This window comes from Thamnophis sirtalis, unplaced genomic scaffold (genome assembly GCF_051295495.1).
Source record: "Thamnophis sirtalis isolate CommonGarterSnake01/CBP01778 unplaced genomic scaffold, rThaSir2_p1.2 scaffold_2, whole genome shotgun sequence".
In the NCBI taxonomy this organism is placed as follows: Eukaryota; Metazoa; Chordata; class Lepidosauria; order Squamata; family Natricidae; genus Thamnophis; species Thamnophis sirtalis.
This window is the reverse complement of record NW_028261382.1, coordinates 30,890,118-30,962,206: the sequence shown is the minus strand read 5'-3', so window position 1 is coordinate 30,962,206 and position 72,089 is coordinate 30,890,118. Positions and strand designations below refer to the sequence as shown.

The window sequence follows — 72,089 nt, the reverse complement described above, 5'->3', positions numbered from 1 at the left end:
ATCTATCATCTATCATCTATCTATATCATCTCTATCTCTTCTCTGTCTCTTCTCTGTCTATCTATCTATCTATCTATCTATCTATCTATCTATCTATCTATCTATCTATCATCTATCATCTATCATCTATCATCTATCATCTATCATCTATCTATATCATCTCTATCTCTTCTCTGTTTGTCTGTCTATCTATCTATCTATCTATCTATCTATCTATCTATCTATCTATCTATCTATCTATCTATCTATCTATCATCTATATCATCTCTATCTCTTCTCTGTCTGTCTGTGTCTGTCTGTCTGTCTATCTATCTATCTATCTATCTATCTATCTATCATCTATCATCTATCTATATCATCTCTATCTCTTCTCTGTGTATCTATCTATCTATCTATCTATCTATCTATCTATCTATCTATCTATCTATCTATCTATCTATCTATCTATCATCTATCTATTTATCAACCCACCTATTTACCAGTCCACCACCCACTCATTTACATAATCACCTACCTGCCCTCTATCTATCTATCATCTATAGTACAGGTCTCCCGCATGAGCAGAGTGTTGGACTAGTTAGCCTCCAAGGTCCCTTCTAAATCTGTTACAGTTTACTGTTTACTGATGTATGTATGTGTGTGTGTGTGTGTGTGTATGTATGTATGTATGTATGTATGTATGTATGTATGTAGCTAGCTAGCTAGCTAGCTATCTAGCTAGCTATCTAGCTATCTAGCTAGCTATCTAGCTATCTATGTGTCATCCATCCATCCATCCATCCATCCATCCATCCATCCATCCATCCATCCATCTATCTATCTATCTATCTATCTATCTATCTATCTTATCATCTATCTATGCATGCATATGTACATCTACATATTCATATATCTATTTGTCCACCCATCCATTTATCTACTTGTCTATCTGTATATTTGTCTAGTTATGTGTTTGTCTAGCTATTCATCTATCTGTCCATCTATCCATCTGTTTATCTGTTCACTATCTATCACTATCTATCCATCTATCTGTCTCTTCATTCCTCTATTATGCATCCATCTACCTACCTATCTATCTATCATCTATCAATCTATCTATCTATCTATCTCATATATATATATATATATATATATATATATATATATATATATATATATATATATATATATATATATATATATATATATATATATATATATATATATATATATATATATATATATATATATATATATTGTCTTTATCTCTCTATCCATCTCATTCATGGATTACCTCTGTATCATCTATGAATGTACTTCCTTATCTGCCCCATCATTCAGCTTAATTGGATAACCTCAGGTTCAAATACAGGGAAAGGAGGAAGAAAGGAAAAATTCATTTTACCTTCTCCCCACCCCCCACCCCCAATTTTCAGTTTATCCCTTTTGGGATCTAGTGATATGTTTTAACCATAGTGACTTCCTTTTTTCTTGATTGCAATCTTCAGCTTGGTATTAAATAACTGTGACTTTAAAGAGGAGTGTTCCATTGCATTTATTTCTGAAACTTCAATAGAGGTGAACCAAACTTTTTCCTAATATGTTTGTTGTTGTTAGTTGCGAAGTCATGTCCAACCCATTGCGACCCCATGGACAACATTCCTCCAGGCCTTCCTGTCCTCTACCATCCCCTGGAATCCATTTAAGCTCATGCCTACTGCTTCGGTGACTCTATCCAGCCACTTCATTCTCTGCCATCCCCTTCTTCTTCTTTTGCCCTCCATTCTTCCCAGCATGAGGCTCTTCTCCAGGGAGTCCTTCCTTCTCATCAGATGGCCAAAGTCTTTGAGTTTCCTCTTCAGGATCTGGCCTTCTAAAGAGCAGTCAGGGTGGATCTCCTCTAGGACTGACCGGTTGGATCGCCTTGCAGTCCAAGGGACTCGCAGGAATCTTCTCCAGCACCAGAGTTCAAAGGCCTCCATTCTTTGGCGCTCAGCCTTCCTTATGGTCCAACTTTCGCAGCCATACAATGCAACTGGGAAAACTATACACACTTGTGTTGGTAGGGTGATGTCTCTGCTTTTCAGAATGCTGTCTAGATTTGCCATAGCTTTTCATTGTGTCTTTTCCTGAGAGGTTCCTTTCCTTACCTTTCTCTTCCTGCTACCCGTTTTAGAAAGAGAAGATGGTTTATGAGAATTTCATTTGACTACCTCACTATTTTTCATACGGAAAATGAAGGGACAGAGAGCTATCAGCCCTCTGTACTTCCAAAGCGACATTGTGCAAATCAGGCAAAATCCGATTTTAAACTGTTGATTTGAATCCTTGATTAGATTTGAGCCAAGCGGGCATTTTGCAGAAACCAGACTCCACTGAATCACCAAATCAGTTTGAAGGCGCCTCGTTTCATCTGTCTCGTCCCAAAGATTTGTCTATTCCATTTCAAGAGGTGATTTGATCAAACCGCTTGAAAGCCAGAGCTACGGAGACGTCCACCACCTAGCCCTGAATAAAAAATAAAGCGCAAATTGCAACCAAGGTTGAATTTTGCTGGTTCAATCTTTCATGGGCATTCAGTAACATTCAAAGGATATCTGGAAACTGTCAGTTCTTCCGTCTGCATTCAAAATTCTCTTTCGCTTATCCAGTTTTATGCTTTTACAATAAAGTAGGATCAGCTCCACTGGTTGTGTTTCTTGCCTGGCCCTACCTGGAAATCAGAATCAGAATAGAGCTGGAAGGGACCTTGGAGGTCTGCTAGTCCATCCCCCTGCTCAAGCAGGAGATCCTGTACCATTTCAGAGGGAGGGAGGGAAGGAAGGAAGGAAGGAAGGAAGGAAGGAAGGAAGGAAGGAAGGAAGGAAGGAAGGAAGGAAGGAAAGGACAAAGTTGGAAGGGACCTTGGAGGTCTGCTAGTCCAGCCCCCTGCTCAAGCAGGAGATCCTGTACTATTTCAGAGAGAAGGAAGGAAGGAAGGAAGGAAGGAAGGAAGGAAGGAAGGAAGGAAGGAAGGAAAGAAGGAAGGAAGGACAAAGTTGGAAGGGACCTTGGAGGTCTGCTAGTCCATCCCCCTGCTCAAGCAGGAGATCCTGTACTATTTCAGAGAAAAAGGAAGGAAGGAAGGAAGGAAGGAAAGAAGGAAGGAAGGACAAAGTTGGAAGGGACCTTGGAGGTCTGCTAGTCCAGCCCCCTGCTAAGCAGGAGATCCTGTACTATTTCAGATAAATGACTATCCAATCTCTTTTTTTTTTTGAAAAAAGTTTTTTATTTTTCCTTTCAAATTCATTCTTAAATATATAATTGCTATTTAACATTTGGCAATTCTTATCATTTTTCCGCCTGTATATTTACATTTTCACACTTTCTTATTTCCCCTCCCCCTGATTTAATAATGTGTCGTCTGAGTTATTTGTTTTGTGCTTTGTTCTTTTCTCTTTCTATTTGTATCTTTTTTCAAGCCAATCATAAAATCACCCCCCATATCCTGTAGTATACTGATTCCTCTTTGTCCTTTATTCTCAATGTCAACCTGTTCATTTCTGCACAATCTATTTTCTTTATTATCTCTACTTCTGGTGGGATTTTGTCTGCTTTCCAATTTTGTGCAAATACGATTCTAGCTGCCGATATTATTTGTACAACCAGATATGAGTCTTCTTTAGTATATTGCTCTGGTAGAATACCCAATAAGAATATCTCTGGCTTAAATTCATCCACTCTCTTCTTAAAACCACCAGTATTGGAGCATCCACAACTTCTGGTGGCAAGCTGTACCACTGGTTAATTGTCCTCACTGTTAGGAAGTTTCTTCTCAATTCCAGGTTGCTTCTCTCCTTGGTTAGTTTCCATCTGTTGCTTCTTGTCCTGCCTTTTTCTGGCGGCTTGGACAATAGGTTGATCCCCTCTTCTTTATGGCAGCCCCTCAAATATTGAAAGAATGCTATCATTCCCCCCCCCCCCAGTCCTTCTTTTCTCTAGACTAGCTAAACCCAAACCCTGCAACCGTTCTTCATATGTTTTTTGCCATGGATAGTTTTCACTTACCTTCCCTACCTGTTTTCAAATGTGCACATGCGCCCAGGCTGCTGTGCATGCGCTTTGCTCAAAAAAACGTCCGTAAATAGCACGACATAGAGACAGGGCAGGTGGGCACCCTGTCCACCCACGATTTCCGCTACAGGTTTGGGCAAACTGGTTTGAACTGGCTAAATACCACCTCTGGCTTTAATCTCTAGGCCAGGAGTCAGCAACCTGGGCTCTGGAGCTGCATGTGGCTTTTTCGTCCCTCTGCTGTGGCTCCCTGTTCGCTGGTCGACTCCACAATTGATAGGGCTTTCGGTTAGGAAAGGTAGAGGAAAAAGGAAGGCACGCTAGGAGAAGACTCCATGGTGTGGAGAACCGGACTTCCTTTTGGATCCAGAAGGAAGTCTCTAGGCCAGGAGTCAGCAACCCAGGCTCCGGAGCTGCATGTGGCTCTTTCGTCTCTCTGCTGTGGCTCCCTGTCGCTGGTCGACTCCACAATTGATAGGGCTTTCAATTAGGAAAGGTAGAGGAAAAAGGAAGCCACACTAGGAGGGAGACTCTATGGTGGGGAGAACCAGACTTCCAGTCGGCAGAAGGAAAAAGACGGCATGCTAGGAGGAGACTCTATGGTGGGGAAACCAGACTTCCTTTTGGATCCAGAATTGAATGTGGGGCTTCCAGTTAGGACCTTTGTGGCTCTTTGAGTGTTTGAGGTTGCCAACCCCTGTTTAGGCCTTTAATCATCTTAGTTGCTCTTTTCTTCACTTTTTCCAAAATCTCAACATCTTTTTTTGTAATGTGGTGGCCAAAACTGGATGCAGCATTCCAGGTGTTGTCTTACTAAGGCTTTATAAAGCGGTACTAATAGTTCATGTGATTTTGATTGTGTTCCTCTGTTTATACAATCAAGGATAAGGCAAGGCCAGCAGGAGGAGAGTTTCCTGCAAATATGGTATCGGATATGATTATCTAGGTATCCCATCAAGCTGGAAGACAAAGAAGCAGAAAATCTCTAGAAGACCGAGAAATAATTTTTCTTTTTCCTCCTTTGACAGAAGACTGGCTTTGAAAAGGTCAAGGCACAGAGGGCAATAAATAAACGTGAGATGAAGCAGTTTTCTGAGTGTATACAAAGAATTGTCAGTCTCCTGCTTAAAAGCTTATTGAAAATTTCTACCTGCAACCTGTTGAGGTGTCGGGATTGGGAGAACAGATTTAACAGATTAACAGAGTTGGAAGGGATCTTGAAGGTCATCTAGTCCAACTGGGAGTAGAGGGTCAAGCAGGAGACCCTACACCATTTCTGACAAATGGCAGTTCTTAAAAGTCTCAAGTGATGAAGCCTAGTCATCCTTGTTGCTCTGTGATGAAGTTTCCACAACTTCTGAAGGCAACTTCTGTTCCATTGGTTGATTGTTCTCACTCTCAGAATGTTTCTCCTTATTTCCAGGTTGAATTTCTCTCCTTGGTCAGTTGCCATCCATTATTCCTTGTCTGGCCTTCAGGTGCTTTGGAAAATAGCTTGACCGCCTCCTCCTCTCTATGGCAGCCCCTCAAATATTGGGAGAGTGCTCTCCTGTCTCCCCTGGTCCTTCTCTTCCCTAGACTAGCCATGCCCAGTTCCTGCAACCTTTCTTCATCTGTTTTAGCCTCCAGGCCCTTGATCATCTTAGATAGATTCAGTTTAACAAAGTTGGAAGGGATCTTGTAGTCCATCTAGTCCAGCCCCCATCTCCAGCTCCTCAAATATTGGAAGGCTTCTATCCTGTCTCCTCTGGTCCTTCTCTTCCCTAGACTAGCCAGGCCCAGTTCCTGCAACTGTTCATCATATGTTTTAGCCTCCAGTCCCCTAATCATCCTGGTTGCTTTTCTCTGCACTTTTTCTAGAGTCTTAACATCTTTTTTGGATGCGCCACACTTGGTGTGTAGATATATTTGTATACAGCAGGTTCTGAATTAATATGAAGAATGATGCATTTTAAAAGAGAGAGAGGGGGGAAAAAAGCCCTATCCATCTATATCTTGTTTGTTTAGACTGGGTTTTGCATCTCCCATAACAATTAACAGCATTTTTTAATCACTTCTCTAACAAGCAACAAAGTCTGGATGGATTAGAAGCCAACATTATTATTTTTCCCCAGCTCTTGTGAAACCAAAAAAATGAGGCAAATCAGGAAAAGGAGGAAGAAAAAAAATCTACTGAAAAATGGAAGTATTAAAATGTGGGCAATTAAAATGCAATGAAACCAGATTCTTGGACAGAACAGATTTTTTCCCCTAAAATTAATCCTCATTCCCTCTTTTATGTGCTCAATGGCAAGAAATTAAAGTTCATGTCAGAGTTGGTTGCAGAAAAAAAAATCAAATCCAGAAAGCATGCACGAATAACCGATTCAGCTGGATCCATAAACTTCTTTATGTACATAACAACAGATGGATAAATGTACAATACCAACAGGTGGTTCTTCCAAGTAAACACAAGGCAGGAGAGTTACAGGCAAATGGAAACAATTAGCTTCATTTCAGCCAGACAAGCCCAGATAGGCAGCTAGTTTACTTCTCAGAGCAGAAGACTGCTTAAGTTTCTGTTTCAATTCTCTGCACAGACTCCGATCTGCTTAAGCTCCAATTGGCCGACTTAGTTGCTATGCCTATTCATTGGCTGACCTTGTTCCCATGTCTTTCCCAGTCAAACTGTCACTAAATGAACTGTTGTTAAGTCAAGGACTACCTTTATTATTATATCAAACGAGGATAGATAGAGAAATTAACAGAGTTGGAAGGGACCTAGCAGGTCATCTAATCCAACCCCCCGCTCGAGCAGGAGACCCTACATCCATGATGGCGAACCTATGGCATGCGTGCCGGAAGTGGTACAGGGAGCCATGTCAGCTGGCATGCATGGTATCGGCTGTTCCTCTTCCAGGTTTCTGGCATGCGTGTGAGCGCGATAATCACCTGTTTTTTGCGTTTGCGGCAGTGCCGGGAACTGAAAGAGCTGGTCTTCCGGATTCCATTGTACACATGTGCGCTGAACGTGCACGCATGCCAGTAACTTGAAGACAGGATGGCCAATGAATGCACATGCGCGTGACGGAAAGCAGAGTTCACTTTCCGGCGCGCGCACGCCCCCTTGGCATCTTCTCTTCTAGGGTGTGTCCCCAATGAGCACACATGCACGCACTCCCTTTTCAGCACTCGGTGCCAAGAAGGTTCGCCATCACATTTCTGACAAGTGGCAGTCCAGCCTCTTCTTGAAAGCTTCCAGGGATGAAGGTCCCAGAACTTCTGAAGGCAACTTCTGTTCCATGGGTTGATTGTTCTCACTATCAAGAAATTCCTCCTTAGTTCTAGGTTGAATCAATCAATCAGGATAGAGCTGGAAGAGACCTTATAGGTCGTCTAGTCCAACCCCCCGCCTAAGCAGGAGACCCTACACCATTTCTGACATATGGCACTCCAGCCTCTTCTTGAAAGCTTCCAGGGATGAAGCTCCCACAACTTCTGTTCCATGGGTTGATTGTTCTCACTGTCAGGAAATTCCTCCTTATTTCCAGGTTGAATCTCTCCTTGATCAGTTTCCATCCATTATTCCTTCAGGAGAAAGGAGAAATATTAACCTGAACATACCTTTGTAGGAACGCGCCAGAAACATAATTAGAACTTTAGGAGGACCGAACTGCATTGCTTTAATTTACGAGAGGCAAACTTTCTAGATAACTCTTTCCACATGTGATGAAGTCTTCATAAGGCTCAGGAAACATTATCTGAGGCGAAGATAAACCGAAAGGTTTAATCCCCCTGTTATTTTGGGGGATGATAGATCTTTGCAACCAGAAAGACTTCTGCCTAAACATATGTCAGCGTAGGCCCCGTATCTCTATCTAAATATCTTCCCTGCTCCTCTTTTGAGTTCACAGTCATCGTTGCTTCTTTTCATTTTTTTCTTTTTTTGACAATCAAAAGAGGAGGAAATAAAGAAGAAGCTGAATTTTTTTTTAAAAAATCCACACTATTTTACATTTCAAATGATTCCTGGCATTTTCCCTTATCTGTTTTGTGCCAGTTTGACAAGCTCTTTATCTCCCCTCCCCCGATTTGTTAAGAGTGGGAAGCCTTGGAGGAAAAAAAAGGGAGTCAAATAATAATAATAATAATAAAATGGTAAATTCTCCAATTGCTGGTGACATGTGGAAATTAGTCCATAATTTTCCTTCTGCCACAACTCAGTTCCTGTAAAAAAGAGAGGGGAGGAAGAGAAGATAGGGCTTGGCTGGAGAACCATCTTGAAAGATGCCTATAGGTAGTTCTTGACTTATAACAGTTTGTTTAGTGACTGTTCAAAATGACAACAGTACTGAAAAAAGTGACTTATGACCGTTTTTCATAGGTATGACTTTTGCAGTAATCTAGCGGTTACGTGAACAAAAATTCAAACGCTTGGCCACTGGTTGATATTTATGATGGTAGCAAGATCCCAGGCGTCAAATTTCCAAGTAATTACTCCATAGAAAACAGACCTCTGAGGCAGGTAGATTCCTCATAAAAATATATATATTGGCTGTTGTGCCACCAGACTCCGACAGCGAGGGGCCCTCTGAGTCGGCTCTGGAGGAGGTGGAGGACCCTGGACAGGGTTCCGACTCTGAGCAGGATGCAGAGAGGCTGGTTGGCCACCAGGAGGCACTTGAGCCTTGGACCAGTGGGGAGGAGACAAGGGAGGATGAGCCGGAAGCCAGTAGTGAGTTGTTCCTGGATGCACACCATCGAAGAGCTAATAGGCGTCAGGAACAATTACACAATTACAGGAGGTGATTGCACTCAGCTGGTGGTCATTAGGCTTCTCTCCAGACTGTAAAAAGCTACTTGTGCACACGTCCCTCTTTGCAGAAGTCAACACAGAATCGAATGTCGGAGAACTTTGTATGAGCTTGGCAGGCTGGATTGCTGCCAAGCCTTATCTGTGTTTATTGCTGCCCAAGCTTGTCTGTGTTGGGTTGCTGCCAAGGACCTGTTTGTCTGTTAATTAAATGCCGTAATTTATCTCTGGCTCGGAGTGTGCTTTGGTGTGGAACGAGGTTTGTCAGAACAATCGGCGATATCGTATTGGCACAAACTGGGGAAACCCGACTTGTTTTCATCTTATTAAAAAGTGAAAATTCCCCTTTTCCCCAAACAATTAGTCACATTGTCCAATCAAGGTGCTGCTGGTTGCATGGTAACCAGACTCCTCCTCTCCCCAGCCACCAGTTGGAATGTCCTTGGTTCCCACAGAAAGCTATTTTGCTTTGGCTACAAAACCTCCATCTAACTATGTCCCCTACCCTGACTTCCCATTGTGGCAACCCTGAAGTCTCCAGCCAGGTTTGCTTCAGAGTTGACACACCAGGGTCTTATGATCCTCCTTTGCGACCTTCTGACCAGTGGTGTCAATGGGATCCACTGTTACTAATCTAACAACCGCAATAATTTGCTTCACATCTGTGGCCAGAAAGATCATTAAATGGGGTAAAACTCACTGAACCAACGTCTCACTTAGCCACTGAAATGTTGGGCTCAGATTTTGGTCATAAACCGAGGACAACCTGTAACTTCAAGCGGGATTCTTCACCCTTGAGAGAAATCCCAGCGTAGAAGAGAACGAGTTGGTAGAAAGCCTTGGTTATAATTCATGGGTATTTATTTATTTACTAAAATTTATAGGCCATCCATCTCACCCTGCAACCCAGTTCTTGAGTCGTATCCTTCCTTCTCGTGCATTGTCCCTTCTTGGAAGTCTCATCATAGCTGAATTGTGATGTTGGTGAAAAAGAGAGAACCTTGGGCCGTATACCATGTTAAGTTGTGGGTTTTTTAGCTCTATTTTATGCCACGAGCCACAACCGACAGAATTTATACAAGCCGTAAAGCATGCTTTACATAGCTCAAAGTGGCAACACGGCCAGCCATTAGCAACACTCCCGACAAATAAACCCTAGAATGATGCATGAGCCTAGACAGAAAATGTCTGAATATATTTTTATTTGTCCTTTTCGAAATGGCCGAGAGAGTGATTTGAAGGCAGGCTGGCTAAGCAAATCAGAAACCGAGCTTCTTGGTTGAACATCAGTGTAACTGACTCAAATCTCAGCTCCCTGCCTCTTCCCCATCTCATTCTCAAGATGTTTTAAACTTGCTTTAGGATTCTTTGGAAGGCACGTTTGATTTTATTGGTTTATTGCGGTAAGGAAATAGCAGCAGAAAACAGGGATTCTGTCGCTTTGCAGGTCCCTCTTGTCCCACTTCCTGATCTGAAATAGTCCGAAGGGAGACTTTATCTCTTCTCTTGTGGTTGCGTCAAGAAATTGGGGAGAATTAGAACGTAGAAGATAAAATTGTAGAGCGGGAAAGGATATCGTAGGACCGCGGACCACTAAATATGATCTGCCTAACGACTGGCGGGGTGGGTGTGGCAAGATGGCCCTGTGACTGGGTGGGCGTGGCCAACTCAATGTCACTCACATCGAGGGGTGTCTTGGCAGCCTCTACTCGCCATTCCTTGCCTGCCTGCCTGGGCTCCTTAGGGCTCCAACAGGAAGCAGTTGCTGGAGCTGAGCAGCCACCGGGAGAAAGAGTTGGCAAAACAGCTCAGTTCAAATTGGATCTGACTGAGAAGGAGGCTCAGCAGAAGCATCTCACTTAGGACTATGAGGCTTTCCAAGCAGAGGGAAGACCTGCAGGAGTGCAAGGACAGGAACCGGCGCCTGGAAGCTCAGTGGGCTGAGATGGTCAGCCAGTTCCAGGCCGTGATGCCGTCCCACTGGAACGAGGCCCTCCGGCTCTTCGCCACTGGGGGCGCTTCCCTCCAGCCTTCGCCCAAAGTCCCCCACCAGGAGGCTGAAGCAGACCCCAAGTCAGAATTTCTGCCCCCCCTCTGACCTGCACAAAAAGACCCCAAAGGGGGAGACTCTGCAGCAACACAAACATTCATTGCATGTATCCGACACAGGGGCCGTAGTTTGAGGACCCCTGATGTAGTTCAATATAAAAAATGCAAATAATATTTTTTTATGGAGCACCTGCCCACAGAGAATCCATAGGGAGTTGGCTGCGGTGAGTTGCCCCATTCAAGAAGGGTGACCAGCAACCAGGAAATATCTCTGGCACATGTGCCATAGGCTCACCATTACGATCATAGATCCTCACCCTTGAACCTGCACAAGGGATCAGGGGTGGGTTGCTGCCGGTTTTACTACTGGTTTGCAAACTGTGTGCAACCCATGTGCCTGGGCACTGCTCAATCTCAACTGTTCTCTGCGCATGCACAGAACAATTTATGGCAAACTGCGCACGCACAGTTATTAAACACTAAAATGGCAGCGGCCCAGCAGTGGCAAGGAACCGGTTCGGGGGCATGGCAGGCCGGTTCTGAGACCTAGGCCTGAATTCCGCAACCGGTTCCGCTGAATCGGACCGAACCGGGAGCAACCCACCTATGCAAGGGATGCCTTGAAGAGGATGGTACTTACGATCTTCTCTCTCTCTCTCTCTCTCTCTCTCTCTCTCTCTCTCTCTGGAGGTGCAGAAACGAGCAGGTTTCTAAAAGGAACTCTCTTTGCAGATGACATTTCCGTGATGCATCTGTGGATTTAGAGGGCAATACAACCCACCCTCCGAGGCTGCGTTGGTGTCACGCAGGTGGCATAAATCCCGGCCGAGAAGCGAGATGTGGCCAATGTCCACCAGATGGTCAAATTCGCCCGTTATTTATACCTATAATTAGCAGCAAGCTGTGATCTCCGGCCTATAGACGCTGTCATTTTTCTATACAATGCTTCTCGCTGGGGGTTTTTTAGAGTGGGGGGAGAGAAAATCTGGAAGGCCGTTCTGAGTCTTTGGGGGAAACATGACGAGCTCAACCCAAGCCTCTAGTGAAGAAAGATGACTCTTAAAAATCAGCAAATGTTCCCCAGGAGGACGGTGCTGAAATTATCCCTTGTAAAGATTTTATCTCTGCTTCCCCTGGATTTCAAGTATTCACGGGAAAGCTTTAAAGGTTTTTGATAGCTTTGATTTCCTCAATTGCTTTGTGTGTGTGTGTGTGTGTGTGTGTGCGTGTGTGTGCGTGTGTGTATTGTTGTATTTGTGCTGATAAATAAATAAAGGGAGACTAGTATAGATCTATTTCAAGCTATTTAGCTCTCATCAGCTAGCCATACCCTTACTGGGATTTGAACCTGGGTTATATTACATACTAGGCAGACATCTTAGCCATTAGGCCACAGGCTCTTATCCGTTATCAGCGAAGCCAGGGTGAAAGGTATCTATTAGATTAGATATATATATATATAGTCCCTTTTTCTCTGGACTGTTGCTCACAAAAGGCTTCAATCAATCAACCATCAATCCTATCCAATGTTTTAGTGTGAGTCCTGGTAACACGCAACCGTTGGATCCAGAAACCACCTTGCTGGGAATATAGAATCACTGGCTGCTTTCTCAAAGTAAGCCAACACTTCAGTACTCTACTCTCTCTAAGTGAGACCCATGGTCTTCCATCTTTTAACACCTCCTCTATTAAGGGACGTGGTGGCTCAGTGGGGACACAGTGACTCAGAGGCTAAGATGCTGAGCTTGTTGATCCGAAAGGTAGGCAGTTCAGCGGTTCAAATCCCTACCGCCGCGTAATGGAGTGAGTTCCCGTGACTTGTCCCAGCTTCTGCCAATCTAGCAGTTCAAAACCACGTAAAAATGCAAGTACAAAAATAGGGACCACCTTTGGTGGGAAGGTAACAGTGTTCTGTGTGCCTTTGGCGTTTAATCATGCCAGCCACATGACCACCGAGACGTCTTTGGACAGCTTTGAAATGGAGATGAACACTGCCCCCTAGAGTCGGGAAGGACTAGCACATATGTGCAAGAAGACTTTTTATTTTACTTTTACCTTTACCATTAAGGTAAAGCAGGATTAGCTCGACTGCTCCATCCAGTCAATATGGAGAGCGATGATGCTCCCTCGTGCCAAGATTTCTCGGCGAATCCTGTAATGGAGAAGTTTGCTCTTTCTGATGCTCTTTCTCTCCGTCTCGAACAAAAAAAAACCCCGATCAATGGGGCTTTAGGTCTTCCCAAAAGGCAAAAGACAGCATGGAGTTAGCTCAACCTGATCCATGATTGGGCCTGTTGGAGGTTAAATTTAACCCTGGGGGGATACCTCACTGGTTCAGCTCATCCCTTTCTTTAGGCTCTCTGCAAGAAAGAGCTCTACCTTTATTTATTTAACACCTTTAATGTTCACTGGAAATTTCCTCTCTGTGGCAGCTCCTCAAATATTGGAAGCCTGCTATCCTGTCTCCCCCGGTCCTTCTCTTCACTGGACTAGCCATGCCCAGTTCCTGCAACCGTTCTTCTTCATATGTTTTAGCCTCCAGTCCCTTCAACAAGTGAGACTCTTGCAACTGGGACTCAGTGTCTAACAAGACAGGATGGGCCTCCTTCTCTTTGTCATCCCTTGTCTCTGTCTAATGGCAAACCCATTAGGTTGAAGTGTACCTGGCCAGGTTTTGATGGAACAACAAGTTGTGGGTTCCCTCTGCAGCTCAAGTATACCGCAAACCATCCTTGTCCGTGCTAGACAAGAAACCTGAGAGAGAATATCCCCTAATTGCTTCTCCTGGGCAATAAAACCAGCAAAATAATACATATTTAAAAGCCCTCCCATTCTCTAGCTCATTTGCAACACTCACTGCCTGTCTATTATAGCAGTTAGCTTGAATACACATACATGGCGCTATTTATAAATTAGGCCAAAACCAAATGGAAATTTTACACAAGAGAGTTTTCTTTCAAACCTCTTTGTGATACTGACACTGTTCTCATTCCTCTAGAAGGAAGGAAGGAAGGAAGGAAGGAAGGAAGGAAGGAAGGAAGGAAGGAAGGAAGGAAGGAAGGAAGGAAGGAAGGAAGGAAGGAAGTAAGTTTGGTTCTTTAAAAAGGTCTTAATGTTTAACCATGAGTGCTGTCCCTCTCATTCTGCAGATGTGCTGCCTGTAATGATATTAGATCTTAGAGTTGGATGGTTAATATCTGGGATAAAGTTAAAGGCTCCCTTCGCACATACTTGCTAGTCGTTCCCGACTCTAGGGGACGGTGCTCATCTCCCTTTCAAAGCCAAAGAGCCAGCGCTGTCCGAAGACGTCTCCGTGGTCACGTGGCCGGTATGACTCAACGCCCGAAGGCGCACGGAACGCTGTTCCCTTCCCACCAAAGTTGGTTTCTTATTTTCCTACTTCCATTTTTATGTGCTTTTGAATGGCTAGGTTGGCAGAAGCTGGGACAAGTAACAGGAGCTCACTCCATTACATGGTGGTAGGGACTTGAAACGCCAAACTACCGACCTTTCTGATCAACAAGCTCAGCGTCTTAGCCACTGAGCCACCACATCCCCTATATCTGGGGTAGGAAGGTCCAATTTCTCAGGTGCATCCAGCAGATAATTTAGGATACGTTACTTCTAGATTTCTGGATTTATTTTATTGGTTTTCTTGGATTTCAAAACAGTTCAGAAACTCGTGGGAAAAAATCAGACTGTCCCAGGTGCAGGTGGGGGAAGGGTAGGACTAGGGGTGATATGATAGCAGTCTTCCAGTACTTGAGAGGCTGCCACAGAGAAGAAGGAATCAACCTAATTCTCCCAAGACCAGACAAAAAACAATGGATGGAAACCGCTAAAGAATAGAAGCAACATAGAACTAAGGAGAAAATACCTGATCCCGAGAACAATTAATCAGTGGAACTGCTTATCTCCAGAAGTTGTGGCTGCTCCATCACTGGAGGCTTTCAAGAGGAGACTGGACAGCCATTTGTCTGGAATGGTCCAGGGTTTCCTGCCTAAGCAGGGAGTTAGACTAGAAGACCTCCAAGGTCCCTTCTAACTCTTGTTATTCTGTCTTATTTCACTTTGCAATCCCTTCAGTTCTTCAAGAATTTCAACTTACGGTTCAGTGCCCAGCTTATTCTGTTCTTCCTTTGTTCCCATACGCGAGGGGCTACCCACAAACAAGAAGGGGGTCAAACTTATTCTCCAAACCACAGGACAAGAAGCAATGGGTGGAAACTAATCAAGGAGAGAAGCAACTTAGAACTAAGGAGAAATTTCTTGACAGTGAGAACAATTAATCAGTGGAACAGCTTGCCTCCAGAAATTGTGAATGCCCCAACACTGGACGTTTTAAAGAAAATATTAGATATTCATTTGTCTGGAGTGGTGTAGGGCTTCCTGCTTGAACAGGGGTGGGCTAGAAGACCTCCAAGGTATCCTCCAAACTTATTATTCTATGTTCTAGGGTGTAAGCGTACACCAGGAAAAGAAAGGATGGTGTAGATCAGCCTTTCTCAAGGTCCATGTCAAATCCCCCCCACCGCCCCACCCCCAGTCTCTATGTTAGTGCTCAGTGTGGCTTCGTAGAGAACAGTAGGCCAAAGATGATATGCAAACGAGCTGTTAATAATTCATCACCGACTTGAGCGAGACCGTGGCTGGGTACCGCTTGCCGATGAAGCACGGAGCCATTCCTTCTGTCAAGCACATTCATGGATCCTCTCCGCAGTCCATCAAGGTGTCTTTCGGAAGCTAAAATTAGCCAGCCTGGTCTTCGACTTTCAGGCCATAATGGTGGCATATGGCATCCGAAGACCCTCGTGACGTCTCCCCTGCAATTCACCTCCCATTAACGAGCGAGGAGCAGAAGAGAAGGGAGGGAGGAGAAATGGGACTCTGTTCCACTTCACTCCTTGTCTCGGTGAATTATTTATTAACCTCCTTGTTTATTCCCTTCTCTCTTGTCTTCTCCGGTGGTGAGATTATGCATAATCAGAGCCATTGAGATGATCCATAACCACAATTATCCGGTGGTGTCGGCTCCATTGGAAATTTAGATCAGGGCATTCAAGTCAACGCATTCAAAAAAATTTTTTTTTTGAGGAGGGGTTGGGGAGATTATAACTGACATTCATACTCATTCATGGGTCATAGCATTGGGGCAGGGGGGGACAAAAACCCACGGCTCTGGAGCCGCATGTGGCTCTTTCATCCCTCTGCTGTGGCTCCCTGTCACCGTTCGCCTCCACAATTGATAGGACTTTCGGTTAGGACAGGTAGAGGAAAAAGGGAGGACATTTTGGTCCTCACCCAAGAAGCTTCTTTTCAGAACTTCTTCTCCCACAGATGATAATTCTGGAAGAGTAGGCTCATATTTGTCTCTCTAAAAAAGACCTTGCTTTGTTTTTTCCCCCCAATTTAACTAAGGAGATTTCAATTTCAATAATTCTTTAGATGTCGGAGAACTTCTTGTTGCCTGAAGACTTCAACCGTCTTTGGCTCCTGCTGTCATTTTGCCCACAACTACAATCCTCCTCCCCCACTCCTTTACCATGCCTTGTGCCTCTGCTGGTCTCCATCTCTTTCTCTGCCTCCCGGAGCAGCTGACATCTTGTTTACTCTTGATGTAGCAATAAAGAAATTTCATTTCCGATGCACATTTGCCTTTTGCTGTCATCGCACAACAACAGTAGGGGGAAAAAAAAAGAGAAAGGATAATACTTCAAAGGCGCCAGTCATCTTGAAATCAAGAACACTGAGCAGACAAAAGGCCATTCAAAGTAGGCACTCCCTCCCACACATGAGTGTGTAGTCTAGACGGCAGGACCAATTTCTTGATTACTCGTCTATTTTACTCAGGAAGAGCTTCCCCAGGGAAAAGTTGAAGGAAGAGGTAGAATCAGCTTTCACACAAGAGGAAAGTAGTATTGGCAATGGAGACATATCAGCCAGCCCGTCAAGCCACCATCTCACAAATCCTTCAACCCTAGGAATCCTACAACAGTCCTAGAATAAAATCCGAGAATAATTCCTGGAAGAGAAGTCCATACTTAGTGCAGTTCCAGTAGTCATCATCTCTTTTTTTTTTTTTTCTTCTTCTTCTTCTTCTTCTTCTTCTTCTTCTTCTTCTTCTTCTTCTTCTTCTTCTTCTTCTTCTTCTTCTTCTTCTTCTTCTTCTTCTTCTTCTTCTTCTTCTCCTTCTTCTAGAATAACAGAGTTGAAAGGGACCTCGGAGGTCTTCTACTCCAACCCCCTACTTAGGCAGGAAACCCTACACCACTTCAGACAAATGGCTATCCAACATCTTCTTAAAAACTCCAGTGTTGGAGCATTTACAACTTTTGGAGATAACTTCTGTTCCACTGATTCATTGTTCTAACTATCAGGCATTTTCTCCTTAGTTCTAAGTTGCTTCTCTCCTTGATTAGTTTCCACCCATTTCTTCTTGTCCTGCCTTCAGTGCTTTGGAGAATAGCTTGACTCCCTCTTCTTTGTGGCAGTCCCTGAGATATCGGAAGATTGCTATCATGTCTCCCCTAGTCCTTCTTTTCATTAAAATAGCCATACCCAGTTCCTGCAACCGTTCTTCATATGTTTTAGCCTCCAGTCCCCTAATCCTCTTTGATGCTCCTCTCTGCACTCTTTCTAGAGTATCCACATCTTTTTTACATCGTGGTGACCAAAACTGGATGCCGTAACCCAAGTGTGGCCTTCCCAAGGCATTATAAAGTGGTATTAACTCTTCACGTGATCTTGAGTCTCTCCCTCTGTTGATGCAGCCTAGAACTGTGTTGGCTTTTTTTGGCTTCTTCTTCTTCTCCTTCTCCTTCTCCTTCTCCTTCTCCTTCTCCTTCTCCTTCTCCTTCTCCTCCTCCTCCTCCTCCTCCTCCTCCTCCTCCTCCTCCTCCTCCTCCTCCTCCCCTTTACATTTTGCTAAATATCAGGTGATTAGCCATAACCTGTCACCGGTGTGCAACCAACACTATCCTTCATTTTCATTATCAATAGTGTTGGATCCTGTAGTGGGTTGGGGAGGCTGTCATAGATTAGTGTGGGGTTGACCTATTTGACTTCACATGCAATTCCCATGGGGCCATCAATCAACTTCCTGAAGAAAGAGCTGTTGATCTGCTTGTTTTTTTGTAAAAAAAGGAGCAAGGGTGACATGATAGCAGAAAAGATTTCCAGCCAGAGCTGCTGGAATGAACTAAAGGAACACACCTGCACACATACACATGCTTAGCCCAATCATGCTTGGGATACACCAAGCTGGTAGGAACAGCCAACACTCTGGAAGACAACACTCAAGATACGGAAGGATTTTGACAGACTTGAACATTTCTTCTTCTAACACTGACTTCTAACAAAATGAAATTCAAAGGAAGGTTCTACATTTAGGCAAGAAAAACCAAATGCACAAGTACTGTATATGTGCTCAATAGGAGTAACTGTGAGGGGGATTAATACCACTTTATAAGGCCTTGGTAAGGCCACCCTTGGAACACTGCATCCAGTTTTGGTGGCCACGATGTAAAAAAAGATGTGTAGACTCTAGAAAGAGTGCAGAGAAGAGCAATCAAGAGGATTAGGGGACTGAAGGCTAAAACAATTAATCAGTGGAGCAACCTGCCTCCAGAAGTTGTGAATGCTCCAACATTGGAAGTTTTTAAGAAGATGTTGGATAACCATTTATCAGGAACGGTGTGGCCTCTTGAGCTGTGTGTCTGTGTGTTTTGCAGATGCTGCTACCCTTGCAAGTTGGAAATTCCAAATTTATTCTCCCTCTTCTTCAACTTTTTGCCTTTTATTTAGAGTTGGATTTAAACATGCTTTTCCTCAGTCTTCCGAGAGCCCTTCCATTTTAAAGAGAGCAGGAGACAAGCCCAGACAACATGATTGAGAATGTAGTTTTTTTCCCCCCCCCATGATCGAATATGGGCATCCGCTTAGAATATCTTGAAATAAATGTATTTCAAGAATATACGGTGCGGGTTACAAGGTTTAGCTGTTTAGAATTCTCAAGGAAAAAATCCAAATGCACAACGCACAAATATATGCGGCAATCATTTTTTATTACTGCGTTGTTAAAAAAAAAGAGTATAACAGAATAAAAACAGAGTTGGAAGGGACTTGGAGATCTTGTAATCCATCCCCCTGCTCAAGCAGGAAACCTTATACCATTTTAGACAAGTGGCTGTCCAGTCTCTTCTTGAAAGCTTCCAGTATTGGAGCACCCACAACTTCTGGAGGCAAGGAGTCCCACTGATTAATTGTTCTCACTGTCAGGAAATTTCTCCTTAGTTCTAAGTTAATTTTCTCCTTGATCAGTTTCCACCCATTGCTTCTTGTCCTGCCTTCAGTGCTTTGGAGAATAGCTTGACTCCCTCTTCTTTGGGGCAGCCCCTGAGATATTGGAAGGAAGGAAGGTGGGAAGGAGAGGAGGGACGGAGAGAGGAAAGAAGGAAGCAAGGAAGGAAGGAAGGAGAGAAGGATGGAAGGAAGGAAGGAGAGAAAGAAGGATTTCTCCTTGATCAGTTTCCACCCATTGCTTCTTGTCCTGCCCTCAGGTGCTTTGGAGAATAGCTTGACTCCCTCTTCCTTGGGGCAGCCCCTGAGATATTGGAAGGAAGGAAGGTGGGAAGGAGAGGAGGGACGGAGGGAGGAAAGAAGGAAGCAAGGAGGGAAGGAAGGAGAGAAGGAAGGAAAGAAGGAAGGAGAGAAAGAAGGATTTCTCCTTGATCAGTTTCCACCCATTGCTTCTTGTCCTGCCTTCAAGTGCTTTGGAGAATAGCTTGACTCCCTCTTTGTGGCAACCCCTGAGATATTGAGAGACAGCTATCATCTCAGAATGCAGAATAACATTACGTTGGAAGGGACCTTGGAGGTCTTCTAGTCCAACCCCTGCTCAAGCCTCCACCCACAACTTTTGGAGGCAACATCCATTCCATTGGTTGATTCTCCTCACTCTCAGGAGATTTCTCCTTAGCTCTAGGTTGCTTCTCTCCTGAATTAATTTCCATCCCTTGTCTCTTGTCTGGCTTCCTGGTGCTCTGGAAAATAGGTTGATCCCTTCAAATATTAGTATGACTGGTAAAAAAAAAAAAACGTTAAAACATTTGCTTGCCTCCACTTTGAATTTAAATCGTACCTCCGATTGCAAAAGTCAAAGATTGGGAGATATGGACATCTTCCCCATCCAAGTCAACGTTTGCCAAGCCGCGACCTATCTTTTTCCATAAGGTTCTCCATGGAGAACATTGTAAAGGTAAAGGTAAAGGTTCCCCTCAGACATATGTGCTAGTTGTTCCCGACTCTAGGGGGCAGTGCTCATCTAGGTTTCAAAGCCGAAGAGCCAGCGCTTGGCCGAAGACATCTCTGGGGTCATGTGGCCGGCATGACTCAATGCCTGAAGGCGCACGGAACGCTGTTCCCTTCCCACCAAAGGTGGCCCCTATTTTTCTACTTGCATTTTTTACCTGCTTTCGAACTGCTATGTTGGCAGAAGCTGGGACAAGTCACGGGAGCTTACTCTGTCATGCGGCGCTAGGGATTTGAACCGCCGAACCCCCGACCTTTCTGATTGACAAGCTCAGCCTCTCAGCCTCTGAGCCACCAAGTCCCTATGAAGACGCATAGAGGACATTGGCTGGGTTCCAAATCGTGGCACCTGCCAATAGCAGTTCACACCATTGGATAGCTTTACAGAGGAGCTGACAATCCATCTCTGTCAACCAGCCGCCGCCAAGGAATGGCGATATTTACGAGGGGTACTTACTGTGTTCAGAGATTCTCCCAGCTGTTCCGATGTCAGTGTAAATATGGACAGTCCCATTCATCATCTGCTTTTCTTCTTCAGCACACATCTCGTAGATGGGACTGGATGATTTACTGCCCACAGCTAAAACTTCTGCAGCTTTTTCTCCGAAACATCAGCATTTATAGAAAACACACATTTGCACATGGAGAAACTCCCATGCATACACAAACCCATTGGGTACGGGTAGTCCTCAACCTATGGCCGTAATGGAGCCTGCCCGTTACAGTTGTATGTTTTAAGGGCGTTGGAGAGAGACCGGACGAAATAAGGGAAGGAGTCAAGCAGGGAAGTAGTCTGGAATCTTTATGTAGTCACAAGAAAGCAAAGGTCTAATCTCTTTTGAATGCTGTTGAACCTTATGTAGTTTGGCTCAAATACAAACCACCAATCTGGGAAGATTCCTGGAAAATGGGGAACAAAGTAGTCGAACTCTTCACCTGTGGATCTGGTTGTCTGCATTTGACATGGTTGCAAAATGGGCTGGTCACATGAGCATTTTTTTTTCTTTGAAGTGGCCGTTAAGCAAACACAGCAGTTGTAAACGGAACACTGCAATGGTTAAGCAAATGCAATGGTTAAGCAAATGAATGGTCATTAAGCAAACTAATAGTTTGCTGTGGATGTGTTTGTCCCAAAACTGGAAGGAAGGGTCGGTTTTGGGCAACAACATCATAAAATACAGTTCTCTACAAGTGGCCAGTGATGATTCATTAATGGACACTTCATGTTGGCCCTAACAGAACTTTTTTCTTGTATACGTCTGGTTTCTTCAAAGTCCTTGTATACAAGAATTTTTTTCTCGTATCCTTCGGGTTTGCGGTGGCTCAGTGGCTAAGATGCTGAGGTTGTCGATCAGAAAGGTCGGCAGTTCAGCGGTTCGAATCCCTAGCGCCATGTAACGCAATGAGTTCCTGTTACTTGTCCCAGCTTCTGCCAACCTAGCAGTTCGAAAGCACGTAAAAAATGCAAGTAGAAAAATAGGAACCACCTTTGGTGGGAAGGGAACAGCGTTCCATGCACTCTTTGGCTCTGAAACGGAGATGAGCACCCACCCCCTCGAGTCGGGAATGACTACCACATGTGCAAGGGGAACCCTTATCTTTATTTTTCCTAGAATTTACTAAAACTGTCATCCTATTAAAATTCCAGTTATTTACTTACCCTCTCCAAACATGAAAACACAAAGACAACATTTAAAACAGAAGAAAACCCCAAATTGAAACAGTAATGAGATGGCGATATTCACCGGCTTCTACAAGCCATAGCTATTGCTTAGAAATTTGACCGCCTTTAGGGTTTGAATTGGCATTTGCTAACGTAATGCAAAAAAAAGAAGGAACCGAGGACAAGAAATGGGTTATTTGGGGGGGCAGGGGAGTGTGCTGTCCCTTTTCTGCTCAGATTGTGAGCTCCTAGATTGTACCGGTTGTGTTTCTCTCTTCTTCATCCTGAAAGGACTTTCCGTAATTACGCCTCGATATAAGGCAAAGGATTTTTATGCCTGAACTGCACAGGGATGAGCAAGGTTAATTAATAGTGAGTGGAGGAGATTATCAGTGCTTCTCTACAAGACTTTTTCTCCCATAACAGCAGCTCGGAAGAGTGACGTTTCTTTTTGTTTCGTTCAGTGCCCTTTAGTTCCTCCGTCGCATTTCTCCAGCTGTCACTTCTTACTCTTTGGTGCAATTCTTGAAACGCTTTGGCTGGCCCTCTGCCCGCCGCCTTCTCTGGCAAAATGCCAAGCCTTCCAAAAATAGCAAGTGTTCAGGACATGGCCAACCTTTTATGAATGAGCAGAGCATCGCTCCACGGTGCCACATGAGAAGTTCTGACGGACGGCGTGAGCAGCGCACGACCTGCACGTTGGAAGAGGTTCAGGAAGCGGGGTGCAGCTACGTATCCTCTCTGTTTTCTCCAAGAGTGCCACGTTTATGGAAGGGGACAAAAGGAAGAATAGCAAGGAGGCTGCTGGTTAGCAATGGAGCTAATTGAAGCTGTTCTTGGTTTGGGGGCAGCCACTGAGTCCTCCCCCCGCAAAAAAAAGGACCGGAAAAGATTTATGCACATTTCTCCATGGTGGCCCAGACTATTAGGGTGTTCGACTGAGAAAATGCATTAACAGATTAACGGAGTTGGAAGAGAACTTGTAGGTCATCTAGTCCAACCCCCAGCCCAAGCAGGAGACCCTACACCATTTCTCTTCTTCAGAGCCTCCAGGGATGAAGCTCCCACAATTTCTGAAGGCAACTTCTGTTCCACTGGTTGATTGTTGTCACTGTCAGAAAATCCCTCCTTATTTCTAGGGTTGAATCTCTCCTTGTTCAGTTTCCATCCATTATTCCTTCTCTGGACTTCGGGTGCTTTGGAAAATAGCTTGAACCCCCTTCCTCTCTGTGGCAGCCCCTCAAATATTGGAAGATGCTATCATGTCTCCCCTGGTCCTTCTCTAGATTAGCCATGCCCAGTTCCTGCAACCGTTCATCAGTGTCCTAATCATCTTGGTTGCTCTTCTCTGCACTTTTTCTATTACTGATCTATTTCCACAGCCTTCCTTTCTGATCCATCACCCTCACTTCACCAGGGGGAAAACAAACCTAGAGTAGCACCCCTTTGAAGCTTTGGAGAGTTGAAATATTAACGCGGGCAGTCAGCTAGACTAAATTTATATTGAACTGCCTCTCTCTTAAATAAAGCATGCATCTGAGCATCCTCTTAGGAGTGCAAGCATTGGAAAGGATGTTTGTGACCCATACATAACATCCAATCTGCTCCTTTGACATCACCTGGAGTATCTTCCTAAGAACTGTGTAGATCTGAGGAGCCCATCCATAAAATGTAACGAATCCGGACTGTTGAAGAATAGATCCTTGTGGTTTTTTTTGTTTTTTTTGCATTCCATGACTGAACTCATGGATGTTATTATTGTTGTGATTTGCTGGTGACCTGCAAAGCTGTCAGCAGAGTCGGACAGTGAGGAGGAACATGGGTCAGTCCTGGAGTCTGGGGAAGGCTCTGATGAGGGTTCTGTGTCGGAGGCAGGGAGGGAACCAGGGCCATCTGACAGTTATGTTCTGCCTCTGGAGCCTCCGGAGTCAAACATTAGCAAGGCAGAGGAACAGGGGGAGCCTGTTCCCAGTGCACACATGTGCAGAGCTGCCAGAAGGCAAGAACAGTTAAGACAAAAGTGGCAACTCGGGAATAAGGCTTGGAGGTGATTGGCCACTCCCATAAGACATAAAGGAGGAGCAAACACACATGGGCCTTTGCAAGAAGTAACTTTGTTCGTTTTGGTTGTCTAAATTCTGAAGCTCCGTTTTGACTCTGTGCTCCGTGTGGCCTTGCAAAGCTAATTGGCAATTAGGTCTTTGGCAGCATTTCAAGGAAGATAAAAGTGGGTCCTTATCAGCCTTATCCCGAAAGACTTTGGTAGACTTCTGTCGGACTCTTTACAAACTATTTGTGACTCATTACAGGCTGTGAATGAACATAATTCACAGCTGTTGAAATAAAAAGAGGGTTTTTGGGACTAAGCGTGCACTTTGTACTGTCTCAGGAAAGCTAGGTTAGAATATTATTTTGCTTGTGCTTATGCTCGTCCCTCATCTTTCTAGTCTGTTTGTATACTGTTGCACATTAATGCTAAGATTCTATCACTGCAGGTGAGATAGCTGTTTATCCAATCTATCTATTGGCATATTGATCTATCTATTTTATCTATCTCACATGGTACAAAAACGTCGTTACATTCGCATGCAAAGGAAAAGGCCGTTCCACATTTGGCATGAAATAATCACAGGTTTATAATAATAATGAACTCGATTTGCCTATTTTTTCCCCCTTATTGTCAAAAGATATCAGTTAGTTCAAATGCCTTTTGATTAAGATGATAAAAGGCTCAACTCAATTATGGGGTAATTTCCTCCCCCTCCTCTTTGTCTTCCTCCTCCTCCTCCTCCATCTTCTTCTCTTTCCTCCTCCTCCTCCTCCTCCTCCTCCTCCTCCTCCTCCTCCTCCATCATCTACTTTTCTTTCCTCCTCCTCCTCCATCTTCTTCTCTTTCCTCCTCCTCCTCCTCCTCCTCCTCCTCCTCCTCCTCCTCCTCCATCATCTACTTTTCTTTCCTCCTCCACCTCCATCTTCTTCTCTTTCCTCTTCCTCCTCCACTTTGTCTTCCTCTTCCTCCATCTCTTTCCTCCTCCTTTTTCCTCTTTGTGTTTCCTCCTCCATCTTCTCTTTTTTCCTCCTCCTCTTCCTCCATCTTCTTCTCTTTCCTCCTCCTCCTCTTTGTCTTCCTCTTCCTCTATCTACTTCTCTTTCCTCCTCCTTCTCCTCTTCTTCCTCTTTGTGTTTCCTCCTCCTCCTCTATCTTCTTCTCTTTCCTCCTCCAAATAAATTACATTGTTATTATAAATTCAGATAAACAGAAAGCATACGAATTGAAGAAATGTGAAATTATTTTGGACTGGAGTTAGAACCCACATGCTTGCTAGATGCTTAAAGAACAAGTGGGGTTCATGTCCATTGACCTTCCTTCCTCCCTCCCTCCCTTCCTTCCTTCCTTCCTTCCTTCCTTCCCTTCTGCAGCTCTCTGGCTTCCCCACTTTCATTTTATTTTATTTTTTTATTTACTTTTATTTTATTAAACAACTGCTGTCTTGGGGGAGGGGGTTTCAGATCAGAGAAAAGGCAGATCTGGAGGCTTCAAGGGGTGCCAAAATGCTAAATTGTACCCAATCATCTTAACACTCTCTCTCCCTCTCCCTCCTTCTCTCTCTCCCTCCCTCCCTCCTTCCTTCTCTCCCTCCCTCCCTCCTCCCTTCTCTCCCTCCCTCCCTCACCTCCAAAATAAAATTTAAAAACCTGTTCCTTCTCTACTACACAAATGAAGTCTTCAAGGAGGAATTCAAACAGAGATCTCTTTTGCCGGAAATAAACCTGTCAGGAAAACGGGAAGATGGATTCTGATCACTTGTCTTCATTTCTTCTGCCGCCCCTGTACCTAATTTTGTAGGAGTGCTGAATAAGCTTAAAGCTTGCACGTTGTACCGTTCGCAATCCAGCTAAGAGCACAAACCTATTTACTCAGCCCGACTGGGATTCAATACTCCCTAACGGTAGGGTACAAAAAAACCTGGATAAACCACTAAGCGACAGAAAGAATGAGAATTTGTGCCATCGTACCAGACTGTCATCTAATGAGAATTTTGCACTTGGACATGGAAACCTACATATGAGGCAGTCAATTTTTTTTTTTTTAAGATGTACTTGAGAAGAGACACAATTCAGGCCAGGAGAGTCGATTACAGACAGACATTATAAAGGTTGTGCTGTGCTTATAATTCAGGAGTGCAGTTGCCGTCGTTGTGACCTTTAGTCGTACTGGCAGGAGGGGGATGGCGTTAGAAATCTCGTGAAAAACTTCTGCGGGTAGATATCGGCGACCTTCTGAGCAGATGGGCATCAAACTGTGAGGCAGGCCAACTCGAAGGTTGCAGAAGGAAGGGGATGAAGACATTTGAGGGGGGAAAAATTCTGTACAGGTGGTCCTCATCATACGACCACAAAGGGAACCCCAATTTTCTGTTGCTAAGTGAGACCATTGCTAAGTGAGCTTTGTCCCATTTTATGACTTTTCTTTGCTGCTAAATGAAGTTGTAAGTTTGCTTGTTTGGAGAGTATTCTGCCCTTAAGCAACATAGGATAGGGGAAGGTAGGATAGATAGGATGGGATGGGATGGGATGGGATGGGATGGGATAGACTAGACTAGACTAGAATATGAATCTGAATATTAACATGAATATGAATTAAGAATGGAATGGAATGGGATGGAATAGAAAAATAGAATATCAATATGAATTAAGGATAGAATAGAATATGAATTTAGGATAGGATAGGATAGGATAGGATAGACTAGAATATGAACATTAACATTAGAGAGCCGAGGTGGCGCAGTGGTTAAATGCAGCACTGCAGGCTACTTCAGCTGACTGCAGTTCTGCAGTTCGGCTGTTCAAATCTCACCGGCTCAGGGTTGATTCAGCCTTCCATCCTTCCGAGGTGGGTAAAATGAGGACCCGGATTGTTGTTGGGGGCAATATGCTGACTCTGTAAACCGCTTAGAGAGGGCTGAAAGCCCTATGAAGCGGTATATAAGTCTAACTGCTATAATATGAACATTAACATGAACATGAATATGAATTAAGAATAGAATGGAATTGAATGGAATAGAAGAATAGAATATCAATATGAATTAAGAATAGAATAGAATATGAATTTAGGATAGGATAGGACAGGATAGACGAGACTAGAATATGAACATTAACATCAACATGAATATGAATTAAGAATAGAATGGAATGGAATAGAAGAATAGAATATCAATATGAATTAAGGATAGGATATAATAGGATAGGATAGACTAGAATATGAACATGAATATGAATTAAGAATATGAATTAAGAATATGAATTAAAAATAAAATGGAATGGGATAGAAGAATAGAATATCAATATGAATTAAGGATAGAATAGAATATGAATTTAGGATAGGATAGGATAAGAATGGAATGGAATGGAAGATTTATTTATTTATTTATTCATCTATCTATCTATCTATCTATCTATCTATCTATCTATCTATCTATCTATCCATCCATCCATCCATCCATCCATCCATCCATCCATCCATCCATCCATCCATCCATTCATTCATTCATTCATTTATTTCGCCCAGCATGTATTAGATAACATATATAAGTATAAACATGATTTTAGATCCATGAAACGGATACAAATAAAAGGGGACATTAGGACAGGGACGATAGGCATGCTGGTGGGCTTATGCACGCCCCCTTACAGACCTCTTAGGAATGGGGTGAAGTCCACGGTAAACAGTCTAAGGTTAAAGTTTTGGGGGTTTGAGGAAGAAACCACAGAGCCAGGTAGTGGGCATTCCAGGCATTGAGCATTCTGTCGCTGAAGTCGTCTTTTGATGGAGTAGAATAGACCAGAAAATAGAATGGAGCATAAAGGAAAGGAAAGGAACAAAACAGAACAGAACAGACAATGGAATGGAACGGAATGGAACAGAACAGAATAGAAGATGGAATAAAATGGAATGGAATGGAGCGGAAAGGAAAGGAGAAGAGAATAGAATAGAATAGAGGAGTGGAGAGTACAGTAGAGTAGAATAGAAATATTAGAATAGAATAGAATAGAATAGAATAGAATAGAATAGAATAGAATTCTTTATTGGCCAAGTGTGGTTGGACACACAAGGAATTTGTGTGATGTGATGTCCCCTCCTCACCAGGTTTGAAATCATGTTGTAGTCAGCCAGCCAGCCAGCCAGCCAGCCTGCCTGCCTGCCTGCCTGCCTGCCTGCCTCTCTCTCTCTCTCTCTCTCTCACACACACACACACACACACACACACACACAAACACACAATTGCACACTCAATCACCCTGTCTCGCCCTTGATAGAAAGAAGCTTGTCTTTGTGAGGCTTTTTAAGGAGGCAGTTGGTTCTCTTCTGCTACGAGCCGGGATGCTGAAATGTTTATTTCCCGTTCACCTTGAACATCCTACCACCCCCTCCCCCCCCTTTGAAGAGGACCAAGTGTCCCCAATATAAAAATAAAAGAGACTTCAGCAGCCTCGGGGAAAAAAGAAGGTGCAACCAGCTGTAGCATCTCCACCGCGATGCAGAGAGAATCATGGAGAGGTTATTGATTTCTCCCTTCCCTCCGCTAAAGAACCCTTCTGCCTCCACCGCTGTGCCAGCCGAGTTGTCGAAAATCCATGAATTATGAACCCGCAGGAGCATTTTTAATTGGACGAATGGTGGGTTGATAATCTAGCAAAGGTGCTGAAGAGGAAGAAGGGACGGGCTGAGGGCAGAGAGAACCTAGAGCCCAGCTCCCGGGTGTCATTGCGCAAAAACAACCTGGAATTTAGGAGCATTCGGAGGCGAGACTCGGAGCCTATGGTGGTTTCAGCCCGGGTAGGTGGATCGTCCAACCTTTTGGCCGCCACAGGGATTTATTGGTTGGTTGGTTTATTCGACTTGTATGCCGCCCTATTCCCGGAGGGGATGCAAATGTGCTGGAAGAATCTTGCCTCCAAGGAACCTTTCATGGTTTGACACATTGCGTCCTTGAAAGTTTACCCTGTTATTGTCATGCGCCAGGAAAATCGGGAGATCCAGAGAGTTCAAATGGGTTGTTGTGGTGGTTGCAAAGTCATGTCCGACCAATCGCGACTCCATGGACAATGTTCCTCCAGGCCTTCCTGTCCTCCACCATCTCCTGGAGTCCATTTAAGCTCACGCCCAGCCACCTCCTTCTCTGCTGTCCCCTTCTTCTTTTGCCCTCCATCGTTCCCAGCATGGGGCTGTTCTCCAGGGAGTCTTTCCTAGAAGCAACCTGGAACTAACTTGAGACATTTCCTGACAGTGAGAACAATCAAACAGTGGAACTCCTTGTCTCCAGAAGCTGTGCATGCTCCATCACTGGAGGCTTTCAAAAAGAGACCGGACAGCCATTTGCCTGAAGTAGCATAGGATCTCCTACTCAAGCAGGGGGTTGGACTAAAAGACCTCCAAGGTCCCTTCCAACTCTGTTATTCAGTGTTCAATGGTCTCCTTAGGTGGCCAAAGTCTTTGAGTTTCCTCTTCAGGATCTGGCCTTCTAAAGAGCAGTCAGGGTTGATCTCCTCTAGGACTGACCAGTTGGATGGCCTTGCAGTCCAAGGGGACTCGCAGGAGTCTTCTCCAGCACCAGAGTTCAAAGGCCTCCATTCTTTGGCGCTCAGCCTTCCTTAGGGTCCAACCTTCACAGCTATCCATTGCAACTGGGAAAACCATAGTCTTGACCAGATGCACTTGTGTTGGCAGGGTGATGTCTTGGCTTTGTAACCTGCTGTCTAGATTTGCCATTGCTTTCCTCCCCAGGAGCAAGGCAGTAAACTATGAATGGGCAAATGGGTATAAGGATTTATTACAAGCGTAAGCTCTCTACAAGAATCTGAACTACTAACGGCCACGGGGCATTCACAGGAGAGAAGAGTAGAAGGGATTCAAGGTGGGACTTGTGGGCACGAAAGGACTCAGTACTGATGACACATTTGACCCCTCCTTTGGGCTCAACCTGGTTATGTCCTACAGTTATGGGTGAATGTGGTTCCTTGCATCACCTAGTAATCCTTAGAAGGCAAGGAGGGTTTGGAAAATGCTTACCTTGTTTTGGAGTTTTGGTAAGGTCCCACCGTGGGGCTTCCTTCTTAATGGAATGCTTCCTGCTAAGCAGACTTCTATTTAAGCCCATTCCTTCCCTAATAATAGACAGGGCAGAGAAAGGATGCATTGATAAAGCAGAATATTTTTAGCTCAGGTTGAAATGATGGATCTTTGGTGCTCTCTGAGCTTGGTTGTTTTCTTGCAGATATTTCAGGACCCAACTAGGTAACATCATCAGTGTTAGAAGGGAGTAGGGTTTACAGGAAGGAGAAGGAGGAGGAAGGAGGAGGAGGGAGGAGGAGGAGGAGGAGGAGGAGGAGGAGGAGGAGGAGGAGGAGAAGAAGAAGAAGAAGAAGAAGAAGAAGAAGAAGAAGAAGAAGAAGAAGAAGAAGAAGAAGAAGAAGAAGAAGAAGCAGCCCATAGTTGAACTGAGGAATAAAAGGCCTATGTAGTTCTTGGTGGTCTCTAAACTGGATTATTTTCTTACAGATGTTTCATTACCCAACTATGTATCATCAATGTTCCCACCCTCACTAGCATTGATGATATTGCATAGTTTGGGTTATGAAACATCTGCAAGAAAACAACCAAGCTCAGAGAGCATCGAAGACCCCCCTCAGAAAGGATGCATTATGGGAAATGGAGAAGCAAGCCTAACACCCAAATAGACAAATTAAACTCGGGAAAAGCCACTGTACGATTATCAAATCCAATCCAATTCTACCCAACTGAAAAGCATCCATGCAGAAAAAAGTTCATCCTATCTTCAGATCGGTTTAGAAGCTCTTGTTTGGACGAGCGGATTCAGTTCAAAGCCTGCGATTCAATCAAATTGCCTTTGGATCACATTGTTAAACGAAAACCTTTCCCGGCCCTGATAAATGCAATAAATAGATAAGGGACATATTAATCTGATAAAAGCGACTGAATTTCTCAGCTGCGTGTTGGGGAGCGGTTATCTTTCCATCATACTTGTCATTTCAATCCCCCTCTTCCTCTTTCTCTCTCTTTTAATCTTCCTGACATGGGAGTACAAATTTTGCGACGAGATGCCCGTTACCGTTTGCGACATGTGGAATAATTAAATTTGCATCGCTCTCCATCGCTCGATCAGCCATTTGGTTGGAAAGGAGAGAATTTTTCCCCACAAACAAGAACGTTCGGATGAGATGTAGGAGAATTTCTCAACACACACAGACACACCCATAGGCACACACATGCAGAGACACAAACAAGGTAAAAGTAAAAGTTCCCCTTGCCCATATGTGCTAGTTGTTCCCGACTCTAGGGGGCAGTGCTCATCTCCGTTTCAAAGCCGAAGAGCCAGCGCTGTCCGAAGACGTCTCCGTGGTCATGTGGCTGGCAGAGACTCAACGCCGAAGGCGCACGGAACGCTGCTCCCTTCCCACCAAAGGTGGTTCCTATTTTTCTACTTGCATTTTTTAACCTGCTTTCGAACTGCTAGGTAGAAGCTGGGACAAGTCACGGGAGCTCACTCCGTTACGCGGCGCTGGGGATTCGAACCGCCAAACTGCCGACCTTTCTGATCGACAATCTCAGCATCTTAGCCACTGACTAAGTCAAGGATTACCTGTAGCCTGAACAGAAAAATGAATTTTGAATGGACGAGCTCAGCGTCGTAGCAACTGAGTCCCTACACCAATAACACACACACACACACAACAAATACTTAACCAAAAACCATGTGAGCCACACTAGTAATGACAAGCCCTCACGCTCAGCGTGTGGGATGGCTACATCTGCCGAGCCTTTGATTGATTTGCATAAGTGTATTGTGTGAACACAACTACGGTGTATCCAGGAGAGGGATTATATAGATCAGCGTTCCTGTAGATTACAGAGAAAGTGGCCCTGTTTTTCTCAGCGAGGCTGTCAGTCATTCTGCAAAAGGGAAAGTGCTAAGAATACCCTTAGACAGGCGCTGTCTAATCTCAAAAGTATGATTTCCAGCAGCCACAAACTACCCCGCAAAGTCCTTCCAAACACTGTCATTTTCTGGCTGATCCCAAATGGCCTCCTCTCTGCAGTTCCACCGTTTTTCTCCTCCCCCTTTCTTTTTTCTCCTTCCTCTTCTCTCCGCTGCTCCCCTCCGCACTTCTCATACCTGAGTGGAAACGTAATGGAGTTGCATTAAAAAAAAAAAAAAATGTTTCCACTCCCCGAGACGCCATCCATCAAGACGGGGTGTTTCTTCTGCAGAAATGAATCCATTTCAGCCAAAGATGCAGATAAATCAATTTAAGTGGGAGATTTCTTGACATTTTAATTCAAATTAAGTCTACTTTGTTCAATTAAAAGGGGGAATGGAACTCATAAGTGGTGGGAGGGGAAGAACAGAAAACAGGGGCAATAGAGAAGGGTGGGGTTGAAAAACCTCAGGAGAATTTTAACCAAGAGGTTTTGGTGCAGGACTCATGCTTAGACTAAAAATGCCAGCTACCGGGATTGAAAATGATTCCATCTATTTCCTAATTACAATACAATAGCAGAGTTGGAAGGGACCTTGGAGGTCTTCTAGTCCAACTCTCTGCCTAGGCAGGAAACCCTATACTGTTTCAGACAAATGGCTGTCCAGCTTCTTCTTAAAGACTTCCAGCCATTTGTACCAATTGTTCCAAATTTCATAATATTCCGACTCTTCTTTATCTTTTAATTTCAGTGTTAATTTGTCCATCTCTGAACAATCCAAAGTTTTTTTAATCACTAATTCATCCGAGGGGGTGTTATTTTGTTTCCAGCATGGGGCAAATGCTATTCTAGCTGTAGTTAGCAGATGTGTTAATATGTACTTAATTTTCTTTGTATATTTCCCTTTGATTATTCCCCGCAGAAAGATTTTGGGTTTGTATTTTATCTGTTCTCCTGTAATTTCTTGCACCCATTTCCAAATTTTGGGCCCCCGAACTGGTTCCATTGTCAGCACCGCCATCTTGATTTTTGGTTCTGAGCATGCTCAGAACGATCTCCATTGTAGAAATGATTTTTTCCCCTTCTCTAACATTGTGCCCACACACAAACCTTTTTTTGGTGCAAATGCACATGCACAATTTCTTGCGCGCCGAACCCATAGCCGGCAGCAACCCACCCCTGACTGGGAGGATCCCACCACAGAAAGAGTTGGACCTTTGAGTACGCAAAGCTTCGCCATCTCGTCTTGCAAATGTTATAGTGAGTTTTACTCGATGCCACAGTCAGCCCTGCATCCCTGGGCGAAAATCCTCAGATGGGACACCACCTTCTAAAAGCTGACTAGTGTGTTGGACGTCACCACCAATCACTGCCCTGTCTGGGGGCCAGGAATTATAATGGGTAAAGTGTGCTAGAGTTAAGTCATGTAGAAAAGATGTAGGAGAAGTGCAGGCAAAGTTGTGGTGGTGGAGTGACATGAGCCATCAGTCTAGAATCTTTACGTTCACACAAACATCTTAAGTTCAACTCCTCTTGAATTCCGCTGACTCTTATTTGGCACCGATTTAACATTGAACTTTAATCAACTAGATTTGTGTGTACAGGCGTGAGGCATAAATCTCCTGGACTGCAACTTAACATATGGTCCTAATTCTTTGCTGCTTTGGCGTTTCCCAACCACTCAATTATTGAAAAACAATAGCAGAAACCTACAGGCAGGGCTATGCCATGCTCCTTAATTTAAACATTAAGCCCCCTTCTCACCCTGCTCCCAGATCTTGCTACACTTAAGGAGAGAATGGAATGGAATGGAATATGGAATGGAATGGAATAGAATAGAATATGGAATGGAGTAGAATAGAATATGGAATGGGATAGAATAGAATATGGAATGGAATATGAAATGGAATAGAAAAGAATATGGAATGGAGTAGAATGGAATAGAATATGGAATGGAATGGGACAGAATAGAATATGGAATGGAATGGAATGGAATAGAATAATATATGGAATGGAATGGGATAGAATAGAATATGGAATGGAATGCAAAAGAATATGGAGTGGAATGCAAAAGAATATGGAATGGAGTAGAATGGAATAGAATATGGAATGGAATAGAATAGAATATGGAATGGAATAGAATAGTATATGGAATGGAATGGAATAGAATAGAATTCTTTATTGGCCAAGTGTGATTGGACACACAAGGAATTTGTCTTTGGTGCAGATGCTCTCAGTGTACATAAAAAGACAAGATACATTTATCAAGAATCATAAGTTACAACACTTAATGATAGTCATAGGGTACAAATAAGCAATCGGGAAAGAATCAATATCAATACAAAAAAATAAGAACACAAGCAACAAAGTTACAGTCCTGCAGTCATAGGTGGGAGGAGATGGATGGTAGGAACGATTAGAAGACTAATAGTAATAATAATGCAGCCTTAGTGAATAGTTTGACAGTGTTGAGGGGATTATTTGTTTAGCAGAGGGATGGCTTTCAGGAAAAAACTCTTCTTGTGTCTAGTTGTCTTGGTGTGCAGTGCTCTGTATTGTTGCTTTGAGGGTAGGAGTTGAAACCATTTATGTCCAGGATGTGAGGGGTCTGTAGATATTTTCACAGCCCTCTTTTTGACTTCTGCAGCGTGCAGGTCCTCAATGGAAGGCAGGTTGGTAGCCATTGTTTTTTTCTGCAGTTCTGATTATCCGTTGAAGTCTATGTCTGTCTTGTTGGATTGCAGAGCCAAACCAGACAGTTATGGAGGTGCAGATGACAGACTACATCCTTCCTCTGTAGAACAGAATCAGCAACTTCTTGGATAGTTTGAGCTTCCTGAGTTGGCGCAGAAAGAAGATTCTTTGTTGTGCTGTTCTGATGACGTTTTTGATGTTAGGTGTCCATTGTAGGTCTTGAGATATGATAGAGCCTAGAAATCTGTAGGCCTCTACTGTTGATACTGTGTTGTCTAGTGTTGTAAGAGGTGGTTGCATATTAAGACAGGTCCAATTCGTCCTCTGAAGCGTTTTCATTTCAGGTCCACACAACGGCACAACTTCCCTGATTTGATTCCCCAGACTTTTATAGCCCTCTGCCACCAGGAAATGGAGTGCCTCTTCTCCCCTGTTGAATCTCTTCATTAAGAATCACTATCCATCACTTACAGGTCAAGAGTACTTCGTCTCCCACCTCCCCATCTTCTTGAAGACGCCCGGAGACCCTTAAAAAGCATGCTTTCCCAATGGTGGCAGCCTCTCCCCTGCTACACCTCTTCCAAATGGATTTATGACCCTCTAAACTCTGAATCATCCTGTGTAATAAGGAGCCCAAACAGCCCTGAGTGCTATAATTAGTGGCCTAACTTCATCATTTTCAGATCGGTTGTCCTGGATGTAAGTAGACCTTCCGAGACCTGCCTACGAATATTCAGCAGTGAGGTAATATCAATAAAAGGCAACTGATCATCTGTCCAGCCGAGCAGAACAGTCGCCCGCCCCTCCCAAACCATTCACAATTAATTAAACGCTCAGCTGAGCGTTTTCACTACCGCTGACCGAAAAAGAGAAATGTTTTGAGTTATTTTCCTTGATGGTTTTTATTTTCATCGGCAACGCGGACGATGATTTCTCCTTTCTAGTTACAAAACAATTCTACCAACTGAAGACCTTTTAGAAAATAACATTACAACACAGAGGAACAGAGTTTGGAAGGGACCTTGGAGGTCTTCTACTCCAGCCCATACTTCAAGCGGGACACCCTGTATCATTCTAGACAAATGGCTGTCCAGTTTCTTCTTGAAAGCCTCCAGTCCCAAAACATCTGGAGGCAAGCTGTTCCATTGATTTAATTGTTCTGCCAGGAAGTTCCTCATTAATGCTAGGTTGGATCTCTCTTTGATAAGCTCCCATCCTTTATATCTTGTCCTCCCCTCCGATTCTTCCTTTCTTAATCCAGTTGGTTGTCATGATTTAAAAAGGATGTTGAGACTCTAGAAAAAGTGCACAGAAGAGCATGAAAGAGGATTAGGGGACTGGAGGCTAAAACATATGAAGAACAGCTGCAGGAACTGGGTATGTCTAGTTTAATGAAAAGAAGGACTAAGGACGACATGTTAGCAGTCTTCCAATATCTCAGGGGCTGCCCCAAAGAAGAGGGAGTCAAGCACCTGAGGTTAGAACAAGAAGCAACGGTTGGAAACTAATCAAGGGGAGAACCAACTTAGAACTAAGGGGACATTTCCTGACCATGAGAACAAATAATCAATGAAACAACCTGCCTCCAGAAGTTATGAATGCTCCACCACTGGACATTTTTAAGAAGTTGTTGGATAACCATTTGTCTGAAGTGGTGTAGGGCTTCCTGCCTAGGCATGGGGTTGGACTAGAAGACCTCCAAGGTCCCTTCCAACGCTTATTCTATGGTGTGTTTTATGAAGGATTTAGCCGTTCCCATCTTGAAAATAGTCCATTCCTGTAGAGATAATTTGGCTTCACTTTCTTAACATCGGGAACCGTGTACCAGCCTGAATGCCCATTGGCACCTCCGAGGCATAGAATTTGAGATCAAGGCATTTCTTTTTAAAAATGGCCATTTTCTTGTATTTATCTTCTTTGATCTTTGGTGCAGCTGAGCCTGTTATGAATGGATGCAAAGGCTTGTTATCGATCTATGGATCTTCTTCTGCCGAGAAAACGGATGGCGAGATAGTCAGATCTGGCATCTGCTCCAAACACGAAAGGAGCTTGTTTTATTTCCATCTATTAAATCTTTGATCTTTTCAGTCTCCATAAATCTTTATAAAAATAAAATTAGGAGGACTGCCGTTTGTCTAACCGAACCTGTTTGTTTGGAGGAGTTTTTTAAAAAAAAGGAAACTATTGTTTTTATTACGCAAATGTTGAATTTGGTAAAAGCATCGCTTGATTATTGGGTATGTATTTAAGGCTGCTCTAGACACTGGGAGTATTTGATCACAAGTTGTTAAGGCCAAAGTTGTCCATCTCTCCAAGCAGAGCTAAACATTTATTTATACCAGGTTTGCCTGGTACGTCAGTTGGGCCCCTTCCTGGATCGGGATGCTCTGTGCACAGTCACTCATGCCCTCGTCCTTTCTCGCCTGGACTACTGTAATGCTCTCTACATGGGGCTGCCCTTGAAGAGCACCCATAGGCTTCAACTGGTCCAGAATGTGGCTGCACAGGTTATCATGGGGGCACCTAGGAGCTCCCATGTTACACCCCTTTTAGGCGGCCTGCACTGGTTGCCGGTTGTCTTCCGGGTGCGATTCAAGGTACTAATTATGACCTTTAAAGCCCTCCATGGCTTAGGCCCAGGGTACCTGCGAGACCACCTACTGCCACCGGTAGCCTCCCATTGTCCAGTGCGATCCCACAGAGTTGGCCTCCTCAGGGTGCCGTCGGCCAGACAGTGTCGGCTAGCGACCCCCAGGGGGAGAGCCTTCTCTGTGGGAGCGCCTTCCCTCTGGAATGAGCTGCCCCCGGAGCTTCGTATAATCCCCGACCTCCGGTCCTTTTGACGCGCCCTAAAAAGTTGGCTTTTCCAGCAAGCCAGCCTGGCCTGAACAAAATAAATTATTGATCATTGTTAATTTTAACTCAATTTTTTTTAAAAAAATGTTATTGTCAATTCTAATTGGGTTTGTTTGGGATATTCTATTTAATTTTTTTAACTTTTGTATTATGTGTTTCTTTTAATGTTGTACGCCGCCCTGAGTCCTTGGGAGAAGGGCGGCATATAAATCTAATAAACCTAAACCTAAACCATTTTACTTTTATTTATTTAGTTAGTTAATCAAACACAAGATAGCAGGTATAAGTATAAACATGGCCATGAACAAAGGAAATGAATACAAGTAAATGAGGACAGTAGGAGAGGGACAGTAGGCACTCTAGTGCACTTATCTACACCCCCTTTCCGGAGCTTTTAGGAAGGGAATGAGGTCCACGGTAGACAATTTAAGGTTGAAGATGTGAGAGTTTGAGGAAGTAACAACAGAGTCTGGTAGAGCATTCCAGGCGTTGACAACTCTGTTGCTGAAGTCGTATTTTCTGCAATCGAATTTGGAGCGGTTGACCTTGAGTTTGTATCGATTGTTTGCCCGTGTGTTATTGCGGTTGAAGCTGACGTAGTCATTGACAGGGAGGATGTTGTAGTGGACAATTTTGTCTACTATGCTTAGGCCCGACCACAGGTGATGCAGTTCCAGGTTGTCCAAGCCCAAAAGTTTGAGCCTGGTGGCATAAGGGATTCTATTATGAACAGAGGAGTGGAAGACTCTTCTCATGAAATACCTCTGGACCTGCTCAATTGTATTAATGTCCGATATACAGTGTGGATCCCAGGCAGACGAGCTGTATTTGAGGATTGGTCTAGCAAAGGTTTTGTATGCCCTAGTCTGCAGTACAGTGTTACCGGAGAAGAAGCTTCGCAAAACTAGGTTAACAACTCTTTTGGCAAAGCTGTTACAGGGAGCTCTGGGGCTTAGGTCGTTTGAGATGAGTACTCCGAGGTTCTTGACAGAGTGAGGCTCATCTACAAGGTTGTATCCACCCAACTTGTATTTGGCGTTCTGATTTTTGTTGACAACATGTAAGACAGAACATTTGTTGGTTGAGATTTAGAGTTGCCAATTGCGTGACCATTCTGACACATAATCAATGTTGCTGTGCAGGGCAGCAGCATTGTCGGTGGTGTTAAATTGTTTTACCCTCCTCAGTGAAGAGGCTAATACGATCGCAAAGGTCATTCATGCAAAGCAGAACAAGTGTGGGTTCTAAACAAAAAATTCATATTAGTTGATTTTTCGGAGGAAATATACAGGGCGTTTCCTTGCTGCTGGGCTTAATGGAAAGGACTTTGGTGAAATAAATTCTGGTAGAAGGAGGATAGTAGAGAAAGTCACATAGAGGTGGGGACAGTGGTGGGATTCAAATAATTTAACAACCGGTTCCCTGTCCTATTGACCAGCTGGGTAGGCGGGGCTCAGTGGTCATGTGACCTTGTGGGCATGGCCAACTCAACGTCACTCAGATTGATGAGCGCTTCTTTGCCTTAGCTGTTACAATGGAATAAGGGTTAACCGGAGAGGCAGTTTCTGTAAGCAGGGCAATAAAGATTAAGCTAGAAACAACACCAGAATGTTTCCTTCCTTTGCCTTCCTTACAGGATTAGCCCTGTGAAGCGGAAAAAAACCAAAAGAAGATTTCTTCCAACAACCGGTTCTCTGAACCTCTTAGAGAGTTAAGAACCGGTTCTCCCAAATAGGTGCGAACTGGCTGAATCCCACCACTGGGTGGGGAGGAATTGCAGTATGTGCTGGGGGGGGGGGAAGTATGCACTGGGAGAAAAGGTTCACATACCCCTGGCTACTCCAATGTGGGTTAGCCACATCTCTACATCTTTTTGTAGATGGACAAACGTCTTGAAATCATTTAGATATAAACACACCCCAAACAGAGTTGGTCATTCTGTTCAAAAAATTCAGCAGCTTCCCTTCGAAGCCGGACTTAGAAAAAACTACAAGTTGATTTTCACCTGGATAGAGGAAGGGGCGGAGGGGGAGAACCCTGACTGGTATAAAGTTACAGACGCAAAAAATAAATAAATAAGAAAGTAATGTGGAACATTAAAAATGTTACTTTGAACCAGGAAATCAATTTTTTTTTACCCACAAAGAGACTTTGGTTTGGCGAGCTCCATAGTGCTGATTAATGCATTCTGAAGGTATTTAACTTTACCTCATGCCTTTTCTCTCAGGGCAGAAATGAATCAAATTAGCCACGATATTTGTCATGTCTCCCTGCTTAAATAATTTCCATTACTGAAGGTAAGTAATACAGAGTCCCTTGCAGGCCTACCAGCCCTTAGTAGAGGGTTCTTTTTTTTTAATGGGGTCACGTGGAAATGAGGAATTGTGCAATGAAGGCAGAACACTTGTGCAAAAGTGACTTGGCCAGCTGGTTGATAAGGGAGTTGAACCCATGCATGGGAATTACACTCATATTTTCTTTAAATAGTCTGTTAGTGACAAATCCACAAGCTGAGTTTTTTGAGTCTGTTGTGTAATATTTATTAAATATTAAATGTTTCGTTCGTTAAGCCGTCCCACCCAATGTTGGCTTTTGGTTAGCGCGACCTGACAAATGCGTGCACAACAAAAGCACGCCAAAAAAACCGCGGCGAGAAAACCACGACTTCATAAACGCGCCCACAACAACGCGCCAACAAAACCGCACCCACAAAAGCGTGATTTAAGTTAAGGTAAGGGTTAGGGTTAGGGTTAGGGTTAGGGTCAGGGTTAGGGTTAGGGTCAGGGACAGGGTCAGGGTCAGGGTCAGGATTAGGATTAGGGTTATTAGGTTGTTATTAGTTGTTTGTTGAAGGTGCGCTTTTGTTGGCGTGCTCTTGTCGGCACGCTTCTGCACCCATTCGTTGGCGCGATTTCGACCTCTCAGTTTTCTCGCCGCGGTTTCGTTGGCGCACTTTTGTCGAGCGCGTATTTGTCGGTGAACCTTCGGTTAGGTGTGTTGTAACTTGCTTTGGGACTCCCCGGCCACAAATAACATTGATGGATCGAGTTTTCTTCTCTGGAGAAAGCAACAGCCTCAAATCTTCCCTCCTGAGCTAAAATGCAACGTAGCACACAGGTGTGAGACCGTGGCAGTAACAACGACAGTGATACCATAGAGCGACAAGCATGGCATCATAAAAATCTCCATAGCAACGGCTCTTGGAGTCTGAGGAAGGCTCGGACAAGGGCTCTGGGTCAGAGGCAGAGAGGGGGCCAGGGCCATCTGGGAGTTATGTGCTGCCTCTGGAGCCTCTGCAGTCTGATATTAGTGAGGCAGAAGAACAGTGTGAGCCTGTTCCCAGCACGTGCATGTGCAGAGCTGCCAGAAGGCAAGAACAGTTAAGACAAAAGGGGCGACTTGGGAGTAAGGCTTGGAGGTGATTGGCCCCTCCCATAAGACATAAAAGAGGAGCAAATGGAACGTGAGCCTTTTCAGGAAGCAATTAGTTCATCTAGCTGGTTCAAGCTATTAGAAGTCCTGTTTGACTCTGTGCTACGTTTGGCCTTGCAAATCTAATTGGCAATTAGGACTCTGGCAGCGTTTCAAGGGAGATAAAGGTGTGTGCTTATCAGCCTTATCCCGAAAGACTTTGGTAGACTTCTGTCGGTCTCTTTACAAACTATTTGTGACTCATTACGGGCTGTGAATGAACATAATTCACAGCCATTTAAATAAAAGAGGGCTGGGGGGATTAAGATTGTGATTTATGCTTTCTCAGGAAGCCTAGGTCAGAAGAACTCTGTATATAGGAGATGTTTCCTATTGAACTCCCATCATATGATTGCCGTGTGGATACCATGAGTTCAGTGACTCTGGTAACATGCCCCAAAACATGTGTTGGAACAGAAAGAAACCAACCTTAACCAACCAAACAATGAAACCAACCTTAATAAATGTATTCATTACTCATCAATCAGCTAGCAGGTACAATAATAGACTTTCTGTACCCTTTCAAAGCAAATTTTTAGATATAATATCGTAATTATCTATGCAGCCATTCATCCAGCACTCTTGCCATCTTTCCATGTTCTAAAACCGCCAGCCATTCACCAGCTAAGAAGCGATCACCTCTGGACACAATTTCCCGATTCTAATTCTTGCATCCATCTCTCTCTTCTCTCTGGCTTTGCGTGCAATTTTTGCATCTGTGAGTGGAGGCGAAGTAAGCCTTGAGTCACCCTTGCACGTAGGGCCTAATTAAACAGTATAAGGAATCCAGCAAAGGTCAGCTTGTCAAAATCCGCTCCCATATCTTTCCTGGCTTGTATTTAGAGACTGATTGCTGTGAAGAAAAATATATATGTATAACTCAGTAAAGAGAATGGGACAAGAATAACAAATGGAAGTAGGTTCTTAGCTATTAAAAAAAGTCTGGATGATTAAAAAAAACCTCAGTGATAATAAGAAGCAAGGTGGGTGGAGAAGCAATATCTGTCTCTAGTTGGGAGAAATATAAGCAGCAGATACTCCTGAGAGGTTCAAAAGGATCTCAGTAGAAATTAAAGGAGGAACAGAACTTCTGACAAACCAAGATAAAAAGCCAGGAACTGAGAAAACAAATTAAAGAGCCAGGTGAGGCAGTACAGGCAGTTTAAAAACAACAGCTTCGACAAAATGATCATAAATAGAAATCAGATGAAGGCAAGAAAGGTAGCTGGGTGCCAAGGAACAGAAAAGGTTCCCATTTACTGCTGTCAGGAATGGGACAAGATTAGCTGGAGTTCCTTCCAAAGCTTGGGGGAATAATAAAAATGGAGAATGTTGTTTTTTTTAATGCAAAGGTTGCACCTGAGCAGAACTAGGTGGTTTTAAGAACTGAAGAGGTGAACTATGACTTGATCCAATTTTGCCACTTCCTTGTAAGAGATCGGGTAGACTGATTTGGGATGATCCAAGATAAGGAGTTGAAAAGCTATGGCAAATCTAGACAGCATTCTGAAAAGCAGAGACATCACCCTGCCAACACAAGCGTGTCTAGTCAAGGCGATGGTTTTCCCAGTTGCAAGGGACGACTGTGAAAGTTGGACCATAAGGAAGGCTGAGTGCCAAAGGATGGAGGCCTTTGAACTTGGGTGCTGGAGAAGACTCCGGCGAGTCCCTTGGACTGCAAGGCCATCCAACCGGTCAGTCCTAGAGGAGATCAACCCTGACTGCTCTTCAGAAGGCCAGATCCTGAAGAGGAAATTCACATACTTTGACCACCTAATGAGAAGGAAGGACTCACTGGAGAAGAGCCTAATTCTGGGAAGGATTGAGAGCAGAAGAAGAAGGGGATGGCAGAGAATGAAGTGGCTGGATGGAGTCACCGAAGCAGTAGGCATGAGCTTAAATGGACTCCGGGGGATGGTAGAGGCCTGGAGGAACGTTGTCCATTGAGTTGCAATGGATCGGACACGAATTTGCAACTAACAACAACAACAAAGAGTAAGAATTTAAAGACAACGTCAAGTGCAACCTTCTGGGGACCACAAGAAATCAAAGCATCCAAGACCAGGTGATTGACTAACCTAATTTTGAATTCTTTCAGTAAAGGGTTGCTCTCACACATGGTCCTTGTGACCACTACATTAATTAGGGCATCTTCTGCATTTGTTTGGAATCTAGAATCGATTTTCCTGAAACCTGACTATCATTTCATGTTCTGCGCTCTGAGATGATTGAGTCCTTTACTGTTGGAATTCATTGTTGGAATATATTTCTATGCAACAACTGCAGTACTTTTTGGCCAGTAGATGGCAGTGTTTACAAGTTTGGATCTATGGTATGTACTCTATGTGCTTTTGTTCTAAGTAGAGTTTCCTGTTACAGTTAAAAGAGTTGAGCAGTAAAGCACATGGTGACTGAACTTTTAATTTTGCTCTGTGGCGCTACATATAAACAGAATTTCTAACACTAATCATTTGAAATCTAGAATGAATCTTCCTGAAACCTGTCTATTATTCCATGTTCTGCTCTCTCAATGAAGAATAGTTCTCTAATGTCTATTGTGTGACGCCCATTTACGAACCCGAAAAGTCCTACCAAATCTCACTTCATTCTTCCCTAGACCAAATCAAGCCAGCTTCCTCAACCATTCTTCCTAGACCACAGTTTCCCATTACACGATCATCTTGTCCTCCTGTCCCAAACTCTTAATGTAGGATGCGCAGAGCTGGCCAAGTGTTGATTTTGCCAGAGCAGAATTAAATACTTATTTTCTGCTATTGGAAACTCTGTTTATTGACAACTCTAAATATACGAGCGTAAATTAAAAGGAGGTGGGGTGGCGGGGTGGGGGGTTAGAGCATTGAGTAGATTTCTTTTGTGTTTGTTTCAGACTCCTTATGGATTGAACACAGTTCTGGAACTTTTAAGTTGATTATTGGATTCAGCTTTTACTATTAAGCTGCTGCTTCAGCTGGGGAGAGCTGCAGATAGATTTTAATTGGTTTATGGTTTTAGTAGTGAGCCTTTTCTTCAATTGTTTTATGATTGATCTGTTTTCTTTTAATTGTTCATCGCCTTGAAAGGACTTTTCAAGACCAGAGTGACATTATATTAAAAAATAAATGGATTGCAGAGCAACCTCAGGCGGGCCCCAATCAGTTCACCCTCAACCACGGCCGAAATGGAATGAAAGTCATCGTTGCAAACGAAACAGCTGAGGCTCCAGAGTTGTGTTTTTCAACCTTAGCAACTTTAAGACCTGTGGACTTCAACTCCCAGAATTCCCTATCCAATATTTATGGACTTCAATTCCCAGAAATCCCCAGCCAGCATCTGGACTAGTACTGTTCAACCTTAGAAGGCCCCAGAAGCCAGCATACTTGAGAATGCTTTAATTTAGATTTTGGCACAATAGAGAAGGTATAACACAACAGTTCTCCTTCTGATATCTGAGTCCAATCAGTATACATTAAAGAGCTAGAAGGGACCTTGGAGGCCTTCTAGTCCAATCCCCTGCTCAAGCAGGAGGCCCAATACCATTTCAGACAGGTGGGTCTCCAGTCTTTTCTTAAAAGCCTCCAGTGATGGAGCATCCATAACTTCTTGGGGCAAACCCTTCCACCGGTTAATTGTCCTCACTGTTAGGACGCTTCTCCTTAATTCCAGGTTGCTTCTCTCCTTGATTAGTTTCCACCCATTGTTTCTGATACACTTCCAAAGTGTGTCTAGTCAAGGCGATGTTTTCCCAGTTGCAAGGGATGGCTGTGAAAGTTGGACCATAAGGAAGGCTGAGCGCCAGAAAATGGAGGCCTTTGAACTCTGGTGCTGGAGAAGACTCCTGCATTGAGTCCCTTGGACTGCAAAGCCATCCAACTGGCCAGTCCTAGAGGAGATCCACCCTGACTGCTCTTTAGAAGGCCAGATCCTGAAGAGGAAACTCAAAGACTTTGGCCACCTAATAAGAAGGAAGAAAGACTCCCTGGAGAAGAGCCTCATGCTGGGAACAATGGAGGGGAAAAGAAGAAGGGGACGGCAGAGAATGAGGTGGCTGGATGGAGTCACTGAAGCAGTCGGCATGAGCTTAAATGAACACTAGATGATGGTAGAGGACAGGAAGGCCTGGAGGAACGTTGTCCATGAGGTTGTGATGGGTCGGACACAACTTCACAACTAACAACAACAACAATCAAGAATGTGAAGAGAGAAAGAGAGGACGAAGGAATAGTGGAGGAGAAAGGAGGAGGAGGAAGAAGAAGAGGAAGAAGAAGAGGAGGAGGAGGAGGAGGAGGAGGAGGAGGAGGAGGAGGAGGAGGAGGAGGAGGAGGAGGAGGAGGAGGAGGAGGAGGAGGAGGAGGAGATGGTTGGATGGAGTCACCAAAGCAGCCGGTGTGAGCTTCAATGGACTCCAGAGGATGGTAGAGGATAGGAAGGCCTGGAGGAACATTGTCCGTGGGGTCATGATGGGTCAGACACGACTTCGCAGCTAACAACAACATCATTTCTTATTTTGCTTTCTGGTGCTTTGGAGAATAGGTTGCCTCTCCTCTTTTCTTTGTGGCACCCCTCAAAAACTGGAAGACTGCTATCCTGTCACCCCTGGTTCTTCTTTTCTCTGAACCTGCCATATCCAATTCCTGCATCCATTCATCATAAGTTTTTTTTTGTCTTGAGGGCCTTAATCATTTTAGTTAAGAGCCCAAATAAATTCTTTAAAGCCTGCCATATCTCAGGATGAGAAAAGCAGAGTAAAAACTTATCACAAAGGAAGGGAACTTTCAGGAAATTAGTAAACGAAAAGAAAAAAAAAGTTCCTCACTTTTTATATTAAAAAAAAACCCTAAACAAAATAAAACACCTTTAAATAATGTGAATCCATATCCCAGTGTTCTTTTACGTGCTGATGCTGGGACTAAAAAAAATATAATGAATATACATCACAAATAAAGGGTGAGGTTTTATTTCACCTCCTTTGAAAGCCAACATTAGCTGCTTCTGACACCTCATAATTCATTGTTTGCTTAGCAGCGGGCTCAATTACGGTGATTCACTGTTTTTAATTTTAATGATGATGGCCTGATTCCTAACACACTCCTAAGTTCTAAGGCCAGCAATGGTGCTCTACATTTCCCGGAGGGACAAAGTTTCATCCCCGGAAAGAAAAGTGGGATAACAAACAGCGTCTAACTTTATTATTTTCTTTCTCTCTCCCTCTCTCTCTCTCTACTTTGGAAAGATGGTCGTAAGCAGGAGGGAAATCAGACAGGCAGCTTCAAGATGGGATTTAGAGAGATTCCTCTTTTGCGGGGATCAAGGTGTTTCTCGGCCAGGGTGAGAATTCGCAGTGTGTGTTTGCTGGAAAACAAGAGGTAAGAAATTTATCGTGGCGTTAAAGAAATGTTCTATTTGGATTAAGGTGGGCTTTGGAGGATCTGTGCAGGCAGCAGGATGGAGAGTCGGCTGTCCTCTCTTGCAAAGCGCTGTTCGGTTCTCGTTATTTCGGCAGTGATGAATTCTGCAACAGCCGCAGTCTTGAAAATTCGACAAGGGCTAATCTTGGTGTACGCGGAATAAATTTTGATGGAGCCTGAGAGGCTCGACTGAAGCCCAGTTATGACCCAAACAGATCGCAGGGTGAGAAGAGAGAGAGAATGAAATTGGTTGATTAAAGCTTTAGAGAGACAGTTTGGTCTAGTGGTTAAGGCACCAGACTGGAAACCGGGAGATTGTGAGTTCTAGTCCTGCCTTAGCTATGAATGCCAGCTGGGTGACTTTGGACGAATCACCAGGTGTCGGTGATTTCTAGTCCTGCTTTAGGCATGAAAGCCAGCTGGGTGAATTTGGGCCAATCACCAGAAGAGGATGAGTTCTAGTCCTGACTTAGCCATGAAAGCCAGGAAAGTGAAATGGGCCAATCACTAGGTGGCAATGACTTCTAGATCTGTGCTAGCTATGAAAGCCAGCTGGTTGACTTTGGACCAATTACCAGGAGACAGTGAGTTCTAGCCCTGCCTTAGGCATGAAACTCAGCATGGTGCCTTTGGGCCAATCACCAGGAGAGGGTGAGTTCTAGTCCTGCCTTAGCCATGAAAACCAGCAGAGTGAATTTGGACCAATCACTAGGTGACAATGTCTTCTAGACCTGCTTTAGGTATGAAAGTCATCTGGGTGACTTTGGGCCAATCACCAGGAGATGGTGAGTTCTAGTCCCATCTTAGGCATGAAAGCCAGTTGGATGACTTTGGGCCAATCACCAGGAGATGGTGAGTTCTAGTCCCATCTTAGGCATGAAAGCCAGTTGGATGACTTTGGACCAATCACCAGGAGAGTATGAGTTCTAGTGCAACCTTAGGCATGAAAGCCAGCTGGATGACTTTGGGCCAACCACCAGGAGAGGGTGAGTTCTAGTCCTGCCTTAGGCACGAGAACTGGTTTGGTGTTTTTGGACTAATTCCCTCTCTCTCATCCCACCCCACCTCACAGGATAGTTGTTGGGAGGAAAATAGGAGGAGGAAGGTGGGTTGGATACGTTCACCCCCTTGAGTTATTTGTAAAAAATAATAAGGGTGGGATATAGACAAACGATAAACAAAAGGAGACCAGCTCACAAGGGGGGGGAAAAGGAATCATTTTCTGATCAATTTTGCTGCACCAAATTTGGGGCAGGCGGGACATTGGAAGGGGAAAGAGCTTCAAACTGCTAGAAATTATGTGGTCCAACATCTTTCTCCTTTTCGTCCCCAAAGCTCTAACAGTCATTGGCAGGAAAGCCAAAAGAATTTTCCATCGGTTTGACATGACTTCTTTCTAATTCATTGATGGCGATGGATGTCCCGTCCCCTCTCCCCTCTTCACTATTTCTTCCAGCTAAAAAACGAATACATAAATAAGCAAGCAGCAAATCTTTTCCCTGGCTAAGTTGAAGAAGGCAAAAAAAAAATTGGCGGAGTGGGTGGGCGGAGGAGAGGCAGACTTCCCCCCCCCCCCTGCCTCCCCTGCGTTATCAATAAAACCATCAATTAGCTCCTAATTGCTGGATCTTTATGGCCAAAGCTGGTGTATAAGAGGCAGCCCAATTCGATTAAAATGTTCCAGATAAAAGCAGGGCGGCTGGCAGACAGTGAGATGGACAGACAGACAGGCAGGCAGGCAGGCAGGCAAATATTGCTGATGGGAAATAAAAGACTTTTTTTTTTTTGGGAAGCAAAGATTGTTCTTGCAGACCCAATTTAAGTCTGTTTAAAGCAGAATCCGGAGCCGAAAATCACGTCAAGCATCTCTTCACACTCCTGTTGGGAGAAATGTCCATCTGGGTTCAGTTCCAAGTAGGGGGAGAAAGAAACTGAAAGATGGAGACAGCTTTGAAAGATGGTTTAATGGTGGACAGGACCACATGGTTTGAGATCCTGGGCAAAATAGGGCAGAGATGCAGAGAGTTTTATGCCCTCTGTTGGGCTTTTGGATTTGAGCTTGTATTCTGATTGGTTGTCCGACTCCCATGGGGCCATGCAGGGGCAACTCTGTAGGCTGCCCTGAGTCCCAGGCTTGGTTGACTCTTGTTGGGTGATGATGTAATGAAAGGGCTTTGGGCAATTCCTACTATAACTCTGCCTGAAGGAGTAGATCTTTGTTATGTAGAATAGACTGGCCCAGGCCTTAATGGCCCATTTGACAAAGGTGAGGGGTGGGGGGTTGAGTATTCTGCCCTTTTAATATTTCCTAAAATACCTCATTTTCCTAGGAGAGGGGTGGGTGCTAACTTCCTACACACCCCCAAAAGGATCGCCGTATGGCCTCCTTTCCCTGTTGCTTGTTTCCTACTTTTCTATAACTCGCTTTCCTTCGGAGACCATGATCTCTCTGAACACAGTTTGCTTCTTGACCGGAGTGAAATATCAAAAAAAAAAAAAGCTTTGGGATGACTGTCCTTCCCCCACTCTTCCGCTTTCAGATTGCAAAGGGAAAGAATTGGGGGAGATTATTTTTTGGGGGGTTGTTTACCCCTCCCCCAAAGCTGTGATTTGCTGTGCAGGGAATATAATCATTCAATCCATCCATCCATCCATCCATCCATCCATCCATCCATCCATCCATCCATCCATCCATCCATCTATCTATTTTCCACTTGTCCATATCCCTCTGTGTGTGTGTGTACGTGTGTGTGTGTGTGTGTGTATGTGTGTGTTCCAGCATAACTCTGGAACGACTCGAATGATTTCAACCAAGCTTGGTATGCAGATGATTTAACATCTGGAAACAAACATTACGGGGGTAAGACACCCCTAAAACCCCTCGGGGTGTGTTTTCTATTAAGATACAGCCTGTTGTGCCTTAAAATGGCTTCTACTGTACTGCCTTAAAATGGATTCTACTGTACAGCGCAGTGGAGTTGCCATGGTAACGGCTTCACAGTACTCCACAAGGGGGCTCCCTCTGGTAAGGGGGAAAACCTAATATTAGAAATTACGTTTGATCCGGACATTTCCCCCCCCCCCCTATAAATAAATACCCAGAGAATGCCGGGATGTCGGCTAGTCCATAATAACAGGGAAAGGGCTCAAGAGGCTCAAGTCAAATTTGCTTTAACTTTCTACAAAAGATTCTTTCATCTGTGGAAGTTGCAACTCCCCTCCCAAAAATTTACCCCCCTATCTTTGGCGTTCTTGGCTACTCTGTTTTCTTCTCCACTTTCTCACCATAGTGTTCTCCAATTGACTTTAATGTTAGAGCAAGAAGAAATACTGATTTCTGGCACTGCTGTTTTCTATTGTAATTCTGTCCCATCTTTTCCCAACCTGCCTGACTGCCAAATATCAATTTAAACAACAACAACCCCCCTCCCTATCCTAAAGACTTTCCTTTGAACTGAGTGGCAGTGTAGGAAGCTAGGAATGTGGTATATTAAGATGAAAAACATGCACAGAAACACTGCTGGGCCATCTCGTGCCTAAAGAAATTCAAGGGCATCACAATTCATCCGTGAGATTTTTCCCAGAGTTTGCCTCTTTGGAAGAAAATTCCTTCCTTCCTTCCTTCCTTCCTTCCTTCCTTCCTTCCTTCCTTCCTTCCTTCCTTCCTTCCTTCCTCCCTCCCTCCCTCCCTCCCTCCCTCCCTCCCTTTCTCCCTCCCTCCCTCCCTTTCCCTTCACCTTTTTTCCTCCTGCCTCTCTTTCTTCCTCCCTCCCTTTCCCTTCACCTTCTTCCTCCCTCCCTCCCTCCCTTTCCCTTCACCTTCTTTTCTCCCTCCCTTTCTTCCTCTGTTCTAGGCCTGATGCAACAAGGCACTAAACACACATACGAGAGAGAGAGAGAGGGAGGGAGAAAGGGAGAAAGGGGAGAGATTGAGGAGAGAGAGAGAGAGAAGAAAGACAGAGAGAGAGAAAGGTGAGAGAGAGAGAAGAGAGAGAAAGGTGAGAGAGAGAGAAAGAGGAGAGAGAGGGAGGAAAGGAGAGGAGGAGAGAGAGAGGGAGGGAGAAATAGAGAAGGGGAGAGGGAGAGAGAAAGGGGGAGCGGAAGGGAGAGAGGAAGAGGGAGGAATGGAGAGAGAGCAGGAGGGAAGGAGGATGAAGGGAAGGAGGATGTTAGTGAAGGAGACCCTAATGAAGAGGAACTAATAAAAAATCATTTTAAGAACATTCCTCCTTGGAGTAGACAAATGTTCCATTAGGAATATATGAACATTCAAGTTCCCTCTTTCTGTGTACAAATCTCCATAAAATATACATGGTCCCTTTGGATCTGAAGGTGGCTATGATATCAGCATAATAATGTTACGGGAAGCCACGAAAAGGTCTCCCGTGGTCATCTCGCTTCGTGTTTTGGAAAAACCTAGGAGTTACGTTTCTCCCCTACGGTCCACATGTAGCAACCCAAAATCACCCCCCTCCCACTACGAGAATCTTACTCTCTAGCTTAAAAGCCCAGGGGGTGGGGGAGAAGTGTGATAAAGGAAGGTGAAACTCACCATTTTCCCCCCCTCCGCCCTTCATGGAATCCGCATTTTCCTCGCGTGAAAAATATCTTAATTTTCACTTAGATGGCTCGCCTGTAGCTAAAGGCGATTAGAACTAATAAAGCTAAATCATTTCTGACAGATTTTAGAAGGAAAAGGGGAAAAAAAGAAGTTTGGTGGTACCCCACATGCTGGTGTTCATTAGAAAAAGCAGTGTCTCTATGTCTGTCTGTGTGTGTGTATGTGTGTGTGTGTGTGTGTGGTTTCGTTGCCTTGTCAGAATGTGCGCTGAATGCTTGCAAACATGTTCCCAACCCCAACTTTTCGACAAGTTGCATAAGCTTTTCCTGGCGACGTTTGATGCGGTGGGGAGAAAAGCGAGGGAGAGGCCAGCCGGCTGCCATATTGAGCACATTTCAAGAGAAGATGCGAAAGAAGGAGGGAGCGAGAGAGAGAGAAAAAAAACCAACAACAACAACCCAGAAAAGCATTAGGACAAATTAAGGTGATAAAAGAAACACATCAACACGTTTTTTTCTTCTTCTTCTGAGTTTTAGCAGTTCCTGGCAGCAGCCTAAGCGAGCCGTAAGATTTGTAACGGTTGCAAATTAATTTGAGGCTTGGCCTCTCCTCCCACAGCCTTTTCCAGAAGTGACAGGAGTTTTTGGTGGAAATGTGGAAGGAAATATCCATTACCCAGGATGCACCTGGAAGCAGAACAGCCTCTTGCACGACTTGTGTAGAAATTGAAGATCGACCTCTTACTAGGAGAGGAAAGTCGAGCGGGGAGCTGTTTGGATATAGTTTTGCTCAGGATTGGTCTTACTAATAGACATTTTTGTTGCTGTTCAGTTGCTCTTATAACGCCGTGGACCCCAGGGCCCATTTGTCCTTCACTGTCTCCCTGAGTTCGACCAAATCCATGTTCATTGTGTTGATGGTGCTATCCAACCATCTCATCCTCTGCCGTCCCTTTCTCCTTTTGCCTTCCATCTTTCCCACCATCTTCTCTTCTCGTTTGGTGGGCGAAGTATTTGAGCTTCAGCTTCAGGATCTGTCCTTTCTCTCTCTTTTTCTTTTTTTAAGATTTTTTATTAACAAACATGTAAAATACACACACAAAAAATTAGACGTACACCACATTTATACAATTCAGTGCAAACAGGAACTTCCTGTTTTTTATAATAGCAATCATCAATCGATACCGCTCCCCTTATATTATTTCCCCTTCTATTCTATTTCATTTAGATTTCACCATTCTTAACCCTCTTATTTTACTCATAACTATTATTTTTTTGAGTTTTGTTATATTCCTTCATTGATTTTTGTTTCTTTCCTCCATCCACCTATACCATTTATCCCATATCTGGTAGAATTCTGATTCTTCCTTTCCCTGGATTTCTTTAGTTAGTTTATCCCTTTCGGCACAGTCCATAATCTTTCTTATTATTTCATCTTCATTTGGGATTAATTTGTTTTTCCATTTCTGGGCAAAGGCAATAGGATCTGCCCTTTCATAACACCAAAGTTGGTTTCCTTTTGGGTTGACTGATTGAATCTTCTTGGGGACTCTCAAGAGATTACCCCAACATGTCAGTGTTTGTTGCAGAGAAATCACATCCAGAAAGCACACAGAGATAACCGATCCAGCAGGATTCATTGACTTCTTTATACACAAAATAATACAGGAATAAAGGTACAATACCAACAGCAGATTCTTCCAATGTGATAGCAAGTACAAGCAAGCACAAGGCGGAGAAGAGCAGAGATGAGTTTCTGTTCAGAGTTTAGAGCAAGGACAAGTCCAGACTAGTTTCGTTTCTCAGCACAGACCCAGAGCTATAGCCACGCTCAGACTCCAGTCTGTTTTCCGTTTCCAAAGAGGTCTCATTGGCTTAGTTGCTGTGCCTATGCATTGGCTGACCTTGTTACTATGCCCTCTTCCTGTTCATGAATATTCTGACACAACGACTATTAGACGTAGGCACCATCTTCATGTGGGACGTCTTGGGAGATGACAAATGATAGCAAGGCTTCGAAGGCTATAAAGGCCTGAATGCAGTGGTATGTGAGAACTATCTTGCGACATGGGGGAGGGAAGAATATGGGCAGGGCAAACATTTCAGAAGGAAGTCCAACTCCCTCTCAATTCTTGGGCTGTAAAGGCAACAAGGGACAAATATACTTCCAGACTTCCAAAACACCATTAATATAACTTTACAATAAAGCAGAGCTGGTTGTTCTGAAGGAGCTTCTTGTCACACAAGGCTGACGTCGGCCCTTGTAGCTCATAAACCACTGGAGTAGATATTCAGCAGGGAATCAGTATATCATGGTTTACTCCGGCACTGAAATATCACTGCTCTGAGGTCAGCTAATGGCATGGAAGAAGGCTATTACCATCCCCTTGTAGCAAGAGCAAGAGCGTGCCGCTTCACAGTGCTTTTACACCCCCTCTCTAAGCGGTTTACAGAGTCAGCCTCTTGCCCCCAACAATCTGGGTCCTCATTTGACCCACCTCGGAGGGATGGAAAGCTGAGTTGACCTTGAGCTGGTCAGGATCGAACTGCTGGCAGTGAGCAGAATTAGCCTGCAACACTCCATTCTAATCACTGCGCCACCACAAATGATAGATAGATGAGAGCGAGAGAGACAGAGAGACAGAGAGACAGACAGCAATAGCACTTATATTCCGCTTCACAGTGTTTTATGGCCCTCTCTAAGCAGTTTACAGAGTCAGCCTCTTGCCCCCAACAATCTGGGATCCTCATTTTACCCACCTCGGAAGGATGAAAGGCTGAGTCAACCTGGAGCCAGCCAGGATCGAACTCCTGGCAGTGGGCAGAGTCAGTCTACAATACTGCATTCTAACCACTGGGAAGGAAGGAAGGAAGGAAGGAAGGAAGGAAGGAAGGAAGGAAGGAAGGAAGGAAGGAAGGAAGGAAGGAAGGAAGGAAGGAAGATAGATAGCAATAGCACTTAGACTTATATACCACTTTACAGTGTTTACATCCTTCTCTAAGCAGTTTACAGAGTCAGCTTTTTGACCCCAACAATCTGGGATCCTCATTTGACCAACCTCGGAAGGATGGAAGGTTGAGTCAACCTTGAGCCTGGCGAGATTTGAACTGCCAAATTGCAGGCAGCTGGCAGTCAACAGACATAGCCTGCAGTACTGCTCTCTAACCACTGCGCCACTGCGGCTCATTGCTCTCTCCAAATCAGGTTGTGTGACATACTAAGTGGACACAACCCCACCCATCCAAACCAATGTTCTCCAGCATAGTATTTGTGCTAGTTCCACCTTTCCCAGGACGAATGAGGACACACTTGATTTAAAAATAATGAAATGGATGGGAAAGGGAAAAAAAATCACAATGAAATGTCCATGGAGATTCTCAATCATCCAGAGGTCATGGTTGTCCCAAAAAGTGCATTTTCCAAAAGGCAACTGGACTTCCTAGGAAACGTTTTGCTTCTCATACAAGAAGAAACAAGACCGAAGAAGCTTCGTGGATGAGAAGCGAAAGGTTTTCAAAAGAATAAAAAAAGCCAAGAAAGTCCAGTTGTCTTTTTTTGGTGGGGGAAAGCGCATTCAGGTCTTCTCCAGCAGATCATCATCTTCATTTAACAACCCCATAATTTAACAACCCTTGCAGGGTAGAGTCTGTGCAAATGAATGGAGCTAGCAGAGTGTTTTACTGGCCGGATGCCCATCCTGTCGCCAATGCGGAGTTTTGTTCAGGAGATATATTCTCAGTGTGCCCAGAGAGAGAAATATTCTGCCTCTACCTAGGATCGAACCTACAGCCCCCTGATTGTGAGATGAGAGCTCCACCACTAGGCCACCATACCATTCCTTGGATCTTCTCCAGCAGATGAACTAGAAAAATCCTTGATTCCCCCCCCCCCCCAGGTTTTTTTTAAAATTACTTGGGTATTATTGAGACCAACAATGGACGCTGTCCATGGTTCTGAATTCTTGCTGGGCTCCAGATCCCATCCGGAATAGCTTCATTGCCTCCTCTCCAATTGCGTTGGCAGGAAAAAAGATTTGGAAAGTAAGCGAGCAGTTGGATGGATCCCTTTGTGGGCTCGTTGTAAGCATGCTTCGTTAATCTTACAAGGCACTTTAGTTAAATAAATGTTGCAGTGTGTTTTGAGTTCCATCTGCCCTGTTCATTGTACGTTGTTTCTTCTGCAAAATGATATGCCAAGTGGCATCGTTGCATTAGTATCTAGACTGCGATGAAGGACAATATTGGTGAAGATTTATTTTTAATTTTTTGGGAGGGGAAATCTCCCCGCACCTGGAATTCGGCCTGATCTGGTTGCCCTTCCAGAAACTCAGCACTGCGTTCCCAACCAATTTCTCTGCTTATCACAATTGTCCTCGTAATAACCTTGCGAGGCAAAGCAGAAACTTAATGGTTTTATGACTAACTAAAATTAAGGTTTCTTTTTTTTTTTAGGAAAAAAATCACTCTTAATTGTTTTTTAATGGATCATTTGCCTGCTTTTGAATTTGCTACGAGTTTATAAAAAAAGGGAGCTTCATCAGTAAGCATCACCTCTTTGTTAAGGAGTTCATTTTCCCTCATCCTGAATCCTTCTGCTGTTCTGTTGATTCGTTTTCATGGTCATCCACTATAACAGCATGAGGAAATAACCTTGGAAGACAATGGTCAGATAAGAGGCATCTGAGCCCATAAAACTGAGACAGAAAGCCAGAGGAGAGAAGTTCCCAATGGAAATCTTGTCTGATGGGGCACATGACATATCCATCCCTTTGATGAGGTGGTCTTCTTGAAGGAAGAGGTAGAATCAGCTTTCACACAAAAGGAAAGTAGTATTGGCAATGGAGACATATCGGCCAGCCTGTCAAGCCATCATCTCACAAATCCTTCGACCCTAGGAATCCTTCAACAATCCTAGAATAAAATCCGAGAATAATTCCGGGAAGAGAAGTCCATACTTAGTGTAGTTCCAATAGTCATCATCTCTTTCTTCTTCTTCTTCTTCTTCTTCTTCTTCTTCTTCTTCTTCTTCTTCTTCTTCTTCTTCTTCTTCTTCTTCTTCTTCTTCTTCTTCTTCTTCTTCTTCTTCTTCATCATCATCATCATCATCATCATCATCATCATCATCATCATCTCTTAATAGCTGGATGCTAAACGGTAAGATGAAATTCTTGAAGAACTGAAGGGATTGCAAAGTGGAACAAGACAGAATTAATAGAGTCCGAAGGGTCCTTGGAGGTCTTCTAGTCCAACCCCCCGCTCGAGCAGAAGACCCTATTCCATCCCAGACAAGTCACTGTCAGGTTTCTTCTTAAAAACCTGTTGTTTCTCCTCCTCCTTCTCCACCTTCTCCTCCTTCTTTTTCTCCTTCTCCACTTTCTTTCTCCTTCTCCACTTTCCTCTTCTCCACCTCCTCTACTTTCTCCTCCTTCTTTTTCTCCTTCTCCATTTTCTCCTCCTCCTTCACCTCCTCCTCCCCCCCCCCAAACTCTATGAGGACCTGTATTCCTCCCATTTTCTAATAGCTGGACGCTAAAACGTAAGATGAAATTCTTGAAGAACTGAATAGATTGCAAAGTGAAACAAGACATAATCAGAAAGGGACCTTGGAGGTCTTCTAGTCCAACCCTCCTGCTCAAGCAGGAGATCCTATTCCATCCCAGACAAACATCTGTCCAGTCTCTTCTTGAAAATCTGCAGTGATGGAGAACACACAACCTCTAGAGGCAAATGGTTCTAATTGTTAATGGTCAAGAAGTTTCTCCTTTTTTTCACTACCAGGAAGTAATTTCTCCTTATTTTCTTATTTCTCCTTGATTAGATGGAAACCAATCCAGGAGATGGAAGCTCACCTTGATGAGTTTCCATCCAATTATTACTTGTCGTGTCCTCAGATGCTTTGGAGAATAGGTTTACCTCATCTTCAAATATTGGAACACTGCTTCCCACATTCTCTGTTGTTCAAATTCTTGGTAAATTCTTGGAAAGGACCATATGAAAACACCTTTTGCTATTTTCCCCATCTTCTCCCCTTGGCACTTAGCTCTGTTCAAAGGCCTTGATGACACATGTTATGGAGGAGAACAGGTAGGATGAATTATTTCCCTTTTCAGGAAAGGCGTCGATTATTTGGCTCAGATTCCATTATGAGCAAGAAACATGCTCCGATATCAAAGGGAAATTTATGTAATGTATTCCTGCATTGTTTGTCGTATAGTGTCATGTTTTATGCAAGCAGAGGCTGCGAATAGAATTATTATAATATTTTTTTTTTTTGCTTTCAAAGGCAACAAAGAGGCAATGACACATCAGATAGGAAAAAGTAGGAGAAGATAAACTTGAAAAGAGCAGGCCAGCCACACCGAGAAGATGCGGGGGAAGGAAAATTAGAACCGGAAAGATAGCTTTGTTCACCGTGTGTAAATCTTGGCTTAGATCTGGAATGTCTCCTCAATGGCTTGAGTGTCTGAAACATTTCTCTTCCTCAGGTGTGTTTCCTAATATATGAAAAACAAATCACTTTTCTTTCTAGGAAAAATGTAGTATGATATCCAGACCAGTAGAATAGACTGGAAAGTGGCCGAAAAAAGACTCCAGAGAAGTCAATGACCAGTCTCTTTTGTTCTGTTATCTAAACCAGAGGTCACCAACCTTTGAGACCTCAAGGACAACTAAATTTGTAATTTTAAATCCCGCAGGCTACTAACGTGATCTGCCTAATGACCGGCTGGGTGGGCGTGGCTAGGTGGTCATGTGAGTGGGTGGGAGTGGCCAGCTCAATGTCACTCATGTCGAGGGGAGCCTTGCCAGCCTCTACTCACCCCTCCCCTCCCAGCCACTCCTCCCCTGCCCGCCTGGTCTCCTTAGGGCCCCAACAGGAAGCGGTTGCTGGAGCTAAGCAGCCGCCAGGAGAAAGAGTTGGCAAAACAGCTCAAATTGGATCTGACCGAGAAGGAGGCTCAGCGGAAGCACCTCATTGAGGACTGGGAGCATGGGCTTTCCAAGCAGAGGGAAGACCTGCGGGAGTGCAAGGCCAAGTACCGGCGCCTGGAGGCTCAGCGGGCTGAGATGGTCAGCCAGTTCCAGGCCATGATGCAGTCCCATTGGAACGAGGCCCTCCGGCTCTTCACCACCAGCGGTTCTTCCTTCCAGCCTTCGCCCAAAGCCCCCTACCAGGAGGCTGAAGCAGACCCCAAGTCGGAATTTCTTCCCTCCTCCAACCCCCACAAAAAGACCCCGAAGGGGGAGACTCTCTGCAGCAACACAAGCGTTCATTGCACGTATCCCTCCCAGGGGCCCATAGTTCGAGGACCCCTTGATTTAGTGCAATATAAAAAAAATGCAAATATTTTTTCTGCAAACTACCAAATTTTTCTTACGGACCACCAGTGGTCCACGGAGCACCAGTTGGTGACCATTGAGCTAAACAACTTTCTGGCCACAAAGTTCTCAAACTTGAATATGTCTAGTTGAATGAAAAGAAGGACTAGGGGAGACAGGATAGTAGTCTTCCAATGTCTCAGGGGTTGCCCCAAAGAAGAGGGAGTCAAACTATTCTCCAAAGCACCTGAGGGCAGGACAAGAAGCAACGGGTGGAAACTAATCAAGGAGAGAAGCAACTTAGAAATAAGGAGAAATTTCCTGACGGTGAGAACAATTAATTGTCACCATCTTCTTTGTACGTTTCTGGTACAGCCTATTTTCCCAAGGCAGGACAAGAAGCAATGGATGGAAACTAATCAAGAAGAGAAGCAACCCAGAACTAGGAGAAACTTCCTAGTTAACTAGGAGAAACCTCCTGACATTTAAGACGATCAACTGGTGGGACAGCTTGCCAGCAGTCTATGCCACTTTATCTATATATCTATCTGCTGAGCCCATAAATATCAGTAGGCAATCAATTGCTTTGAATTATTTAATTTATTAACAATTCACCAGTGGAACAGCTTGCCCCCAGGGGTTGTGGATGCTCCAACACCGGAGGTTTTAAAGAAGATATTAGACAGTCATTTGTCTGGAATAACACAGGGTCCCCTGGCTGAATAGAATGTTGGACTAAAAGACCTCCAAATGCGTGACCCGACAAAACCGTGCACGACAAAACCGCGCCGACAAAACCACATCGCTAAAACCGCGATGTCATCAACACGGCGACAACAGCGTGGCGACAACAACGCGCCGACAGAAGAAGGTTAGGGTTAGGGTTAGGTTTAGGGTTAGGTTTAGGGTAAGCGTTATGTTTAGGGTTAGGGTTAGCGTTATGTTTAGGGTTAGGGTTAGGTTTACAGTGCGGTTCTGTCGCCGCGCTGTTGTTGGCGCGATTCAGCGCTCATTCGTTGGAGTGCTTTAGAGCTCGCGGTTTTGTCACCGTGGTGAATCTCCAAATGTGCCTTCCAATTCCTTTATTCTGTTATCTTGGGACTTTAGCAACCAAATATTCTGATTTTTTTCCCCATCAACAGACTGGAAATGCTTGATTTGAAAAAGAAATTACGAGCGTCAGCAAAAGTTAAATCTAAGAGCCTGTCCATCCCATGTCCATCTGCACGAGATCTGACAGTTCCCCTATTTTCACAGATGTGACAAAAAGATAAGACGGGAAGGGGGGGGAAATATTTATTTTCTACTCGGCTGGTTCAAGTATCACTCCAGTTACCAAGAGAACAAAATCCTCTCTCGATTTCTTGTTGTTGTTTTTTTCATGCTGCTCTGTTTCCATATTATTTCATTTGTGTATTCTTGGCTGGCGTGATTGTTTTGACTTGGCTTTGGTTTCTCTTTGTTCAACCAAGGGCATTCTTCCGCCTAGGAGCCAGTGATACATCTGTGATGACTTCCTGGAAATCTTGGACAGGAGCACACATACACACACGGTCCCAAACACAAAAGAGTTTTCTCTCCTTTCTTTTCTCTTTCCACCAGATGATGGTGGGGTCCAAAAGGCTCGATCGCCATGGAAACTGACCTAAACTTGGTGATTTTCCAAGCAATGTCCTTGAAGCCTCTTCATCTTTGGAAGGATGGGAGGAAGGGAGGGAGGAAAGATGGGAGGAAGGAAGGATGGGAGGAAGGCAGGAAGGAAGGAAGGATGGGAAGAAGGAAGGAAAGGAAGAAAGGATGGGAAGAAGAAAGTCAGGACAGGAGGAAGGAAGGAAGAAAAGATGGGAGAAAGGAAGGATGGGAGGGAGGGAAGAAGATGATGTTACCTAGTTGGACCTTGAAAAGTCTGCAAGAATCAGAGTACTAAGGACTCCACAGTTGTTGCTCCTCCTCCTCCTCCCCCTCCTCCTCCTCCTCTCCTCCTCCTCTCCTCCTCCTCTTCTTCTTTTTCTTCTTCTTCTCCTCCTCCCCCTCCCCCTCTTCTTCTTTTTCTTCTCCTTCTCCTCCCCCTCCTCCTCCTCCCCCTCCTCCTCCTCCCCCCTCCTCCTCCTCCTCCTCCTCACCTCCTCACCTCCTCCTCTTCTTTTTCCTTTTTCTCCTCCCCCTCCCTCTTCCCCTTCCTCCTCCTCTTCTTCTTCCTCTTCTTTCTCCTTCTTCTAAACCTCTACCCCTCCCTCTTCCCCCACTCCTCCTCCCATTGTCCCAGCAAGGGAGCTTCTGCTGATAGCAGAGGGAACATCTATGCACCCCCCCTCCAAAAAAAATCCTCCAATATGGTGTAGATATAGTGTACCATTTCTGCCACACACAAGAATAATGTGGGTTGATGTGGGCTGCAGGATGCAAAGCTGTATCCCACCCCTGCAAAGTGTAAGACTCACAGAGCCTGATCTTTACCCAAACTGGCCAGATGTTCTACACTGCAGTCCGAGTCGGTCAAATGCTCGCCCGTTATCTTGTCTCGTCTTACAGTGGTGATGACTTGTCTTTTAATAGGGAAATGCTGGATCGCTATCCCAGCTAATAGCCATTGTTTTAAATCTGCTTAAATTGGCTGGATCTGTTTACGTTATCCAGGCCAAGGGCTGCTGAGCCCCACGAGGACTTTCATCTGCCACATCCCCCCCCTTTCCTAAATTAGTTCCCTTCCTCCCCCCTCTCCTCTGTTCTGATGTTTTGGAATCTTAAAGCATTTGGCATGACGTTCTCCGTTCTTTAATTCATGGTGCGCGTAGGCCATTTGCCAAATCAATGGATTAAAATGGGAAAGCAACATTAAATAAAAATACTACAGGGGATCCAAGCTTTATTCTTGATCTGATTTTCAGTTTCTTTTTTCTTTCTTTTTCTTTCCATTCCCTTTCTTCCTTCCAGCTCGGTCCTCTTTGGAGGGTTAAACTTTTATGTTTGAATGTCTTTCATCTAGCTGCTCTATAATCTCAGATAGTGACAGGCTATCAAATCAAGGAGTTGGAAGGGATTGGGGATGGGATAGAGAAACACCTCTCAACATGTATTAGTTAAATACACACACACACACACACATGGGGGGGGGGAGTGGGAGAGAGAGAGACAGATTAAAGCTTTTGTTTTAATTTCTACTGACAGGTAGAAAGTGCCAGGTAAGAGCAGGCATTGCTTATGCCTCTTTTTTGCGCATTGCCATTAAACAAATCTTGCACATTTTTCCCATAAGGCGATGCATGTAAATAGCAAACAATTAGCTTGAGTTGAAAGCAGAAGTGGTATTCAGCTGGTTCTGACCGGTTCTGGAGAACCGGTAGTGGAAATTTAGAGTAGTTCAGAGAATCGGCAAATACCACCTCTGGCTGACCACGCCCCCATCTATTCACTGCCTCCTGTGTCCCAGCTGATCGGCTGGCTCTTCTTTTGTTGCCCTGCACAGGAGAATGGAGCTGGAAAGCAGGTTGTGGGGTGGGAATGGGGATTTTTGCAGTATCCTTCCCCTGGAGACTCTATGGTGTGGGAACCGGATTTCCAGTCAGCTCCAGAATTGAACTTTCAGTTAGGACCTTTGCGGCTCTTTGAGTGTTTATGGTGGCCGACCCCTTCCCTACACCATCCCAGACCGATAGTTGTCCAATCTCTTCTTACAAACCTCCAGTGATGAGGCACCCACAACTTCTAGAGGCAAGCAGTTCCACTGGTTGATTGTTCTCACTGAAATTTCTCCTAAGCTCCAGGTTGCTTCGCCCCTTGATTAATTTCCATCTGTTGCTTCTTGTCCTGCCTTCAGGTGCTTTGGAGAATAGCTTGACTCCCTCTTCTTTGGGGCAGCCCCTCAATTATTGGAAGACTGCCATCATGTCTCCCCTAGTCCTTCTTTTCATTAAACTAGACATAACCCTGGTCCTTTTTTTCACTCAACTAGACCTACCGAAATCCTGCAACCGTTCTTCTTACGTTTTAGTCTCCAGCCCCCTAATCTTATTTTAATATTGTAAAACAGGTAACTGGTGATAGCGCCACTCGAATTCCTTCTCTTCCTCACCAGATTTGTCTGCGGAACAGTGAAGATCCTCCTGCTGTTACCAGCTAGCATAGCCTGAAAAAAAAAAAAGCTATTGCTTCTTTCTGCAAAAAAAAAAAAAAAAAAAAAAAACACGTAAAAATAAACATGGCCATATTTAAACAAAACAGACCCTCCAGGTGAGTCCATTTTTTCCTACAAGCATCTTTTTTATTATTATTATTATTCCGATAAACCAAAGTTATCTCTATTAAGCAGCCATATCCCTATTCTGGGTGTTAGCCATGCCTCTTCCCAATCTACCCCGGAGTCAAGATTTAGCTGCCGACAACATCCGTGGCCCCCTATTTAAAAAAACCCCCATGCTGTTTCCCCAAATCCTTTAGTATACAGAAAGGGCTGCTAACATCTTAGGTGGTATTGTAATTTCTTGTTCATTGCTCCCTCTCGAAATCGGCTTTGCCTCTGGCAAAGCTCTGTGGAAGGAAGGATGTAACCGTAAGAAGAGACAGCCATGCAGCTGGAAATGCATTAACGCTTGTGAGTTGTTTTCCTAATGGCTGCCTTTGTGTGTGTTTGTGTGTGTGTGTGGGGGGGGGGGAAGAACGGATTTCCTGCCTTGCAGCCTTTGTCTGCAAGGATTCAACAGCATGCTCGGATTCTCCCCCTCCCTGAGGATTTGCAGATTAACAGAGTTGGAAGGTACCTTATAATCATCTAGTCCAACCCCAACGTCAAGCATTTTATATAGGTAACGGTAAAGGTTCCCCTCGCGCATATGTGCTAGTCATTCCCGACTCTAGGGGGCATTGCTCATCTCTGTTTCAAAGCTGAAGAGCCAGCACTGTGCGAAGACGTCTCCATGGTCATGTGGCCGGCATGACTCAATGCCCGAAGGCGCACAGAACGCTGTTCCCTTCCCACCAAAGGTGGTTCCTATTTTTCTACTTGCATTTTTTAATGTGTTTTTGAACTGCTAGGTTGGCAGAAGCTGGGACAAGTCACGGGAGCTCACACGGTTATGCGGCACTAGGGATTCGAACCACTGAACTGCCGATCTTTCTGATCGACAAGTTCAATATAAGATATTTTAAGGAATGGCACAGGAGAATGCAAGAAAGCTACTCTGGAATGTTAGGCTTGGCCTGGAAAGCACTTCCATTTGACAGATGGATCAAGGGAATTACTTGGGCTTACGTGGTCCAGCTAAACCCGCCATCCTGGGCCCAACGTTTGGGAAGCCAGGCTCTGCCTGTCACAAGCCAGGACAAAGGGTGAGTGATGGAGGAGTAACACCTCCTTAAAAAACCTTGGCCCAGCTGGCCCGGCTGGGAGCACCTCGTAAGGGCCCCTTCCCAGGGTTACGGGAGAAGACGCTCAACGGCTTTGAAGGCGGAAGAGGGCTCTACGTTCCAACGGCAGATCCAGCAGCAGAACCATCTTCTAGGAGAAGGGAAACTCCGATTAGAAACCTCCACTGCCTTGTGGCTACATCCACTCCTGGAAAAGGCTTTAGGAGTCAACCTCCAGGCAACCACGTTTTTGTAACTCCTACAATGCAGCTGAATGGCTCTGCTGTTTCCATTGGACTATTTCAGGGATGTGGAGAGGGGGGGATCTGCTGCTTGGGTAACAGTCTATCCTCCATATTAATCTACCCAGGCTTGGTGTCCTGGAGAGGACACTCCAGCTTTGACCTCTTCCCAGAGCACGACTCCATCGTCTTTGGAGACTGAAGGATGCCAATGAACGTGGTCCAGCTAACAGAGTTGGAAGGGACCTTGGAAGTCTTCTAGTCCAACCCCCTGCTCAAGCAGGAGACCCTGTACCACTCTTGGCAAATGGTTGTCCAATCTCTTCTTAAAAACCTGCAGTGGTGGAGCACCTACAACTTCTAATCAGAATAGAAATGGATGGGACCTTGAAGGTCTTCTAGTCCAGCCCTTTGCTCAAGCAGGAGAACCTATACCATCTGAGACAAATCGCTATCCAGACTCTTCTTAAAAACCTGTTGTTTCTCTTCCTCTTTCTCCACCTTCTCCACCTTTTTCTCCTTCTCCACTTTCTCCTCTCCCCCCCCCCCCCCCGAACTCTATGCGGACCTGTATTCCTCCCATCCTTTTAGTTTTCACGAATCCTGATTTTAATAAACTGGGTCATTGCAATATCAGCCAGGTCACAGAGTTAGAGAACTGTCTCCCTATCTGGGAATGATAAATCACGAGAGAAGTAAAGATACGGAAATCCTTTCAGACCATACAAATAAAAAGACGACAGCGATTTTTAAAGCACTGCGTTCAGAATGTACTATAGAACTTCACTTCTATAATCCATCATGCCAAATAAACTGGTTTTATTTAGATTCTGGGTGGCAGCAAAGACAGCCATTTACATGTAGGGAGAATGATGTGCTTCCTTGCTTATGCCCTTTCCCTTCATATAGCTATATATATAAAAAAACGGATATGTTTGTATGTATGCTCCAGAATAACTTGAAAACGCCTTGAGCAATTTCAGCCAAACGTAGTACACAGATGACTTACTCTCTGGAAACAAATACTGTGGGGGGTAAGACACCCCGAAAACCCCTCAGGGTGTGCGTTCTGTTATGATACAGCCTGTTGTGCTTTCAAATGGATTCTACCGTACTGCCGTAAAATGGCTTCTATAAGGGAGGAGAAGGAGAGGAGGAAGGAAGGAAGTATAGGAGGGAGGGAGAAAGGGAAAACAAGGAGATGTTACAAAAGGAGGAAGGGATGGTAAATAAAGTAGCCCAAATCGTACATATCCCTCCCTCCCTTCTTTTTCTTTCCTTCCTTCTTTTCTTCCTTTCTTTTTTCCTTCCTTCCTTTTCCTTCCTTCCTTCCTTCCTCTTTCTCTCTTCCTTCATTTTTTCCTTTCTCTTTCTCCCTCCCTTCCTCCCTTCCTTTCCCTTCCTGTCTTCTTTTTTTACTTCTTCCCTTTTCCTTCCTTCCTTTTCTTTCCTTCCTCCCTTCCTCTTTCTCTCTTCCTTCCTCCCTTCCTTCTTTCCTTTCTTTCTCCTCCCTTCCTTCCTCTTTCTTCCTCCCTCCCTTCTTTCCTTCCTCTTTCTTCCTTTTCTTCTTTCTCCCTTCCTTCTTTCCTTTCTCTTTCTCCCTTCCTTCCTTTTCCTTTTTCTCATTCCTTCCTTCCTCTTTCTCCCTCCCTCCTTCTCATCAATTCTTTGAGGACATGAGGGCATGGAGGGAAAAGAAGAAGAATAAGAAGCATAACTCTATTTCAACTAACAGCTTGTACTGCTCTTTCTCTCTCTACCCCCTCATCATTTATGCCTCACTCTTCTGAGATTTTAAGGGTCTTTAAATTTTCACTCCCACGTGAATCCCCCCAAGTTGAGAGGATAATACTTTCTTTCTCTCACTCTCTCTCTCTCTCTCTCCCTCTCTCTCTCTCTTTCTCTCCACTAGATGGCATCAGAGCATCTCTTAGGCTCCCCACTTATTTTTTTCTCCCCCCCCCCTCCCTGAAAAGCGAGGAAAAAGTCACACAGAACCTGATTTTGTTTTGCAACAGTGACTATTGTTCCTTGGTCGCAATTGATTTTTGCTGAACTGATGAATCAGCATTCGGCAAAAAATTTGGGACGGGGCAACGAGGGAGAGAAAAGACAAAAGTTTAAAAAGGAGGTGAAACAATGGTTCACAACTTGTGGAAGTGAATTGGTAGATGGGATAGATAGATAGATAGATAGATAGATAGATAGATAGATAGATAGATAGATAGATAGATAGATAGATAGATAGATAGATAGATAGATGATAGATAGATAGATAGATAGATAGATAGATAGATAGATAGATAGATAGATAGAGATAGAGATAGAGATAGAGATAGAGATAGAGATAGAGATAGAGATAGAGATAGAGGCAGAGGTAGGTAGGTAGATAAATGATACAGATAGAAGACAGATGATAGATGAGATAGATAGATAGATAGATAGATAGATAGATAGATAGATAGATAGATAGATAGATAGATAGAGATAGAGATAGAGATAGAGATAGAGATAGAGATAGAGATAGAGATAGAGATAGATAGATAGAGATAGAGGCAGAGGTAGGTAGGTAGATAAATGATACAGATAGAAGACAGATGATAGATGAGATAGATAGATAGATAGATAGATAGATAGATAGATAGATAGATAGATAGATAGACAGACAGACAGACAGACAGACTGACTGACTGACTGACTGACTGACTGACTGACTGACTGACTGACTGACTGACTGACTGACTGACTGACTGACTGACTGACTGACTAGATGGATGGACGGAGGGAGGGACGGATGGACAGACAGATAGATATATAGATAGATGAAAGAGACATAGATAGATAGATAGATAGATAGATAGATAGATAGATAGATAGATAGATAGATAGATAGAATGGAGGGATGGACAGACATGATAAAGAAGACTAGATGGATGGATGGATGGATGGATGGATGGATGGATGGATGGATGGACATAGATAGAAGATAGATAGATGGATGGATGGATGGATGGATGGACGGATGGACGGATGGACAGATATAGATAGATGAGACAGACAGACAGACAGATAGATAGATAGAGGAATGGAGGGATGGACAGACATAAAGAAGACTGGATGGATGGATGGATGGATGGACGGATGGACGGATGGACGGATGGACAGATATAGATAGATGAGACAGACAGACAGACAGATAGATAGATAGAGGAATGGAGGGATGGACAGACATAAAGAAGACTGGATGGATGGATGGATGGATGGATGGATGGATGGATGGACGGACGGACATAGATAAAGCAGAGGTAAGTAAGTAGATAGATGATACAGACAGATGATAGATAGATGAAATAGATAGATAGCAATATAGATAGATAAATAGATAAATAGAAAGAAGATTAGATAGATAGATAGATAGATAGATAGATAGATAGATAGATAGATAGATAGATAGATAGATAGATAGATAGGGGGGAGAGGGAGAGGGAGAGATGCTTTCTGGCCCTTCAATCAAGTATAAATTGCCTTCATCCTAATCAAAACAGAATGACTTTGCTTGGCATCATGGGTAAACTTCAGAGTAGACCAGAGTAGAGTAATAAAACCAGACCAACTCTGGAACATTAAAACTTCACATCATCCTCAGGATAAACGGTAAAGCTGTGTGGGTATGCAGCAGAAACAACAAAAATCTCCTTTACAGGGGGGGAAAAAACTTGGAAGAGATCTTGCAGCCTAGTAATTTGTTCAATCTTTTATTCTTCCTCTAGGTAGCAAAACAACAACAAAAAAAACCCACCCAAAAATGGGGCATCTCAAAGCCGTGTGCCCAATAATGTCCCACCATCCTTGGTCCCTTCAAGCGCATTTGCATTTCCTTCCCCTCGTTCCTGGCTTTTCAACGCCAACATGAAAAGTCCCATTCTTTGGCTCTGGCTGCTTTGCTCGCCTTTCGCTTTTCTTCCTGCCCGAGATGAAAGGATGTTGATGTTGGTGGAAGGTTTGCGCATTAAAATTAAATTTATGTTTGCGGCAGGAAAAAAAAAAAGCAGAAACATAAATTAACTGGAATTTGGCTCCTTGGGAGGGCTTGAGAACTTGGGCAGCGTTGCTACACCTCCTCTGTCCAAGGAGCCAGGAATGCCTTCTTCAGAAAGGAAAATGTGATGGATTGTGGAAAGCGCTTCCCGCAAAGGAGGTTTTGGCACACGCAGCACAGCCAAAAGAGTAGAGTTAATTAAAAGAAAAGTGAAAGGTTAAGGCATGGGAAAACAGGAGCCTAATCTTTCCCCTAAGAAAGAGTTGACAGAATGGATAAATGAAGGAAAAAAAGAGGCACATCAAAGGATACATTAGCAAACAACTTGGATTCAAGGCCTTTTCTCTTTCAGCAGAAGATGTTGGACTCCTAATCCTGACTGGTATGGTCGTCACGCTCCAGAACCTCCTATATAATTTCTTTTCTTAACCCCGTTGTTTCAAATGTCCAAGAATTCAGAGTGCGTCCTTGGATGTCCAAAAAGTATGCTCTGCTATAAATCGCTGCAACTTCCCGTTATAACTTACAAAAAGTTTCTGCTTTACAAAAGCAAACAAATTTCCGGCCCTCGTAGATTTGTAGGGATGGCTGTATTTATTAATTGACTGAATTCTGTTCATTCACACCCAGCAAAGTCTTTCGAGGGAGGATTTACAGTCACAGACCTTATCTGGCTTGGAGAGCAGCCAGGCCGATATCTGCAGAACTTGGCAAGGAGTCTGGGAGAGTCATGAACCAATGAAGTGAACTAATGATCTCCTGCAAACTCCACTCCCCTGGCGCTCCTCTTTTATTTCCTCTGGGAGGAACCATTCATCGTCCACCTGTGGCCTTACTCCCAAGTCAACCCCTGTTCCTTAGCTGTTCTCTTCTCCTGGCAACTCTGTGCATGCACACATCAGGAACAGGCTCCAGCTGTTTGTTTGCCTCACTGATGTCTGACTCTGAAGGCAGCTGATAACTAGCATATGGTTCTGGCCCCCTCTCTGCCTCCAACACAGAGCCCTCATCAGAGCCTTCCACAGACCGCAGGACTGGCCCATGATCCTTCCCAACCTCCCCCACCTCCTCACTGCCCGAATCTGCTCCACTGGCTGCTGGGCAGCTACAACACTAAGAAAACACAAATAACTGTTATAATGATCTCCCCTGTCGAAACCAAAGCAAACAGACAAAAACCAGTTGGACCCAGCCCCTTCATTCAGTTGAACCCTCGTCTTCCAATCCAGTAGAGAGTACATGGCCCTTAGAATAGAACTTCGATTTCACTTGGGTTAGTTTCGTAAAGGCCATAGAGATTTCCACTTACAATACATCATCATTGACCTTACCTCCTTTCTTTGAGTTTGTCCGTTTCCACAAAAATGTATCGTAGATACCACCTCTCAGATTTAAAGTCGGATAAATGCCATATTTATTTTACATCGGACCGATTTCCATCCCATTATCCTAACTGACATAGCTTTAAAAAAGTGACCTATTGTTTGGCTAGACCTAGGAAAGCTCTCAGATGGTTCTTGATGGACTTAAGAACAACCCTTGCACAACATTATATATTATTATATTATATTATTATATTATATTATATTATATTATATTATATTATATTATATTATATTATATTATATTATATTATATTATATTATATTATATTAATTATATTATATTATATTATATTATATTATTATATTATATTATATTATATTATATTATATTATAATATTATATTATATTATATTATATTATATTATATTATATTATATTATTATATTATATTATATTATATTATATTATATTATATTATATTATATTATATTATATTATATTATATTATATTATATTATATTATATTATATTATATTAAGGGCTGTTTGATTAAGTTGGGTTGGATAGCTAGGATCTTTATTACCTGTAGAGAGTGGGCAAACACATCAAGGCTACTAACGTCCTCAACTCTTTCCCAGTTCACTTCCGTAGTTGCCTAGGAAACCACAGGCCTGCATGACTCCCCATGCAATGGAACCTCATTCGGTGCGGACTTCTTTTCTCTCTCCCCTAACCGCTGTTTCCTAAAGAAAGACAACCTATGAATACAGATTGACTCATCCGCTGGTTAACATTTGCACAGATTTTGCACGTGGATATAAAGCAATAAGAGGGATCCAGCCGAATTGGGCCTCAGTCCTCCTGGATTAGGTGGGATTTTGCCAGGAAATGTACATAAGGCTGGCTTAAGAGGTACGCACCCTCATAACCATGCCCATGGGCTCCGAATTCATTGGCGATGTCCATTTTGCTTTCCGAATTCATGGAGAGCTAAACCTAAATGCTAAGTGGATTTTTCGCAAGTGGGATTTTCCCATGTATTTTGCCAGGAAATGTACATAAGACCGGCTCAAAGGGTATGCACCCTCCTAACCATACTGTGGTGGTGGTGAGGTGGAGGAGGAGGAAGAGGAACAGGGAGATGGAGGAGGAGAATGAGGAGGAGGAGAAGAAGAAAGAAAAGAAGATGAAGAGGAGGAGGAGGAGGAGAGGTGGAGGAGGAGGAAGAAAAAGGAGGAGGAGGAAGAGAAGAAGAGGAGGAGGAGAAGTAATAGTAGTAGTTGTTGTTTCACCATAATTAACTTTTCCTCATTGATTATGGAAAGTTTAAGAAAGCCTTTGAGATTTTTACAGACACTTCCTGTCTCTTTGCAGATGTTACCATAATCATGGATGGATGTAAAGCTGGTCTGCCAGAGACTGATATTAGATCCATTGTAATCAATATTGGATGCAAGAGTTTAGGAACCAAACCCAATCCCAAGGACCGAAAGCATTCTGGAATGAAAGTTGGTTTGCTTTCAGAGAATCCAATCCAATTATAAAAATAGTCATCTAAGCCATTCTTCCTTCCTTCCTTCCTTCCTTCCTTCCTTCCTTCCTTCCTTCCTTCCTTCCTTCTTTCTTTCTTTCTTTCTTTCTTTCTTTCTTTCTTTCTTCTTCTTTTTCTTCTTCTTCTTCTTCTTCTTCTTCTTCTTCTTCTTCTTCTTCTTCTTCTTCCCCCTCCTCTTCCTCTTCTTCCTCTTCTTCTTCTTCATCATCATCATCATCATCATCACAACCACCACTACCACCATACAAAGTCCAAGCTGGCAAACATTTCTTTTAAAGATAATGGAACTGTCACCCAATTCCATTCATAAGGTACCAAATTGTCAACAGTTCTTCCTCTATTTTCTCCTGCTGTTTTGAAGGCCGAAGATCACATGCACGGAGAAATACGTTCCTTCTTTTAATTCTTTTCCACATAAAGTTAAATTGTATGTTGAGCAGGAGAAGAGAATTCAATAAGTAATAAATAAATAGAGACTATTGATCTCGGCCTTGCACAGAAAACATAGTCCAGCTAGGCTTAGCCCATAAAGTTGACCAAATATGGGAGTGTTATTACTTTAACATTTCTCTTTAAACACTGTTTAAAGTGTGGATCTGGCAGCAGATTGGAAAATGAGAAAGTTGTGGAGGAAGATGGGCCAGTCCTGGAGTCTGGGGAAGGCTCGGATGAGGGCTCTGTGTCGGAGACAGAGTGGGGGCCAGGGCCGTCTAACAGTTATCAGCTGCCTCCAGAGTCAGACATCAGTGAGGCAGAAGAACAGCTGGAGCCTGTTCCCAGTGTGCGCTTGTGCAGAGTGGCCAGACGAAGGGAACAGCTAAAGAACAGGGGTCGACTCGGGAGTAGGGCCACAGGTGGGACAGTGAATGGCCCCTCCCAGAGGAAATAAAAGAGGAGTGAAAGGAGAGTGGAGTTTGCAGGAGACCATTAGTTCGCTTAATTGGTTTGTGACTCTCCGAGACTCCATGCCAAGTTCTGCAGATATCAGCCTGGTAGCTCTCCAAGCCAGATAAGGTCTGTGACTGTAAATACTCCCTGGAAAGACTTTGCTCATTCATTTATGAATGAGGAGAATTCACACTCAATTAATAAAATGTTTTTTGTCGGGACCAGGAGTTTGCTTCATGCACTTGGGAAGCCTCGGTCAGAACAAACACTAACGAGCCAATGTTTCACACTGAAAGTCTGTTGAAGACAACCATTCATCCCTAACATAGAAATAACAGGACAAAAGTAGACCAAATGACAAAAGAAGAAAAAATATGCTTAAAAAAAAAACACCCATCCTTTGATATTCCAGGATCTTTAAGGCTGGTCATTGCCAATTGTGTCGTGAAATGAAACGCAGGCGTGAACGATCAAGGAATTAGATTGGCTGGCGAAGTTTAACTTCAATGGCTTTTAAAAGGTAATAAGAGAAATTGTTGAAACTATTGAGT

At 43.9% G+C, this 72,089-nt stretch overlaps 1 protein-coding gene and 1 pseudogene across 1 annotated transcript in view; one reads left to right on the top strand and one right to left on the bottom strand.

Moving 5' to 3' along the window:
• Positions 1–577, top strand: part of LOC148048560 (uncharacterized) — a gene marked incomplete at its 5' end in the record, with an annotated part of 804 nt that extends 227 nt beyond the window's left edge. The window contains one exon of the mRNA XM_087707612.1: positions 1–577. This exon is cut by the window's left edge and continues 227 nt beyond it. Within this exon, the coding sequence (XP_087563738.1) occupies positions 1–577 (577 nt within the window).
• A 37,186-nt stretch (positions 578–37,763) lies between these two features.
• Positions 37,764–38,612, bottom strand: LOC148048559 (uncharacterized; annotated as a pseudogene).
• Positions 38,613–72,089: the final 33,477 nt, after the last annotated feature.